The sequence below is a fragment of the Bos grunniens genome, chromosome X (assembly GCF_055505025.1).
Source record: "Bos grunniens cultivar Pamir isolate PY7600 chromosome X, Bosgru_T2T1.0, whole genome shotgun sequence".
Taxonomy (NCBI): domain Eukaryota; kingdom Metazoa; phylum Chordata; class Mammalia; order Artiodactyla; family Bovidae; genus Bos; species Bos grunniens.
This window is the reverse complement of record NC_141194.1, coordinates 23003522-23074738: the sequence shown is the minus strand read 5'-3', so window position 1 is coordinate 23074738 and position 71217 is coordinate 23003522. Positions and strand designations below refer to the sequence as shown.

At 43.4% G+C, this 71217-nt stretch overlaps 4 protein-coding genes and 2 pseudogenes across 4 annotated transcripts in view; all 6 read right to left on the bottom strand.

Moving 5' to 3' along the window:
* LOC147339965 (melanoma-associated antigen B17-like) overlaps window positions 1-230 on the bottom strand; it is a 2810-nt gene extending 2580 nt beyond the window's left edge. Inside the window, exon 1 of the mRNA XM_086388863.1 lies at window positions 202-230. Coding sequence (XP_086244989.1) covers window positions 202-230 — 29 coding nt within the window. The remainder of the gene's footprint in view (window positions 1-201) is intronic.
* An 11948-nt stretch (window positions 231-12178) lies between these two features.
* On the bottom strand, window positions 12179-21580 carry LOC147339964 (melanoma-associated antigen B1-like). The gene is made up of 4 exons (XM_086388861.1): window positions 21489-21580; window positions 12930-13081; window positions 12607-12873; window positions 12179-12522 (listed from the first exon to the last, which is right to left on the bottom strand). The coding sequence occupies exons 1-4, from the start codon at window positions 21578-21580 to the stop codon at window positions 12179-12181; spliced, it is 855 nt and encodes a 284-aa protein (XP_086244987.1).
* Window positions 21581-23400: 1820 nt separating this feature from the next.
* Window positions 23401-24456, bottom strand: LOC147339963 (melanoma-associated antigen B5-like; annotated as a pseudogene).
* A 3301-nt stretch (window positions 24457-27757) lies between these two features.
* Window positions 27758-30564, bottom strand: LOC147339962 (melanoma-associated antigen B17-like). Its single transcript, XM_086386860.1, has one exon. The coding sequence runs from the start codon at window positions 29400-29402 to the stop codon at window positions 28371-28373; it is 1032 nt and encodes a 343-aa protein (XP_086242986.1). The 5' UTR covers window positions 29403-30564; the 3' UTR covers window positions 27758-28370.
* A 17725-nt stretch (window positions 30565-48289) lies between these two features.
* LOC147339961 (melanoma-associated antigen B4-like) lies at window positions 48290-51387 on the bottom strand. Its single transcript, XM_086386864.1, has one exon. It carries the CDS (start codon window positions 50192-50194, stop codon window positions 49190-49192), a length of 1005 nt encoding a protein of 334 aa, XP_086242990.1. The 5' UTR covers window positions 50195-51387; the 3' UTR covers window positions 48290-49189.
* Window positions 51388-59380: 7993 nt separating this feature from the next.
* On the bottom strand, window positions 59381-60472 carry LOC147339960 (melanoma-associated antigen B4-like; annotated as a pseudogene).
* Between the last annotated feature and the right edge of the window lie 10745 nt (window positions 60473-71217).

Here is a 71217-nt window from a genome sequence, read left to right as displayed (position 1 = left end):
TAAGATAAGCCAGAGGGAAGGATGTGAGAATTCCTTCTGTCGTGTGGAACCCTTCACATCTCACTCAGGATCTTCATATTGACTGCAGTCGGAGCTTGGAAACCCTTCCCTTTCTGGTATAAAACCACCCCTGTCCCCAACCATGCCCCACACAATCCCAGCAGAGATAGTGAAGGGGCTCCTTAGCCTGACGGTTCTCACTGTGGGCTCTTATTCGACTGCAGGGGCATTGCGCGAAAGTTCTGAGATGAATTTCTGTCCTTTTGTACAATTACTGTGATACAAGCTTTTCTCTTTTAGTCCATGTGTGACAGTCTCTTAAGCTGATTATTTACAAGGGCCAGTTGTCATCCACTAACAAAGTTTGTGCTGGTGTTTTCATGACCCTTGTGCCGTACTGCCATGTCCATCCTAAACATTTGGTGCCCCATGATCCTGGCATGGGGCTCTGAGATGCTGCCTCAGGTTCCTTCTGTGAAGCAGTAGAGGTTCATGGTCCCATGGCCCAGTGGAAGAATCAACTGCTCCAGTTTAAAGCCTTTTCCAGCTGATCTTGTTGTCTGTTTCCTTTGTGGCCTGCATACCTGTGTCAGCCTCAGAGTACTCCCCAACCTGGGCACTCACAGGGTCAAGTTCAATGGAGACTTATTGTTCCTCAGGGATTATTTAGTTTTGTGTTCTTGCTTTTGTTAGTAGTTGTCTTTATTCCTTGTATAAGTTTTCCATGGTTTGTTCTGAGTACAGGAAACAGCAGCCCATGTGTGATTGTGGTCTCAGCTACTCCCAGTTTGGTACTAAATCTGTAAAGGATTTCAGGAAAATTGACAGTATTACAGTATGTCCTCCTCGTGTATACACCTAAGATACTTTTTGAGACTTCTTTGCCGAAGTGTCTCAGGAAATTCTTGTTTCCTCCAGGTAGACTGGATACATTTTTCTAAGGTTTCTTTGTAGGTACGTTTTTTATATGGTTGCTTTTGTTTATGGTGTATTTTCTATTACATGATCTAAGTTACTGTTGATTCTTCCAGACCAGTCTCTTGATTTTGCTGTGTTGATCTTTTTTATGCCAGATTTCTGAAGTTCGTTATATGTGTCAATATATTCTGTGCCTGTTTCTAAGAATTTTAATTCAAGCATCAAATACTTAGTGTGATATTTTGCTTCTTACTATTGCTGATTTTATTAATTTTGCTTTGGTGCATATAACTCTGTACTGGCTCTGTGTTCTTATCCATATTTTTTTCTAGTTTTTAAATTAGTAGACTTAAAAACTTGTTTTAATTGACAGATAGTTGCTTTATAATGTTTTGTTATTTTCTGCTATGCAACCAAATGAATCAGCTATAAGTGTACATATTCCTCCTGCCTCATGAGACTCCCTCCCAACACCACATCTCACCCCTCTATTTTGTCACATAGCACCAGGCTGAGCTCCCAGTATTATATAGCAGTTTCCCACTAGCTCTCTATTGTACACTTGGTACAGTATTTTTGTCAGTGCCACTCACAATTCATTCCACCCTGTCCTTCCCTTGCTGTGTCCACATGACCATTCTCTACATCTGTGTCACTATTCCTGCCCTTCAAATAGGTTTATAAGTACCATTTTCTATTTTCCATGTGTATGCATTAATATGCACTCTTTTTCTGTTTTTGAGTTACTTCACTCTGTTTACAGGCTCTAAGTGCATCCACCTCACTACAAGTGGCTTAAATTCATTCCTTTTTATTGCTAATATTTCACTGTATGGAGAGGCAATGGTAACCCACTCCAGTACGCTTGCCTGGAAAATCCCATGGACGGAGGAGCCTGGTAGGCTCTGATCGATGGGGTCGCTAAGAATCAGACACGACTGAGCGACTTCACTTTCCCTTTTCACTTTCATGCATTGGAGAAGAAAATGGCAGCCTACTCCAGTGTTCTTTCCTGGAGGATCCCAAAGATGGGGGAGCCTGGTGGGCTGCCGTCTATGGGGTCACACAGAGTTGGACATGACTGAAGCGACTTAGCAGCATCAGCAGCATTCCATTGTATATGTCTATCATAACTTCTTTATCCATTCATCTCTCAGTTGAAATCTAGTTTGTTTCCATGTCCTGGCTATTGTAAATAGTGCTGCAATGAACTTTGGATACAGGTGTCTTTACAGTTATTCCTTTCTCAGTGTATATGCACAGTATTTCTATTGCTGGGTTATATGATAGCTTTAATCCTAGTTTTTATAGGAATCTCCCTACTGTTCTGCATCGTGGCTATATCAATTTCCATTTCCACCAACAGTGGAAGAGAGTTCCCTTTTCTCTAAGCTCTCTGTAGCATTTACTGCTTGCACAATTTTTGATGATGGCCATTCTGACCATTATGAGATGACACCTTAGTGTAATTTTGATTTGCATTTCTTTCATGATGGGTAGTGTTGTGCATCTTTTCATGTGTTTGCTGACCCTCTGTATTTCTTTTTTAAGAGAACAGATTGAGGATTAGAAAAAGGTCAGCAGATAGTATAGACAGTTCCCATCCAGCCACTCTTCCTCCACTTGGTATCCTCTGTTATTAACATCTTGTATTGGTTCAGTGGATACGAGTTCATTTGTCACAATGGATCTACTAATATCAATACGTTATTATTAACTATTGTCCATTGTTTACAATGTATTTTACTTTATGTGTTTTACAGTTCTTTAGTGTTTGACAAATGCGTATTTTGTACTCAGCCAACACGGTGTCATGCAGAGGAGTTTGAATCCCCCATGGATCTCCCATGCTCCACCTGTCCATCCCTCAAAACCTCACTTGGAAGCCCTGACAACTACTGAACTTTTTACTCTTTCTAAAGGTTTGCATTTTCCAGAATATAGTATTGATTGCAGCATACAGTGTGTAGGCTTTTTATACTGGCTCCTTCAGCTAATCAATATGCATTGAATTGTCTCTATATCTTTTTATGGTTTGAAATGTTTTCTTCCAGGACTGAATAGCATTCCATGTAGCTTACCATAGTTTGTTTATGCACTCATCTACTGAAGGTCATCTTTGGTCATTTCAGTTTTTGGCAGCTATGAATTTGTCTGCTATTAACATTTGTTTGAAGGTTTTTGGATGTGCATAGGTTTTTGGCTCTTTTGTGTAAATACCTTAGCGTTCATTTGCTAGATCATATGATAGGACTATGTTTAGCTTAAAAGAAATTGCCAAACAGTTTCCAAATTATTTGCATCACTGCATTGTCTATTTTTTTAATTTACATGTATTTATTTAATTGGAGGCTAATTACTTTACAATATTGTATTGGTTTTGCCATACATCATCATGAATCCGCCATGGGTGTACTCGTGTTCCCCATCCTGAACCCCCCTCCCACCTCCCTTCCCTTACCATCCCTCTGGCTCATCCCAGTGCAGCAATGAGTTAGAGTTCCTATTTGTCCACGTCCTTGACAGCATTTAGTATCGAGAGGTGTTTGTTTTTGTGTTAGCCCTATTAATAGGTATCTCGTTGTTGTTTGATCTGAAATTCCCTGAAGACATGGGAAATAGATCATCTTTTCATATGCTGTTTACCATCTGTTTATATTCTTCGGTGAGATGTCTATTCAACACTTTTAAGCATTTTTAAATTGACTTCATTATTATTGTTGAGTTTTAAGGGTTTGTTTTGTATTTTTGCTACATGTTTATTATCAGATACATGTCTTACAATTCTTTCTTCACAGTTTGTGACTTAGCTTTTCATTCTCATAATAATATCTTGGTGTGAAATTTTTTTCTCTTAATTTCTTTTTCTGGTTTTGAAATTAAAATGTAATTCTGGTCTCATGGAAGAAATGAGGAAGGGTGCCCTTTGTTTGTTGTTTCTGGAAGACATTTTAAAGAATTGTTATCACTTCTTCCTTAAATTTTTGTTAGATTTCATCAGTGGAATCATCTGGGCCTGTTGCTGTCTTAATTAGAAGCTTATTACTTATAGATTAAATTTTTATAATAGATGCAGACCTTATCCATTCATAAGTTTTACTTGCAAAATTTTGATAAATTATATCCTCCAGCAATTTCTCAATTTAATCTTTATATTTCTAGGCATAGAGTTGTTTATAATATTCATTTATTGTCCTTTTAATGTCTGTGATATCAGTAGTCATGGCCCTTCTTTCATTTCCACTGTTTGCAATGTAATTTGTGTGTTCTTGGTTTTCTTGATTAGTTTGCTGAGAATTTCATCCTTTCTTGTTTCAGAGAAACAGCTTCTGGTTTTGTTGTTTTTGTCTATTGTCTTCCTTTTTCCAGTGCTGTAGATTGCTCCTTTATTTCTTTTTCATTTGCTTCTTTCTTTTTTTCACAAGTTTACTAAGAATGTTGATTATGAATTTTAAGGTTTCTTATACAGGTGTTCAATGCTGTATATATATCTCTACAGATTTTGCTATATGCCACAGCTTCTGATAAATTGTAATTTTGTTTTCATTTAGTTAGAAATATTTAAAATTTCTCATTAGATTTTCTCTTTGACCCGAGTGTTATTTAGAAATATATTGTTTCATCTCCAAGTACTGTCAATTTTACTGCTTTTTATTGTCAGTATCTAGTTTCTTTCCATCACAGTGTGATAACATTCTTTGTATGATTTCTGTTCTTTCAAGTTTGATGATGTGAGTTTTACAGCATAGCATGTGATCTACCTTGATGTATGTTCCATGTGAATTTGAAAACAGTGTGTTTTCTGCTGTTGTTAAGTATTCTATAAATGTCATTTAGATCTAGTTAATTCTTGGTGCTTTTTAGGTCAGCTACACCTTAACTGATTTCCTGCCTGCCAAGTCTGTCAATTCCTAAAGGACACATGTTTGCATCTCCTGGTATAATAGTATTTCTGCATCATCAATGTTTGCCTGGTGTATTTTAGGGTAGTTGTTTTTTTTTTTTTTTTTTTTGGTCCATACACATTATGGGTTGCTGTAATTTCTTTGAGAATTGACCACTTAATCATTAAGTAATTCCAATCTTTGCTCCTGACTTTCTTGTTCTGAGTACTGCTTTCTCTGAAGTAAATTTAGGTGGTCCAACTTTTTTTTCACTTATAGTAGCACAGTAGCGGAGAAGGCAATGGCACCCCACTCCAGTACTCTTGCCTGGAAAATCCCATGGACGGAGGAGCCTGGTAGGCTGCAGTTCATGGGGTCTGGAAGAGTCGGACACGACTGAGTGACTTCACTTTCACTTTCACTTTTCACTTCCATGCATTGGAGAAGGAAATGGCAATCCGATCCAGTGTTCTTGCCTGGAGAATCCCAGGGAGTGGGGAGCCTGGTGGGCTGCCGTCTATGAGGTCGCAGAGTAGGACACGACTGAAGTGACTTAGCAGCAGCAGCAGCAGCTTTGGTCATAGTGATTCTTCCTAAGGCCCGCTTTGCATTCCAGTATTTTTGGCTCTAGGTGAGTGATAACATCATGATTATCTGGGTCATTTAGATTTTTTTTGGTATAGTTCTTCTGTGTATTTTTGCTACCTATTCTTGGTATCTTCTGCTTCTGTTAGGTCCATACCATTCTGTCCTTCATTGTGCCCTTCTTTGCATGAAATGTTTCCTTGGTATCTCTAATTTTCTTGAAGAGATCTCTAGTCTTTCTCATTCTGTTGTTTTCTGCTATTTCTTTGCATCCATCACTGAGGAAAGATTTCTTATCTCTCCTTGTTATTCTTTGGAACTCTGCATTCAAATGGGTTTATGTTTCCTTTTCTCCTTTGCTTTTCACTTCTCTTCTTTTCACAGCTAAGTGTAAGGTCTTCTCAGACAGCCATTTTGCTTTTTTGCATTTCTTTTTCTTGGGGATGGTCTTGCTCCCTCTCTCTTGAACAGTGTCATGAACCTCTTTCCATAGTTCTTGAGGCACCCTGTATATTAGATCTAATCCTTTAAGTCTATTTCTCACTTCCACTGTATAATTGTAAGGGATTTGATTTAGGTCATACCTGAATGGTCTAGTGCTTTCCCCTACTTTCTTTCAAGTAGGGTAAATCGGTAAATTTACCATTGATAAATTGGTTTCAGAGTAAATTGGAAGTGGTCAAACAGGAGATTTTGGGGGGCTCCAAAATCACTGCAAATGGTGATTGCAGCCATGAAATTAAAAGACGCTTACTCCTTGGAAGAAAAGTTATGACCAACCTAGATAGCATATTCAAAAGCAGAGACATTACTTTGCCAACAAAGGTCCGTCTAGTCAAGGCTATGGTTTTTCCTGTGGTCATGTATGGATATGAGAGTTGGACTGTGAAGAAGGCTGAGTGCTGAAGAATTGATGCTTTTTTGAACTGTGGTGTTGGAGAAGACTCTTGAGAGTCCCTTGGACTGCAAGGAGATCCAACCAGTCCATTCTGAAGGAGATCAGCTCTGGAATTACTTTGGAAGGAATGATGCTAAAGCTGAAACTCCAGTACTTTGGCCACCTCATGCGAAGAGTTGACTCATTGGCAAAGTCTCTGATGCTGGGAGGGATTGGGGGCAGGAGGAGAAGGGGATGACAGAGGATGAGATGGCTGGATGGAATCACTGACTCGATGGATGTGAGTCTGCGTGAACTCCGGGAGTGGGTGATGGACAGGGAGGCCTGGCATGCTGCAATTCATGGGATCACAAAGAGTCAGATACGACTGAGCGACTGGACTGAACTGAAACAGGAGATGGCAAGAGTGAACACTGACATTTTTGGAATCAGTGAACTAAAATGGTCTGGAATGGGTGGATTTAATTCAGATGACCATTATGCCTACTACTGTGGGCAAGAATCTTTTAGAAGAAATGGAGTAGCCATCATAGTCAACAAGAGTCCGAAATGCAGTACTTGGGTCCAATCTCAAAAATTACAGAATGATCTCCATTCGTTTTCAAGGAAAACCATTCAATATCACAGTAATCCAAGTCCATGTCCCAACCATTAATGTTTAAGAAGCTGATGTTGAACAGTTCTCTGAAGACCTACAAGACCTTCTAGAACTAACACCCAAAAAAGATGTCCTTTTCATCACAGGGGACTGGAATGCAAAAGTAGGAAGTCAAGAGATACCTGGTGTAACAGGCAAATTTGGTGTTGGATTACCAAACTGAAGTAGGGCACATGCTAACAGACTTTTGCCAAGAGAATACACTAGTCACAGCAAACACCTTCCAAGAACACAAGAGAAGGCTGTACACATGGACATTACCAGATGGTCAATACGGAAATCAGATTGATTATATTCTTTGTAGTCAAAGATGGAGAAGCTGTATACAGTCAGCAAAAATAAGACCAGGAGCTGACTGTGGCTCAGATCATAAACTCCTTATTATCAAATTCAGACCTAAATTGAAGGAAGCAGGGAAAACCATTAGACCTTCAGCTATGACCTAAATCAAATCTATTATGATTATACAGTGAAAGTGACAAATAGTTTCAAGGGATTATATCTGATAGACAGAGTGCCTGAACTTCTATGGACAGAGGTTCATGACATTGTACAGGAGGCATTGATCAAGATCATCGCCAAGAAAAAGAAATGCAAAAAGGCAAAATGGCTGTCTTAGGATGCCTTTAAAATATCTGAGAAAAGAAGAGAAGCAAAAGGCAAAGGAGAAAAGGAAAGATATACCCATTTGAATGCAGACTTCCAAAGAAGAGCAAGCAGAAATAAGAAAGCGTTCCTCAGTGATCAGTGCAAAGAAATAGAGGAATACAACAGAATGGGAAAGACTAGAGATCTCTTCAAGAAAATCAGAGATACCAGGAGAATATTTCATGGAAAGATGGGCACAATAAAGAAAGAAATGGAATGGACCTAAGAGAAGTAGAAGACGTTAAGCAGTGGTGGGAAGAAAACTTTAAAAGAACTATACAAAAACCTGTGGCAGATTCATTTTGATATTTGGCAAAACTAATACAATTATGCAAAGTTTAAAAGTAAAATAAAATTTAAAAAAATATGCCAAAAAAAAAATCTTTATGACCCAGATAATCATGATGATGTGATCACTCACCTAGAGCCAAACATCCTGGAATGCGAAGTCAAGTGGGCCTTAGGAAGCATCACTATGGATAAAGCTAGTGGAGGTGATGGAATTCCAGTTGAACTATTTCAAATCCTAAAAGATGATGCTGTGAAAGTGCACACTCAATATGATGTCAGCAAATTTGGAAAACTCAGCTGTGGCCACAGGACTGGAAAAGGCGAGTTTTTATTCCAGTCCCAAAGAGAGGCAATGTCAAAGAATGCTCAAACTACCACACAATTGCACTCATCTCACATGCTAGTAAATTAATGCTCAAAATTTTCCAAGCCAGGTTTCAACACTATGGGAACCATGAACTTCCACATGTTCCAGGTGAATTGAGAAAACACAGAGGAACCAGAGATCAAATTGCAAAAGTTTAGTGGATCATAGAAAAGCACGAGAGTTTGTGAAAAACATCTGCTTCTGCTTTATTGACTATGACAAAGCCTTTGACAGTGTGGATCACAGTGAACTCTGGAAAATTCTTAAAGAGATGGGAATACCAGACCACCTTACCTGCCTCCTGAGAAACCATATGCAGGTTAAGAAGCAACAGTTAGAACTGGACATGGAACAACAGACTGGTTCCAAATAGGGAAAGGAGTACGTCAAAGCCGTACTTATTTGTCCTCCTGCTTATTTAGCTTCTATGCATCATACATCATGCAAAATTGTAGGCTGGATGAAGCACTAGTTGGAATCAAGATTGCTGGATGAAATATCAATAACATTAGACACACATATGACACCACCCTTATGGAAGAAAATGAAGAAGAACTAAAGAGCCTCTTGATAAAAGTGAAAGAGGAGAGTGAAAAGGTTGGCTTAAAACTCAACATTTATTTCCAGTTTTTTAAGGAATCTCCACACTGTTCTCCATAGTAGCTGTACTAGTTTGCATTCCCACCAACAGTGTAAGAGCGTTCCCTTTTCTCCACACCCTCTCCAGCATTTATTATTTGTAGACTTTTGGATTGCAGCCATTCTGACTGGTGTGAAATGGTACCCGTGGATTCATTTTGATATTTGGCAAAACTAATACAATTATGTAAAGTTTAAAAATTAAATAAAATTTAAAAAAAACTCAACATTTAAAAAATATCATGGATGGCACCAGGTCAGATCACTTCATGGAAAATAGATGGGGAAATAGTGGAAACAGTGACAGACTCTTTTGGAGGGGCTCCAAAACCACTGTAGATGGTGACTACAGCCATCAAATTTTAAAAGACACTTGTTCCCTGGAAGAAATGCCATGACTAACCTAGACAGCATGTTAGAAAGCAGAGACATTTCCTTGCCAACAAAGGTCTGGCTACTCAAAGCTATGGTTTTTCCAGTAGTCATAGGTTGGACTATACAGTAAGATGAAAGCTGCAGAATTGATGCTTTTGAACTGTGGTGTTGAACAAGTCTCTTGTGAGTCCTTGAACTGCAAGGAGATCAAACCAGTCAATCCTAAAGGAAATCAGTCCTGAATAGCTGAAGCTGAAACTCCAATACTTTGGCCACCTGATGCGAAGAACTGACTCAGTGGAAAAGACCCTGATGGTGGGAAATATAGAAGGCAGGACGAGATGGGGCCAACAGAGAATGAGATGTTTGGATGGCATTACTGATTAAATGGATGTGAGTTTGAGAAAGTCCAGGAGTGAGTGGGTGATGGACAGGGAAGCCTGGCATGCTGCAGTCCATGGGGTCGCAAAGAGACAGGCACAACTGAGCAACTGAACTGAACTGATGGCTGGCTCTACCAGTTCTCATTCAGGCTCCTCAGCTTGACTCCTGGGAAGACCTGTATATCCTCTGTCTTCACTATTACTGTCCGCACTTTTCTGTCACCCTGAGGGGGATTGACAGTTGCCTCCGCTCAGCCTGACATCTATCCAAGTGTCTGCCAGTACTGACAGCAGGGACAGACTGTGGTTGCCCCATTGTTATGGTTTTCATGTTCCCCTGCATCCTCTGCTCCTCTCCCTAATGACTAGACCACCTGGAAATTTCCCCTATGCCATGTCAGCCAACCCTATACGTAAGCCCACAGCACCCTCAGTACCCAGGTGTAGAAGTCCGAGTAGGCCATGTTTACCCACAGGTGTTTTGAGGGGCTTCTGAGAACTAACAGCAGAGGGCAGGATGCTCTGGCCTCCCTTGCCCTGGGGACAGTGACCTCGAGAGTACTGTCTCTCTCAGGGTCTGCGCCTCTTCCCCATATCGACCGGAGTCCTCCCAAGCTGGAAGCAAGTGGGTGACACATCTGGCTACCTCTGCCTGGGGCTCCCAGACCTGAAACGATGCTGGGGCTGTGTGTCCCTTTCTCCTTTGGGTTGGGGTTCCCCTCGGTCCTCTCTCCAGGTCCTCACACTGATTTCCAATGGCCTAGGGAGGCCTGTTTTCTCATGCTATAGCCTTGAATTTCCTGAGACCACCTCAGAGGATGTGAAGGCTCCCTCGTGGGCATGCCTGCCTGTGGTCACTCATGGCTGACACTAGGGGAGGGATTCTGTGGTGTCCCCACTTTTATAATGTGAGTGGGTCCCTTAGTCCTCATGGTCCTCTGCTTGACTCTTGGCCTGAACTGGAATTCCTCCAGAGGCTGGCCCCTGAGCCCAAGTTCCTCACCTCCTGAGATGGTCTAAATGTGTGGGGTGCATCATGCTGGCATTCCCAAATTTGCCAATGGGAGGTGTCGAGTGGTAGGGCTGTGTTCTAGGTGCAGTCCCTATATCCTCATTTGGAGTCACTAGTTTTCTATTCTGTACTGAGTGAGGCTTCTCCCAGTAGACCAAGTCTCTCACCTCCCTGACACCACTCCCAGTGGAAAGGGGCACTTCAGCCAGAAAGCTTTGTCCTGGACCATGTATGGCTGACATCAGGGCTGGGTCTTCAAAGTCTCCTCTGTTCTGGGCTAAGTAGTCCTCTAGCCCCTCGTTCAGGGACCTCTTCCTAACTCCTGACTAGACTCAGACCACACCCTCCACTCATCCGAGGCTGTGTTCCTCAGAACCAAGGCACTAATTTCTTGGAAGTTCTGGATTGGAAGACAGGATGAGCCAGATGTGTGCAAAGCTATTGGGGTCTTCTGAGGAGCAGAACATTATAGGGCTCCACTCTTCTGGAGTCAGCGGTCCTCAGTCATAGCTCAGGTTTCTTACCTTAACTTCCAGTAGCATAGGGTTAAGGTAAATCCTATCCTGCATGAATGCTGGAATGCATGTACTACATATAAAGCAGTGGCATAGTCTTTAATAAGTAGAGGTCTGTAATAACTGCAAGTTATGATTATTATAAACCCTTGAAATACCACCTACCCATCTGAGTTTATTTTTAATCTGTGAAGATAGCAGAGAATATGCAGTGAATTAGGACAAAAGAAACAAATATTCTTAAATTAGCTAAATAAGTCAAAGTTTTTTTTTTATTTTTACTAATAGAAAATTTAAAAGAAATAAGGTAAACAACAACTTAAAGACGTTTTCCTTCCACTTATTTTTGTTTCTCAGTATTTTCTGTGGTCGTCTTTTGCATTACCATCAAAATCTCTCCTTCCGTGCCCTGTTACCTACTTCCAGATCATAGAGACAATAAAGATGGTTTGTGAATCTCTTTTACATCTTCCGAAACTGTAACTTTAAAACTCTTAGAACAGCAATAAATGTAACAGCAATATCATTACCCAATTAATATTCTGAACAAAAACAAACTTAGAAGTTAAAACATTTGGAGAAAAGGAAATAAATAATGTGTAGAAGTTAGTCATGTAAAACAGTAATGAGATCTAAACTTGGTTTGCTTCACCCCTACTACCTTTCACTCTTTAGAAGCTTGACTACTCTTCAAGAAAATTCTGTTCCAAAGTCATGTTACCTTGTTTGGATTGTGAATAAAATATTCAGTACTTCCAATGTGTTTTACAAATACCCAGACTGTGGCTTTCAAAAGTTTAAAACAGCAAAGACCTATGATTTATATGATCCATACATTTGTATTCTGAAGCACAATAAACCTTATCAAAAGTAGTAACATTACAAAATACTTACCACCTCCCTCATCTCTTTACCCATCTACTTTAAATCATCTTTCACTAGATATTTCTCCTATGGATAAAGGGGGAAAGATACATATTTTGTTAAAATGAACCTCCAGAACTTTCATCTTACTGGTCTCAGCACAAGCTCTTGGGTCCCACAGGAACTTGTAGCATGGACGATCACCTGGAGGTACTTCAGGTACTTCTGCACCAGCTCTTTGGTGATGAGCCTTCTGGGCTCTCCAAAGATCGGATGCTTCCTCCCAGCATAGACCCCCAACACACTGAGGAATTCCCAGACCTCCTCCTTGGTGGCCCGGTTCCCTTTCATGAACATGAACCCCAGGAGCCCCATGAGGAGACTGGACTTGGGCAGCCCGTTCTCATTACTTGGACCTTCGTCACCCCCGAGGCTGAGCTTGCTGATGAGGACATAGATGTTCCTGCTGTGGTCCACTTCCTCAGCTCCAGGCCAAACACCAGCTCCATGCACTCAGAGGCTCTCCTGAGGATCTCAGGGAAGTGCTGCCTGTACTTCCTGTTGATGACCGTCAGCAGGGTGTTCTGTCATGGGCTCCTTCATGCCGTACTTCTCCAGCAGGAACTCCACCAGCATGCTGGCCTTCCTGGTCAGAGGATCATTGAGAATGCTCTGAGTGGCCAGGGCTGCCTGGGAGGCACCTGCACTTTCTTCCTCTGGGCCCTGGGCTCCTTCATCAGATCCTGCACAGGAAGCCCCTGCATCAGGAGAGCTAGTGCCAAGGCTCCCTGAAGCTTGTGGCTTTCGCCAGCAGCAGGGGAGCTCGGGGGAGAACCCTGAGGACCAGAAGAGGGAGAAGAGGGGCCCTCCTCTTCTGCGGCTGCAGCAGCACTGTTCTTGGCCTCCTGGGGACACTGAGTGTCCCTCTGGATCTGGTGGCGTTTCACACGGGCATCGTACTTATTGTTGTGCCTCCGAGGCATGAGGACACAGGTCTCAGACTGCAGGTGGGCATGCAGGCAGGAAGGCCGGCACCAAGGGCACCTAGAGTAAGGACAAGAAGATTCCGTGAGCACCTTCACCCGGAAGAGTCCTCCCTGGCTTGAACTAAGGCTGCCTCTGAGGGGTCTTTCAGGCCAGTGCTCTAGAACCACAGGGCTCCTGTTCTCCTGGTCAGCCTATCCCCTAAGACCCCTGAGGAGGATATGAGAGTGAGCACTGGGGCATAGCCAGACAGCCCTGCCTGGGTGTTAGAGGGGAGCCAGCCGGGGCTGGCAGGGGAGGCAGTTTCTCTCAGTTCGCATTCAGAGTCAGGATGAAAACTGGGGCAAGATCCCCATATTCAAACCCTCCCCCCACCCTGTTCCCTCTCGTGCTCTGAAGTTGACACTGACACTTTCCCTGTCACCCGGGAGGAGGAGAGGAGGGAGTGCTCAGCCCCGGACCCAGGGGTCACACGACCTGCTGTTCTGCCGCCTTCAGGCTGCCCCTTCAAAACTAAGCTCTAACTGCCCCTCTCAGAGTGCAGCCCCTTTTCCCCGTGTTAGGCTGGGAGGAAGTGCTGGCCACAGGGGAGGGTCCTGAGTTGGCTGTGTGATGCGGAAGATGGTCATTACCCTGACTCCTCCCTAGCCCTGACATCTCCCTCTGTTGACCTGCTGCCAGCCCTTTGGAACGAGGTCCCCTCTTCCCTGAGTGTCCCGTGTCAGTGATCGCAGTCAGGGAGCCCCTCAGCCTTTAGAACTGCCCAGATGCTGACCGGTTGCTTTGTGGCCGAGTCATGCTGGGTAAGGGGTTAGGCGTGGCTGCCAATCTGGGGTATGGAAACACTCAGTCCCCCCGTGGGTCCCTCCTTCACTCCACAGAATCCCGGTCTTCCCTCTACTGAACAGAGCCAGGGTCCAGCAACCCCGCACCCAGATCCACCACCCCTGGACCCAGGTTATGTCCCGAGAACGCACGTGCGTAGCCGATGGACATTGGACCTAAGAGCCTGGTCCAAGCCTCCGGGCATAGAGCACATGCGGGGTTGCCGGTGGGCTGTGAAGTCCTCTCTTTTCAGATGAAAACGGTATTGGGAGTGCCAGGGCATATCCTTGTAACTATCCAGTGCACTTGTTACTCATATCACCTCCGAGTTGGACCCCTGATGAGGCGACGGACTCATGACTCTGGTCACAGCTACAGCAGCTCTCAAAGATAGCAGCCCTCTAAAAGAAGGCATGGCACCCCAGCATGGATAGGGGGCCGTCACTTCCTATCATGCGCATCTGGGCTCCAGGAGGATAGCAGGGGCGGGGCCTGGGTGGGCGGGGTTCTGGGGGAGTTTCCGGCAACAGGGGGGATGTCGTCCCTTCTTTGACTCATAGTGGGTCCTGGGGCGACCCTGCCAATCTCAGTCAACTGGCCTCACTCCTTACCTCTCACTTGTCTCAGTAAACCAAGCAGGAAGAATATGGGAGCCCGAGCCTGACAGCCTTCCTGGAGCTGCTGAGACAGACCATGAGGACACTCTGGGGCTTCTTCTTGTGTGCTGAGTGATCTTCTCTGTCCTCTAACCCTGTCTTCCTTCGACCATAATGCTGCATTACGTCCCATCTGCTGACCTGAGGGCAAGACCTCACCTCCTGCTGCTGCTAACTCACTTCAGTCGTGTCCAACTCTGTGTGACCCCATAGACGGCAGCCCACCAGGCTCCCCTGTCCCTGGGATTCTCCAGGCAAGAACACTGGAGTGGGTTACCATTTCCTTCTCCAGTGCATGAAAGTGAAAGTGAAGTCGCTCAGTCCTATCCGACTCTTAGCGACCCCATGGATCGCAGATTACCAGGCTCCTCCATCATGGGATTTTCCAGGCAAGAGTCCTGGAGTGGGGTTCCATTGCCTTCTCCCCTGGAAGATGTCAAATCCACAGATGCCTGGTGAGAAGTGCACCGGCATCTCATCTGGACGCTTCTGCCTAAGGCTTCCTGGAAATGGCTTCTGCAGGTAAGATAAGCGAGAGGGAAGGATGGGTGAATGCCTTCTGTGGTGTGGAACCCCTCACATCTCACTCAGGATCTTCATATTGACTGCAGGCAGAGCCTGGAAACCTTCTCTTTCTGGTATAAAACCACCCCTGTCCCCAACCATGCCCCACACAATCCCAGCACACAAAGTGAAGGGGCTCCTTAGCCTGACGGTTCTCACTGTGGGCTCCTAGTCGACTGCAGGGGCATTGCTTGGAAGTTCTGCGATGAATTTCTGTCCTTTTGTACAATTACTGTTATACTAGCTTTTCTCTTTTAGTGCACGTGGTGACAGTCTCTCAAGCTCATCATTTACAAGGGCCAGTTGTCATCCACTAAGAAAGTTTGTGCTGGTTATTGCATGACCTCTGGGCCATACTGCCATGTCCATCCCAAACTTTGGTGCCCCATGATCCTGGCATGGGGCTCTGAGATGCTGCCTCAGGTTCCTTCAGTGAACCAGTAGAGGTTCATGGTCCCATGGCCCAGTGGAAGAATCAACTGCTCCAGTTTAAAGCCTTTTCCAGCTGATCCTGTTGTCTGTTTCCTTTGTGACCTGCACACCTGTGTCAGCCTCAGAGTACTCCCTGACCTGGGCACTCACAGGGTCAAGTTCAATGGAGACTTATTGTTCCTCAGGGATTATTTAATTTTGTGTTCTTGCTTTTGTTAGTAGCTGTCTTTATTCCTTGTATAAGTTTTCCATGGTTTGTTCTGGGTACAGGAAATAGCCGCCCATGCGTGACTGTGGTCTCAGCTACTCTGGATGTGGTACTCAATCTGTAAAGGATTTAAGGAAAATCGACAGTCTTACAATATGTCCTCAGGAATACACAAAACATACTATTCTGTTTGAGTCTTCTTTTTCCTAAGGCCCTCAGGAAATTCTTGTTGCCTTCATGTAGACTGCATACATTTTTCTAAGGTTTCTTTGTCACTGCATTTTTCATATCGTTGCTTTCGTTTATGGTGTGTTTTCTATTACATGGTTTGAGTATTGTCGATTCTTCCAGAACAGTCTCTTGATTTTGCTGTGTTGATCATTTTATGCCAGATTTCTGAAGTTAGTTATATGTGTCAATGTTTTCTGAGCCTGTTTCCTAAGAATTTTAATTCGAGGATCAAATTCTTACTGTGATATTTTGTTTTTCATTATTGCTGACTTTTATTCATTTTGCATTGGTGCATGTAACTCTGAACTGGCTATGTGTTCTTATCTGTTTTTTTTTTTTCTAGTTTTTAAATTAGTAGACTTAAAAAGTTGTTTTTATCGACAGATCCTTGGTTTATAACGTTGTGTTTTTTCTGCTATACAACAGGATGAATCAGCGCTACGTATACATATTCCTCCTGCCTGATGAGACTTCCTCCCACCCCCTCATCTCACCCCTCTAGGCTGTCACACAGCACGAGACTGAGCTCCATGTACTATATAGCAATTTCCCACCAGCTGTCTTTTGTACACATAGGACTCGATATTTGTCAGTGCCACGCTCTCAATTTGTCCTAAACACACCTTGCCTTGCTGTGTCCACAGGTCCATTCTCCACATCTGTGTCACTTTTCCTGCCCTTTAAATAGTTTTCTGAGTACCATTCCTACTTTCCATGTATATGCATTAATGTATGTTAATTTTCTGTTTCTAACTTACTTCGCTCTGTAAACAGGCTCTAGGTGCATCAACCTCACTACAAGTGACTTAAATGAATTCCTTTTTATGGCTAATATTCCATTGTATGTGGCTACCACAATTTCGTTATCCAGTCATCGGTCAGTTGAAGTCTGCTTTGCTTCCACATCCTGTCTGTTGTAAGCAGTGGTGCAATGAACACTGGATACAGGTGTCTTTTCAATTATTCTTTTCTCAGTGTATATGCCCAGTATTTCTATTGCTGGGTCATATGGTAGTTTTAATTCTAGTTTTAAAGGAATCTCTCCAGTGTTCTCCATAGTGGCTATATCAATTTCCATTCCCACCTTTTCTCTAAACTCTCCCCAGCATTTACTGCTTGTACAGTTTTTGATGATGGCCATTCTGACCTGTATGAGGTGCCACCTCATTGTAATTTTGATTTGCATTTCTCTCATGATGAGTGATGTAGCTCCTCTTTACATGTGTTTATGAGTTTTTTGCCCCTCTGCATTTCTTTTTTAAAAGAACAGATTTAGAATTGGAGAAAATTCAGCAGATAGAATAGAGAGGTCCCATACAGCCACTCTCTTCCTCCACTTGGTATCTTCTATTATTAACATCTTGTATTGGATCAATGGATACAAGTTCGTTTTTCACAGTTGATCAACTAATGTCAATATGTTATTATTAACTTTTGTCCATTGTTTACAATACATTTTACTTTTTGTGTTTTACAGTTCTTTAGTGTTTGACAGATGCATGATAGGATCAACTCAGCCAACACGGTATCTTGCAGAGGAGTGTGAATGCCCTATGGATCTCCCATGCTCCATCTGTTCATCCCTCAAAACCTCACTTGGAACCCCTGACAACTACTCAAGGTTTTACTCTTTCTAAAGATTTGCATTTTCCAGACTGTAACACTGATGGACTCATACAGTATGTAGGCTCTTTATACTGGCTCCTTCTGCTAATCAATATACATTGAATTTTCTCTATAACTTGTTATGGTTTGAAATGTTTTCTCCCAGGATTGAATAGCATTCCATGTAGCTTACCATAGTTTGTTCACCCACTCGTCTACTGAAAGTCATCTTTGGTGATTTCGGTTTTTGGCAGCTATGACTTATTCTGCTATTAAATTTTGGTTGAAGGTTTTTGGATGGGCTTAAGGTTTTGGCTCTTTTGAGTAAATACCTTAATGGTCATTTGCTAGATCATATGATAAGACTATATTTAGCTGAAAAGAATTTGCCAGACAGTTTCCAAAGTATCACTATCACTGCATTCTCTTTAGCAATGAATTCATTTTCAGGTAGTTTGCCTCTTGCCTCTTCATTGATTTGGACTTCTATGTTTCTGGTTTGTTCCTTCATTTGTCTTATATTTCTTTTCTTTTCATTATTATTATTATTTTAATTACCATGTTTGAGGTCTCCTTTTCCCAGGCTTCAAGGTTGAATTCTTTCTTCCTTTTTGTTTCTGCCCTCTAAGGTTGGTCCAGTGGTTTGTGTAAGCTTCTTATAGGGTGAGATTTGTGCTGAGTTTTTGTTTGTTTGTTTGCTTTTTCCTCTGAGGGGCAAGGCTGAGTAAGGTGGTAATTCTGTCTGCAGATGAGCAGGTTTGTATTTTTGTTTTCTTTGTAGTTTAGATGAGGTGTCCTGCAGAGGGTGCTATCAGTGGTTTGGTGATGCCGGGTCTTGTATTCCTGTGGTTTACTTTGTGTCAGTTCTCAGTATTTGATATCCTAGGGTTAGTTCTCTGGTAGTCTAGGATCTTGGAGCCAGTGGACCCACTGTAAAGGCTCAGGGCTTGACCTTGTGTTTTGCGTGGGTCTGTACATTCTTTTCTGCTGGTGATGTACTCCTGTCCACTCTCAGCTGGTATTCTGCATGCACTTCTGTGTCTGAAGATGTATTACTGATATATCCGTGGAGAGAGATGTATTCCACGTCCACCAACTCCTCTTGCCATCTTGTTCCACCTGGGCAAGATTCCTGAGAGTTCCTTGGACTGCAAAGAGATCTAACCAGTCAATTCTAAAGCATATCATTCCTGAATATTCATTAGAAGGACTAATGCTGAGGCTGAAACTCCAGTATTTTTGCAACCTGATGTGAAGAACTGACTCATTGGAAAATACAGCAATGCTGGGAAAGATTGAAGGCAGGAAGAGAAGGGGACGACAGAGGAAAAAATGGTTGGCATCACCTACTCAATGGAAATGAGTTTGAGCAAGCTCTGGGAATAGGTGATGCTCAGGGAAGCCTGGCATGCTGAAGTCCATGGAGTTGCAAAGAGTCAGACGTGACCGAGAGACTGAACAGAACAGTTGAGTCATCAAAATATTCTAGTCATTCCTATATTCTCTGGATGAGTTGAAGCCGTTCATTGCTGCAAGGCTGATTCCCTTACGGTGGCAAAGAAAGTGTGAGAAAATGTGTTCTATGCTTGGTTTATCAAGTGTGATCCAGGCACACATTTCCCTGGGCAAATTCTACGAGGTTTAACCAAAACCTTGAAGGCTTCTTGAAATTATCATTCTTCCTATGAGCCACAAACTTCAGGGAGCATTGACAGAAACAATACAAAAACTGGACTCTGGCAATATAAGAATTACGAACATGGGGCTTCAGATCAGATCAGATCAGATCAGTCACTCAGTCGTGTCTGAATCTTTGCGACCCCATGAATCACAGCATGCCAGGCCTCCCTGTCCATCACCAACTCCTGGAGTTCACTCAGACTCACGTCCATCTAGTCAGTGATGCCATCCAGCCATGTCATCCTCTGTCGTCCCCTTCTCCTCCTGCCCCCAATCCCTCCCAGCATCAGAGTCTTTTCCAATGAGTCAACTCTTCGCATGAGGCGGCCAAAGTACTGGAGTTTCAGCTTTAGCATCATTCCTTCCAAATAAATCCCAAGGCTGATCTCCTTCAGAATGGACTGGTTGGATGTCCTTGCAGTCCAAGGGACTCTCAAGAGTCTTCTCCAACACCACAGTTCAAAAGCATCAATTCTTCGCCGCTCAGCCTTCTTCACAGTCCAACTCTCACATCTGTACATGACCACAGGAAAAACCATAGCCTTTACTAGAAGAACCTTTGTAGTAATGTCTCTGCTTTTGAATATGCTATCTAGGTTGGTCATAACTTTTCTTCCAAGGAGTAAGCGTCTTTTAATTTCATGGCTGCAGTCACCATCTGCAGTGATTTTGGAGCCCAGAAAAATAAAGTCTGCCACTGTTTCCACTGTTTCCCCATCTATTTCCCATGAAATGATGGGACTGGATGCCATGATCTCTGTTTTCTGAATGTTGAGCTTTAAGCCTACTTTTTCACTCTCCACTTGAATTACAAATATGATGATAATTTTCCTGATTTTTTTGAAAGAGTACTGTCTTTTAAAAATCTTTCATTTTCTTGATATAAGGAATTTTTTAAACACAGCAATTTGATAAATTGTATCTTTGTCATTAGAATTGAAACATTAATTTTTATCTGCCTACAGTATCACTCCAGAAATTAGAAACTCTCAGTATTCTTATTTTCTTAGGAAAATTGTTATTTTTCAAAGGTTTTGTGAGAATCTGTTCTTATAGCGGGACACAAGTGGAAACAGTGATTACACTACTGAGACTTTGACTGGAATGTCATATTTGACAGACACAGGTAGCCTTGGATATGGCCAGATTACTTGAGGAAAATAAGGTTAACCATAGGGAGCCATAAAAACCCGTTGGAAAAACAGCCTGGGACCTTGCTGACAGAATTCCCATCAGCCTTATCAGGTGAGTAAGGAAGATCACTTCTGGCAGGCACAGGAACTTTAGGATGTTTGGGGGACTTCAGGAAGAGGAGTTTATCCAGATCTCTAGGTTTGACAACAAGTCTTTGCTGTGCCTTCTTCCTAGCCTCAAGAGGCTATTAAAATTTCCTTCTGGAGACTCCTTATGAACCGTTCCAGCAAAGCAGATTTAAAAGCACCTATTGGTAAATTGTTATTCTTACTGTACTTAAATAAATAATCAGGCCGAGTTTATTGAATTTAGACTTCCTTTGCAAACAAATTAGGTCTTAGTTTACCTGTCTTCGATAGAAATGAGGGAGATGATAGACAGAAAAAACTGGTTCAATAGAAAGTATACTACACATGTGTGGGTGTTAGGTTCTAGTGGTATTACGTTTCCTTGAAGTTTTATTATTTACCTGCAAACTGGGTTCGATCCTGAATTTTTCTAGTGTCCACCCGTATGTAGCTGCAACTTTCTTACTAAAATTCCCAATTTCTCTCATCCTTTTGATGTGTCTGTGTGAGGACGGTAAGATCCGAGCGATACACCTCTGCCATCTTGATCCGCTGACTCTCCCATTCTTTTGACTTGAATCACTGAGAACTAACATTGCCATTTTCCTGAAGTCCTGCATCATGAAGCAGGATGTCTTGATGTAAAGATCAGAGGAATTGTTACAACACCTTATGTTCAAATAGATTTCATGCCTGTTGCTATATAAGCCACTCAGAAAGTTAACCTGATCACCCAGAGATATTGCTAACTGTGATAGAGACATTTCAAACTGCAATAGTTGCTTCGATCCTCACACCTAGAAGACTTCTTGACTGAACACCCCTTGGGCTCACAAACTGGTTTATAAGAAGCTCCAATCATTAACATCCGCTTTTCTTTTATTTCCATAGAAATGCCTCTTATTAATAACTACCTGATACCACTTGCACCCTAGACCTAGCTTTGGGAGCCCACCTGCATCACCACTTATTGAAATGAGATACCACTCTTTAAATGAACTGACCTGTTCTCAGAATGATGCAACTGCTGCCATGAAATGGAGGACTCCACTAATCCATTCTCTCTCTCCACAGTGACCAGATCAGCTTTTACCATGTGAGACTTGTAGGCAAGTTTCGGAGGAGGGACCTGTCAAGGCTTAGTGCACTCGGCCCCCAAATATACCACGGTGGTGTATTGATTATTTTGAATTCAAGTTACTTAAGAAACAGCCAACAGAGGAGGGACATTCCACCACCCCCCGATATCTGCCTCCCTGAGAGCAGGAAATGCATCTCATATGAAGGATGTACTGCCTGCATCTGGAGGCAGAGGGAAACCCTTCTAACCAGAAGTAGGCAGTTCAAGCAGAGAAGCCTGTATACACAAACCTTGTTAAGTCTTTCATTTACTACCCTGGGTACAGATTCTGTTTAGATTCCTTACTAGTTGAGTACCTAAAACCTAAGTTGATTTGTCCTGTCGATTTCTCACAAATTGTTTTGTTATCTACAAAATAAAGAAGCTGCCTGCTTTGCCAACTTCTTAGGTCCCATTTCTATGATACTTTTTGTGCACGTGAATTAAAATTTGTCCCTTTTTCTCCTGTTATCCTGTCTTGTGTCAAGTTTACTGGTAGTCTAACCACAAAAACTCAAAATGGGTAAAGGGAGGAATGTCCTTCTTCCCTAAACACCTCAAGGGAGCTCACCCTTACATCTCAGAAACTCCCTGGAGACGATGGGCATAGAATACCAGTCTGTGCACTGGAATCTCCTGCATTGAGATAAGAGCAGAGACACTGTAGATTTCTGTCTGTTAGGGGCCAAATTGTGCCCCCTCCACATATGCATATTGAAGGCATAACTCAGAGTACTTGAGAATGCAACTGTAGGTAGAAATAAGATCTTTAAAGCGATGGTTGAGTTAAAATCAAGTCATTAAGTTCAGTTCACTTCAGTCGCTCCGTTGTGTCGGACTCTTTGTGACGCCATGAATCGCAGCACGCCAGGCCTCCCTGTCCATCACCAACTCCTGTAGTTCACTCAGACTTACGTCCATTGAGTCAGTGATGCCATCCAGCCATCTCATCCTCTATCATCCCCTTCTCCCCCTGCCCCCAATCCCTCCCAAAATCAGAGCCTTTTCCATGAGTCAACTCTTCTCATGAGGTGGCCAAAGTGCTGGAGTTTCAGCTTTAGCATCATTACTTCCAAAGAAATCCTAGGGCTGATCTCTTAGGGTGGGCCATAACCCAGTGTGACTATAAGTAGTTATTGAGACACAAAAGGAGTCACCAGGGATATATGCACTCAAAAGGAATGCCAAGTGAAGAGGGTGGCCACCTGGCAGCCAAGAGGAGAGGCCTCAGGTTAAACCAGCCCTCATCTTTGACTTGCAGCCTCTAGAACTCTGAGAAAATAAATTTCCGTTGTTTGAGCCACTCATTCTGTGGGGTTTTGTTGTGGAAAGCCTAACAAATCAGTATGTTACCCCAGGTAGAGATTTCTTCCTGGATACTCTTTCTACTTTCCTGTCATTCCTAAAGGCTATCTCAAGATCTTGCTTATGTGATTGCAGCTACTTGTTTCAAAAGTTGTCTAGGAATAGGCTAGGTCTTGATCTTAGCCTCACCAGAACTAGCATAGAGCCTTTCAAAGAGCAGACACTCAAAAAATAAATGAAGACAGTAAGAGGTCAAACTTGTTAAGGTGTAATACTTCCTGCATTTTGAAGAAGCATATCGAGGTATAAATTATTTAAATTGACAAAACAGAAGACAGAAAAGATGGAGAACAATCATGGTTGATCATGTTTTGAAATTTTTTTCATTTTATTTTTTCATTCCATTGTCCCAGCAGTGTTATTGTGGGATTGCTTCCCATTTTGGCAAAAGTCCCTATTTTGATGTCAAATTTTCTTATCTGGATGATTTTTTAAAAGTCTTGGTCTTCAGTAGGGGTGGGAGAAGCTGCTGGACATGGCCGTGGAACATGTCTGGAAGTGAGAGTCGTGCCAGGCCTGGCTGGAACTGCGGCTCGAGCTCTCTCCTCCTCATCTCACAAAACTTATTCATATTGTGATGAGAAGGCACTGGGGACTGTATCACTGACTTTTGCCAAAAACTCCAAGACTTTGATTTCACTGGTTTCCGCATGGGTTCGTGGGCCCCACAGGAACTCCTAACGTGGAGGATCGCTGTTGGCAACCTGGCGGTACTCCAGGTACTTCATCGTCACAAAGTATTTGGTGACGAGCTTCCTGGGCTCTCCGTAGATGAAGTGTTTTCTCCCAGCATATACTCGCATCATATTCAAGAATCTCCAGATGTCTTCCTTAGCAGCACAGTTGCCCTTCACGAAGATCACACCCAGAACTGTCATCAAGAGACCGGTCTTAGGTAAGCCCCAACCATCACACAGTGTCCCATTGTTGGGCAGGTTCAGTTTGCTGACAAGGTCATAGGAGTGGATGGTTGAATCAACTTCCTTCAAGCCAACTGCAAAGAGAGCCTTGATGTGTTCAGAGGCTCTCTTGAGAATCTCAGCAAATCAGTCGTGGTATCTTGAGTGGATAATCTTCAGCATGTCTTCCTTCATGATGGGCTGCTTCATTTTACACTTATACAGAAGAAACTCTTCCAACAAACTTCTCATGCTGTTCAGAGTATCACTGTAGGTGTTCTCAGTAGAAGATGAGACATCGGAGGAACATGGATCTTCCTCATCTTGACTGGTATCTTCTTCCTCAGATGTTGTGTCAGAAGTAGTTGAAAAAGTGCTGGTAGTAGATGGGGCTTCCGAAGACCCCTGGGAAGTGCTATTTGACCCAGTAGCTGAGGAGCTCTGTGAATTATCTTCTAAAAGAGAAGAGGTAGAGGGAAGCTCTTCCATTACTGCAGCGGGCTGAACTCCCCTGTGACTCTGGGGCTCATATTGGGCCTGGTGGCGTTTCTCACGGATGCAGAGCTTATGATTCTGACGCCGAGGCATGATGCCTGAGCTGGGGGACAATGATTAGAAGTGTGAGTAGGAGGGCAGGTGATAAGGGCCCACAGGAAGACGAAGGTTGAGTGTGCATTGGCAACAGGGAAATACCACCTTGGTTATCACGAAGGCTACATTTGTGGTTTTTTTGAGGGCACTGTTCTGAAAACCCCCAGGGTTCCTATTCTCCTAATCAGCCTGTCCTTTGGGAAACATATTGAAGGAAATTAGAGTGATCTTTAGGCTCCATCCTGCTACCCCTGCCTCAGGCACGCTGGGGTGACAGAAGGGGCTGGTAGTCTCCTACACAGAGGCATCTGTTATTTCACATTCAAGACCACCACCCAACTAGTGGCCAGTCATAAGACCCATTCCCTCTGCTGTCCTGTATTTGTCATCACAAATTTCCCTGGGATTTCTGAGAAGTGAAGAGGTCCTCAGCTTATCACCCCAGTCAGTAGTTATCACCCAGTACTGAGTGCTCATTGGGAAGTTTTCTGTCCTGGCCTCTGGAGTCCTCAACACGAATTAAGAGAGCTTCCTTTGGTTCCCCATAGGGCCTGGTGTCCCCACCCCTTTCTTGGAATAGTATTTGCACCTTCATACTAAGGGGTTCACCTCCTACACACCTGATGTAAATAAATGTTGATGGAACTTCAGCTTGATAGCTCTGCCCTGGTTCTTCAAGGGCTATAAGGAACAGGGCTGGTTTCGTTATCACTTCTTTTTATTGGTAGATGATCCCTCAGTCCTTGCTTTGACCTCTGTTGTGGCCTGAAATTCTACACTCCCTTCCACTTAGGTCCACCCCGTCTACTACTATACTTTCTTACAGTAGGGCAAGCATCCCTGTGAGACCCCTAGGAGAAAGTAAGATTCTCCTCATCCGTCCATACCTGTCCTTGGTTTTCTGAGGCGAGGGTGGATGAGATGAATCATATGGTTATGGGCTGGGTGGTTCCCTTCGTCTTCAAGGTATTCAGTTGGTTTCTGGAAAACCTGGAAATAATCCCACTGCTGGCCCTAGGCTATACCCCTTGGACCATGTCCCAACCCCTCTTGTGACATCATAGAAGGAAATGGGCATGTCATGTCAACAATAAGCAGGTATCCCAGGGATGCCAGGAAGGGCAGGGTTCTGTGTGGTTTCCTCAGAGTTCTGAGATCAGGGGGTTTTGTAAGTCCAAAGCTGGACTCCTGGAAGCATTTGGGGCTCCTTTCTCTGTTTACATAAGGGAGCTCTCCTCAGGCCAAGGTCCTCACTCCCTGTGGTGCCAGAGAGGGAAAGTCTGGGAATGCCACATGAGGCTACTCTTACCTGTGCCTTCAGGGATGACATCAGGATTCAGGCTTCTTGGGGCTCTCTGTGTTCAGTGTAGGGGTATGCCCTCACTCAGGTACCTCACCTTGACTCCTGGGGGACTCTGGATTTCCTCTTTCTTTCAACCTAAGGTGACCCATGTAGACCAAAGACCATGTCCTTGCAAGCCCTGAAAAGAAGTGAGCGAATGTGCAGCCTGGCAACCCTCTCTTGGCCTTCTGAGAGCCGACACAGGCCAGTCTCTCTGTGACTTCAGTTCCTCATTCATCTGTCTTTACCTTGACTCCTGTCTCTTCTATGAAAGAGTTCTTGGTAAAAGCCACGTCTTTGAAAAGTCTTAGTCTGCCTGCAACAAATCTCACAGAGAGTGGACTGAGTCCCAGGAGTGATAGGGAGGCTACAGTCCGGGAGGGGGCCCCAGCATAGGTGGTGTGCTATCAGAGAAAACACGCTGATCTCTTCCTTCTCTTCACTGACCAGACACAGCCTCTTGTAGAACCTTCACTCTAACAGATTTACTCTCTGAAAGGAAGGGGCTGAATTAAATGATTTTCTGCACCCCTGATCTATTGCAGTTTACTGACATTTCCTATGTAGATAAATTGTCACTGAATGCAGTCTCCTTCCTTATTCGTACTTCACTTTTATTTTCATTTTTTGTTACTTATTTCTGGGGCTTTTTATTCCAAAACTGTGTTTGGGGTATGAAATTATGCTATTTCACATGTGAAATACCTTTTGGACTAATGTTCAGAAAGAGGAAGTGACCCAAGGTTAGCCTCATCCTGGAGGAGTGGCACAGTATGGGCTCTGGAGGAATTCAGTGCCGGGGTTCAGTCCAGCTCCTATCATTTATGAGCTTTGAGTCTGAGCTTCTTTATTCCAGCTTCTTTATCTGCAAATTGTGTTTGAAAGAGTCTATAGTGTAGGACCACAGACATGTGTGATGTATGTAAATCACCTGGCACAGTATGAGGCAAGCTTTGGTACTTTGAATGAATAGCCATTATTACGAAGGTGATTTTGACCCCGAATGATAACAAACTTCCATCACATAATTTTATTTCCAGGCTATACTAGAGAATATGCAAGTCCAAACAATAATCAAATCGACATCAGCACTAATGCTCCCAAGCAAGTAAAACTAAGCAGTATTTCCCTATTTGAGCACTTGTTTTAATAGGTGTTTGGGGTTATCTTCTCCACATGGATGCAAGGACAAGTTCGTTTGTCTCAAGGACCAGCAACTTCCCTCTCAGATGCTTTTTTTTTGTCCAAACCACCCCTAATTTAATCCCACTGACAGTAAAAATTGAGCCCTCCCTTAAAGTTTGCCAAATTACACTAAACATAACCTAATTAAACTGTTTAACAGAGCAAGTTCTGGTGCTCCCATCCCAGAAAAAGAGAGACAGTCCAGTGACGTCTTGGCATCTCGCTTCAATGGGTATCACCTTTATTTCTCAGAAACTCTCTGGACAGCTTTTGTTGAAAACACGTAGTGTGAGTGTTCACTTGCCCTGGCTCAAGTGCACAGGGCCCCTTCCATTCCCTATGGTTTTCGGATATCCCCAAATAATGGTGAATATATGGTTTAGATATACTCCAGGTTTATAGCCTCACCTCTGAGAACCATCGTATGAGTGTCTGGCATCACTCCCACAGCTTCATCTAGCCCATCATGCATCTGGACTGAACAGGACCTCCCACCGAGGAACTAGACTTTTCCCAAGACCCAATGCCACCTTAATCAGGTAACTTCGCCTTCCTTGCTCTCATCTGGAACCTCCTCTTCCACACCTCCCCCATTTAAATTTATGATTTGTTTATTCCTTAGAGTTAGCTCACCACCTTCCTTATATGGTCCCTGCTGCTAGACTCAAAATTCCATGGGCAGTGGCTTGGGCTTCATTTTCTTATCAACCCAGTACTATAAAAAAGCCTTCTAAACACAAGATGGTCAATTAATTTGGGAGAAAAAAGGAATAATGAGCAAAGACTCTCTTTTATTATGATTTAAATGTCATACAGTTTGAATAAGCTAAACAAATCTAAGTCCATGTTATTAACTTTTACAAGGAAAAAAAAGGACAGATAAGAAGACAAAGAATAAACCAGCATTTACTCTGAAAGCTTTGTGATTCCCAAATACTTATCTCTAAGATTTTTACACATTTCCAAGTAAAATTCTATTCCAATGTTATGTTACCTTGTTCTGGACCATAAGGAAAACACTGAAGTCTTTTCGACTTGTTTACAATGAACTCCTAGTCTTAAACCTAACAGCAGTAAACATGACATCCATGACATTAATTAACCGATATTCTGAAGCATAATAAACCTTATGAAGAGTAGTGACATTTAAAAATACAAAAAACCTCTACCTCCCTACCTAAATCATCTATTTTTGACTAGATATTATTCATATGGATAAAAAGAAAACATGTGTATTTTGTTAAACCTGCACCTAAACTCCCTTACTACTTAAAACTGTGAAGAACATATGGGTTTTGTTCCCCCCACCCCTACTACCCTGAACTATTTAAGAGGTGGACTGTTCTCTTCCAACACGAAGGGAACAAAGTGCCCTGATCCCTCTCTAGATATGGGAGGAGCTGTAGGACTTGGCCCGGGTAGGGGCACTGGCTTCAGCCATTGTTGGAGCCCTGGCCCCGCCTCTCAGCGCTGCTCTCTCCACCTGATCTCTCAGAGCCTCATCATAGAGGTCTGGGAAGGAACTCGGGAACTTATCCTGGATCTTGGCCAGAACTTCCAACACCTTCATCTTAGTGGTCTCAGCATAAGCTCGCGGGCCCCACAGGAACTCGTAGCCCGGAGGATCACTATTGGGCACCTGGCGGTAGTTGAGGTACCCCTTCTGCACCAGATCTTTGGTGATGAGCTTTCTGGGCTCCCCAAAGATGGAGTGCTTCTTCCCAGCATGGATCCCCAACACATTGAGGAAATCCCAGATCTCCTCCTCACTGGCGCGGTTACCCTTCGTAAAGATGATGCCCAGGAGCGCCATGAGGAGACCAGACTTGGGCAGCTCCTCCTCATCACTTGAACCTTCCTCAACCCCGAGACTGAACTTGTTGACGAGGGTGTAGATGTTCCTGCTGCAGTCGACTTCCTTCAGCTCCAGGCCAAACACCAGCTCCACGCGCTCAGAGGCTCTGCTCAGGATCTCAGGGAAGTGCTGCTTGTACTTCCTGCCGATGACATTCAGCATGCCGTTCTGTGTGATGGGCTCCTTCTTGGTGTACCTCTCCAGCAGGAAATCCATCACCAAGCTGGCCTTCCTCATCAGAGGATCTTTGCGAATGCTCCGAGCGAGCAGGGCTGCCCGGGCGGCATCTGCACTTTCCTCCTCGGGGCCCTGGGCACCTTCCTCAGATCCTGCCCAGGAAGCCAATGCAACAGGAGAGCTAGGGGCCATGGCTCCCTGAAGCTCCTGGCGATCGCCAGCAGCAGGGGAGCTTGGGGGAGAACCCTGAGGGGCAGAAGAGGGGGAGGATGGGCACTCCTCTCCTGGGGCTGCAGCAGCACTGGCCTGGGCCTCCTGAGTGTCCCCCTGGACCTGGTGGCGTTTCCCATGGGCATGTTGCTTGTTTTTGTGCTTCCGAGGCATGATGACACAGGTCAGGGACTGCAGGCGGGCGTGCAGTTACGAAGGCAGGCTTTGAGTGGCCTTGAGGAAGGAAAAAGAAATGTTAGCACCTACACCAGAGAGGGTCGTCCCCGGTTTAAACCAAGTCTGCTTCATAGGTGGCCTTGAGTCCACTGCTCTAGGACCCACAAGTCTCCTGTTCTCCTAGTCAGACTGTTCCCTGAGAACCCTGAGGAAGAAGTGAGAGTGAGCCCTGGGGCACAGCCAGACATCCCTGCCTGGGCGTTAGAGGGGGGCCTGTGGGGGCTGGCAGGGGAGGCATGTCCTTTCAGTTCACATTCATAGTTAGGATGAAAAATGGGGAATGACTCCCTAGCACCCGCCCCGATCCCTCTTCTGCTCTGAAGGCTGATGCTGCCACCTTCCCTGTGACTCTGGAGAAGGAGAGGAGGGAGTGCTCAGCCTCCCACCTAAGGGTCCTGGGACCCGCCCTTCTGTATGCAAGCTCTAACCTCCCCACTCAGACCGCAGCCTCCCTTCCGTGTGCTTGGCCGGGAGTAAGCACTGACTACAGAGGAGGGTCCTGATTCGCCCGTGTGTCCGCGAGGATGGTCCTCACCCTGGCTCCTCTTGAGCCCTGACATCCTCCCTGTACTGACCAGCTACCAATCCCTCGGACCGAGGTGCCCTCCTCCCTCAGTGTCCCGCATCCGAGATCGTAATGAGGGTGACCCGCAGCCGTTAGAGCTGCCCAGATCCTACCCGGATGCTCCGAGGCCAAGTTCGGGGGGTGGGGGTTTCGCGTGGCTGCTGTTCTAGGGTGAGGAGGCCCTCAGTACTCCCCGACGGTCCCTCCTTTAGCTACAGGGCTCGGGGCTTTCCCTCTAATGAGCAGAACTGGAGTCCACCAGCCCCGGACCGAAGCCTTCCTCTTGGACACCACCTGGGTGAAGTGGATGGACTTGGGGCTTAAGATGCAGGCCCGAATCTTCCAGGGGAGAGCAGGGGCAGAGTGGCCGGGGGTTGTCCGGCCCCCTCTTTTCAGAGGGAAAGGCTTGGGCGTGCTGGACGTGTGTCCCACACTTGTAACTCACGTCACCTCACACTTGGACCCCTGTTGAAACCTGGGAGTCCTCCGTCTGGGCACCCTACACGGCAGTTCTCTAAGACGGCAGCAGCTCTCAAAGATGGCTTCGCAGCCTCAGCGTGGTGCGTTGTCGTCACTTCCGGTCATGTGGATCTGTGTTCCAGGCGGACAGCAGAGGCGGGGCCAGGGCCGGCGGGGTTCCGGGGGAGCTTCCCGGAGGATTGGCATGTGCACTTTTCCTTGAATTGTTGCGGATCCTGAGACCTTCCCTGTACCGAGCAGAGTCTACGGGCCTCCCTCCCAGGCTCTAGGTTCCATCAGCACCCCAGCAGGAATTGTTTCTGGCCTGGCCGAACGGGCTTCCTGGAGCTTCTGAGAATGTCAGTGAGGGCACTTTCGGGCCCCGTCTTCCGGGCTGAGTGATGCTCTGTCCGCTCTCCGTGTCTTCCCTTCACCCCTGTAGGTGGTGTGCTACGTCCCATCTGCTGACCTGAGGCCAAGGCCTCCCATCGAAGACATCAAGTCCCGAGACTCCTGGTGAGAAGTGCACGTACATCTCCTCTGGACCCTTCTGCCTGAGGCTTCCAGGAAATGGCTGCTGCAGGTAAGATGAGCTGAGAGGGAAGGATGGGAGACTACCTTCTGTGGTGTGGAACCCCTCACATCTCACTCAGGATCTACATATTGACTGCTGGCAGGGCCTGGAAATTCTTCCCTTTCTGGTATGAATCCACACCTGTCCCCCACCATGCCCCACACCATCCCAGCAGAGTAAGTGAAGGGGCTCCTTAGCCTGACGATTCTCACTGTGGGCTCTTAGTTGACTGCAGGGGCACTGCTCGAAAGTTCTGAGGTGAATTTCTGTCCTTTGGTATAATTTTTGGGGTACTAAGTTTTCTCTTTTAGTCCCTGCATGATAGTCTATTAAGGTGATCACTTAAAAGGGCCAGTTGTCATCCACTAACAAAGTTTGTGCTGGTTATTTCATGACGTCTGGGCCATGCTGCCACATCCAACTCAGACTGGTTCCCCATGGTCTTGGCATGGGAGCTCTGAGATGCTACCTGAGATTCCTTCAATGAGGCTGTAGGGATACATGGCCCCAGGGCACAGTGGAAAAATCAAGGGCTGCACTTTAAAGCCTTTTCCAGCTGATCCTGTTGCCTTCTTCCCTTGTAGCCTGCACAGCCCTTGTCAGTCTCTGAGTACTCCCTCACCTTGACACTCATAGGGTCAAGTTCATTAGAGACTTATTTTGCCTCGGGGATTATTTAGTTTTGTGCTTTTGCTTTTGTTAATACTTGTCTTTATTCCTTGTGTAAGTTTTCCATGGTTTATTCTGGGTACAGGAAACAGCAGCCCATGTTTGATTGTGGTCTCAGCTGGTCTGACTGGAGTAGATCTGCAAAGGAGTTAAGCAATATTAACAGTCTTACAATATCTGCTCCTCATGAATACACATAACATACTATTCTGTTTGAGACTTCTTTGTCCTAAGGCTGTCAAGAAATTCTTCTTGTTGCCTCTATGTGGAACCTATACATTGTTCTGAGGATTCTTTGTAGGTACGTTTTTTTGGTATGGTTGCTTTTATTTGTGCTGGATTTTCTATTACGTGGTCTAAGTAATTGTTGATTCTTCCAGGCCAGACTCTTGGTTTTGCTATGGTGATCTATTTTATACGAGATAGCTGAAGTTATTTATATGTTTGAATACTTTCTGTGCCTGTTTCCTCAGATTTTTAATTCGAGGATAAATTCCTACATTATCTTTTGTTCTTCATTGTTCCTGTCTCTTATTCATTTGGCATTGTTGTATATAACTCTGTACTGGCTATGTGTTCTTGTCCAGATTTTTTCTACATTTTAAATCAGTAGAGAGTTTATGAAAACTTTTATTTGGAGGAGAATTGCTTTATAGTGTGTTAGTTTCTGTTGTACAACAGTATGAAGCAGCTCTAAGTATGCATATATCCCCTCCATAAGCATCCCTCACGCCACCCCCATCTCAGTCCTCCAGGTTATCACGGAACAGCAGTCTGAGCTCCCTCTGTTGTAGAGCACCTCCCCACTAGCTCTCTCTTGTACACATGGTAGTGCATATATGTCATAGCCACTCTCAGTTTGTCCCTCTCTCTCTCCATCCCTTGCTGTGTACATGTCTTTTCTCTACATGTGTCTCTATTCCTACCCTGCAAATAGATTCATCAGTGCTATTTTCTAGATTCCATATAAATGTGTTACTGCGCAATACTTTTTGTTCTCTTTCTGACTTACTTCACTCCGTGAAACAGACTCTAGGTGCATCCACCTCACTGCCACTGACTTCAATTTGTTACTTTTATGGTTGAAGAATATTCCACTGTATATATCTACCACAACTTCTGTATCTATTCATCTGTTAGTGGAAGTTGAGGTGGTTGCTTCCATGTCCTAGCTATTGTAAATAGCACTGCAATAAAGAGTGCGGTCCGTGAATCTTTTCACACATGGCTTTCTCAGTGTGTATGCCCAGTAGTGGGATTGCTGAGTCATTGGGTAGTTTTATTTCTAGTTTTTAAAGGACTGTCCATACTGTTCTCCATAGTGGCTATATCAATTTACATTCCCCCTCAAAGTGCAAGAGGGTTCTCTTTTCTCCATGCCACTTCAGCACTGATTGTTTCTAGATTTTTTTATGATAGCCTTTCTGGCAAGTGTGAGATGATGCATCATTGTAGCTTTGGTTTGCATTTCTTTCATAATGAGCGGTCAACATCTTGTCTTGTGAGCCTCTCTATTTTTCTAAAGAACAGATTTAGGATTATAGAAAATTTAGCAGATAGTGTACAGAGTTCCTATAGAGCCAGTCTCTTCCTCCACTTAGCATCTTCTGTTATTAACATCTTGGAATGGTTCAACTGATACAAGTTCGTTTATTAAAAATGAGCAACTAATATCAATATGGTGTTATTACCTATTGTCCATTGCTTACAATATATTTTACTTTTGTTGTTTTGCAGTTCTGTGTTGTTGCTTTTGTTCAGTTGCTCAGTCATCTCTGACTGTGACCCCATGATCCGTAGCACTCCAGGCTCCCTATTCTTCACAAACTCTTGGAGTTGGCTCAGACTCTTATCCATCCAGTTAGTGATGCCATCCAACCATCTCATCCTCTGCTGCCTCCTTTTCTTTGTCCCTTCAATCTTTCCCAACATCAGGGTCTTTACCAATGAATCAGCTCTTCCCATCAGGTGGCCAAAAGTTTGGAGCTTCAACTTCAGCATCAGATATTCCCATGAATATTCAGCATTGATTCCCTTCAGAAATGACTGGTTTGGTCCCCTTTCTGTCCAGGGGACTCTCAAGAGTCTTCTCCAGCACCACAATTCAACAGCATCAATTTGTCAGCGCTCAGCCTTCTTTACAGTCCAGTGCTCACATCCACACATGATCCCTGGGAAAATCATAGCTTTGACTAGTCACACCTCTTTTACTAATGTGATGTCTCTGCTTTGTATTATGTGATCTACGTTTGTCATAGCTTCTCTTTCAAGGAAACAGCGTCTTTTAATTTCATGGCATCTTTTAATTTGGGGCTTCCCTCGTAGCTCAGTTGGTAAAGAATGTGCCTGCAGTGCAGGAGATCTGGGGTCAATTCCTGGGTCAGATAGATCCCCTGGAGAAGGAAATGGCAACCCACTACAGTATTCATGCCTACAAAATCTCATGAACAGAAGAGGTTGGGAGGTTACAGCCCATGGGGTCACAAGAGTCAGACACGACTTAGTCACTAAACCACCACCACCACCGTCATGGCTGCATCCACCATCCACAGTGATTTTGGAGAAGAAAATTAAATCTTCCATTGTTTCTAGTTTTTCCTCATCTGTTTGTCATGAAGTGTTGGGACCAGATGCCATGATCTTAGTTTCTTGAATGTTGAGTTTTAAGCTAGCTTTTTCATTCTCTTCTTTCACTCTCATCAAGAGTCTCTTTAGTTCCACTTCACTTTATGCCATAAGGGTGGTATCATATGCATGTCTGAAGGTATTGATATTTCTCCCGGCAATTTGATTCCAGCTTGTGTTCATCCATCCGGGAATTTTCATGATGTACTGTGCATATAACTTAAATAATCAGGGTGACAATATGCAACCTAATGTACCCATATCCCAATTTTGAACCTGTCTGTTGTTCCTTGTCCACTTCTAACTGTTGCTTCTTGACCTGTACACCGGTTTCTCAGAAGGCAGGAAAGGTGGTTGGGTATTCCCAACTCTTTAATAATTTTGCAGTTTCCTGTGATAACACACAGGCAAAGGCTTTTGCATAGTCAAACAAGTAGAAGTTTTTCTGGAATTCACTTGCTTTGCCTATGACCCAATGGAGATTACCAATTTGATATCTGATTCCTCTGCCTTTTCTGAATCCAGCTTGTACATATTGAAGTTCTCTTTTCAGATACTGTTGAAGCGTAGCTTGAAGGATTTTGAGCATTCCCTTGCTTGCGTGTGAAATGAGCGCAATTATATGATAGTTTGAACATTCATTGGCATTGCACTTCTTTGGGATTGGAATGAAAGCTTACCTTTTCCAGTCCTGTGTCCTCTTCTGAGTGGTCCAAATTTGCTGGCATATTGAGTGCAGTACTTTGACAACATCATCATTTAGGGTTTGAAATAGCTCAGCTTAAATTCCGTCACCTCCACTAGCTTTGTTCTTAGGAATGCTTGCTAAGGCCCATTTGACTTCACAGTCCTGGATGTCTGGGTCTAAGTGAGTGATCACAACATCACTGTTATCTGGGTCATAAAGACCTTTGTTGAACAGTCCTTCTGTATATCCTTGCCACCACTTCTTAAAATCTTTTGCTTCTGTTGTGTCCCTATAGTTTCTGTCCTTTATTGTGCCCATCTTTGCATGAAATGTTCTCTTGGTATCTCTAATTTTCTTGAAGAGAACTCTAGTCTTTCACATTCTATTTTTCCCCTCTATTTCTTTGCATTGTTCACTTGAAAATGCTTTCTTATTACTCCTTGCTGCTCTTTGGAAATCTGCATTCAGATTGGTACACCTTTCCTTTGCCTTTTGCTTCCCTTTGTTGTCAGGTATTCGTAAGGCCTCAGACAGCCATTTAGCATTTTTCATTTCTTTTTCTTGTGGATGATTTTGGTTAAAACCTATACCTTGTTCTGAACCTTCATATTTAGTTTTTCAGGCAGTCTTCCTACCAGATCATATCCCTTGAAACTATTCCTCACCTCCACTGTATAATCATAAGGAACTTGATTTAGGTCATATTTCAATGGCCTAGTGCTTTTCTCTACTTTCTTCAACTTAAGTCTGTATTTTGCAGTAAGGAACTTATGATCTGAGCCAGAGTGAGCTCCGGGTCACATTTATGTAGGCTATATAGAGCTTCTCCATCTTCAGCTGCAAGTTATTCCTTTAGTTCCTACTTTTCCATTCCAGTCCCCTATTATGAAAAGGACATTTTTTAGGGATTGTTAGTTCTAGGCTGTGATGTACATCTTCATAGCACCACTGGACTCTAGCTTCTTTGGCATCAGTGGTTGGAGCATAGGCTTGGATTACTGTGATGCTGAATGCTTTGCCTTAGAAATGAACCAAGATCATTCTGTCCTTATAGACACTGCACCCAGTACCTGCAGTTTGCACTCTTTTTTTGACTATGATATACTCCATTTCTTCTAATGGATTTTTGCCCACAGATACAATGGTAATCTCAATTAAATTCACCCATTCCTGTCCATGTTAGTTGTCTGATTTCTTAAATGTTGATGGTCACTCTTGCCATCTCCTGCTTGACCAATTTCCATTGATTCATGGACCTAACATTCAAGGTTCCTATGCAGTACTATTCTTTACAGCATCAGACTTTACTTTTACCACCAGACACATCCACAACTAAGTGTCGTTTTGACTTGGCCCAGTCTCTTCATTCTTTCTGGAGCTATTTCTGGGCTCTTCCCCAATAGCATATTAGACATCTACTGATCTGGGGTGCGCAGGTATCTCCCCCTGGTATGATCTCTTGGTATCATATTTTTTGCCTTTTCATGATGTTCATGGGGTTCTCGAGGCAAGGATAGTGAAGTGATTTGCTATTCTCCTCTCCAGTGGACTGCATTTTGTTAGAATTCTCCACCAGGAGCCATCCACCTTGGGTGGCCATGCAAAGCTTGGCCCGTAGCTTTTGAGTTACACAAAGGTGTGATCCATGTGATCATTTAGGTTAGCTTTGTGTGACTGTGGTTTTCATTCTAGAGAATAGGGCATTGTAGTTCTTCTGTCTGCCCTCTGAAAAAATGAGTTTAAGAGGCTTTTGGAAGCTTGTTGATGGGATGGACTGGCTATGAGGAAACCTGGCTCTTGCTCTATTGGGCGGGGTAATGCTCAGTAAATAAATAAATAAAAATTAGAAAAGCATAAAGAAATATGTAATTATATCAATATAAGTAAAATCCTTAATGACATCCGTAGCCATTAGTTTCTTACTGAATACCTCATTAGGGATTTTGAACACAGAGAGAAATATGTGAGATGTAGCTAATATGGAGGAGCATGATACTTCCCTCTGCCCTTCTGGGTTTTTGCAGGTGGTCGAAGAATTAAACTGATGTGAGACAGATTAATAGGATAAAATAAATGTATAATAACACATAGACATGAGAGAGACTCAGGAAAACTGAATAGCTCATCAACATGGCCAAAGCCCAGAGCCAAAGAGAAAAGAAAATCATAATGGTAGTTCTTTGGGACCTGAAATAATAAGAAGGAAGTTCACATGGAGATGGGAAAGGCAATGTTGGTAAATGAATGTTTTCTGTGCCAGGCAGAGACCCTGGGCCACAGAGTGGACTCTCATCTCTAGGCCCTGCCAAGATTTCGCCACCACTCCTTGCCCATAATCTTTGCAGGTATCTCTGGTCATAGTTCTCTTCAGGGAACAGGACCTTTGCCTAAGTTCTTTCAGCAGTTAGGCCAAAGGTCATGTTCCTTTCTGAGTATTTTGGCCTTGATTGTTTTCAGTTAGAATAATCTGTGTATCAAAAGAGACAGTTTGAGATGGCATAAGCTCTCCCATACTAACTAGGAAAGTAAAAACAATTACAGTAAAGAAGAGAAATTTAAAAAGTTATTAATCCTAGTTTCCTTTGTATGACATTTACATTTTGAAAGATACATGTTAACATAAAAAAACACTGTGTGAAATAACAGCCTGTGAAGGAAAAATCTGATTTACTTTGCATTGTTCTTTGGAAAACCATGGAATGTTTAAATAAAAGTACATTTACAGTCACTGTTTCGAGTCAATGGCAGCAAATATTTCTTGCAGTATGTTGCTTTACAATGTTGTGTTAACTTCTATTCCATGCTAAAAATAATCAGACATACGTATACATATATCCTCTCACTTTGGATTTCCCTCACATTGAGGGCATCCCAGTGAATTAAGGAGAGTTCCCTGTGCTATACAATATATTCCCAACAGTTGTCTAGTTTATACAGAGTATCAATAGTGTGTATGAGTCAATCCCAATATTCTAATTCCTCCCACCCTAACCCTTTCCCCTTGGTACCATACATTAGTTCTCTATATCACTGTCTTTATTTCTGCTTTGCAAATAGGGTCACCTGTGCCGTTCTTCTTGATCCCACATATATACATTAATTTTCAATCTTTGTTTTTCTCTTTCTGACTTCCTTCTCGGTATAACACTCTCTAGGTCCATCCATCTCTCTAACAATGACACAATTTTGTTCATTTTTATGACTGAGTAATATTCCACTGGGTTACCCTCGTGGGTCAATGGTAAATAATCTGCGTGCCAGTGCAGGAACTGTGACCAATCTCTGGGTCAGGAAGACTCCCTGAAGAAGGAAATGGCAACACACCCCAGTATTTTTACCTGGGAAATCCCAAGGACAGAGGATTCTGGTAAGCTACAGTCCTTGGGGTCTCAGAAGAATCACATACAACTTAGTGACAAAATAACAAAAACAATATTCCATTGCATGTGCCTTCCACAGCTTCTTTATACTTGCATCTGTTGATGTACATCTACGTTTCTTCCACGTGCTCGTTGTTGTAAACAGTCCTGCAGTGAACATTAGAGTGCTTGTCTCTCTTTGAATTATGGGTCTGTGGTCTCTATGGCAGAGTTAATGCTGACCTGTAGGAAGGCTTATGCCAAGGAGGACCTCTAGGACTGCTTCTGCCAGTGCCCCCATCCCTGTGTTGAGCCCCAGCTGACCCATGAATCCACAGGAGACTTTCGAACACTTGGAGGTAGGTTTGATTCAGTCTCCTGTGGAGTAAATGCTCCTTTTCTCTGGATCTTGCTGCATGCGAGATTTGTTTGTGCCCTCCAAGAGTGGTGTGTCTGTTTCCCCTACTTCTGTGGGAGTCCTATAATCAAATCCCACTGCCCTTGAAGGTCAGATGACCAGGGAATTCCAAGTCCCTTTGTCAGAACCGCAGGCTGCATTCCTTGATGTGTGGTGCAGAGCTTTCACAATCGTGGGAGAACTTCTTTGGTATTTTTGTTCTCCAGTTACCTACTCAGAGGGTATGGGATTTGAATTCATTGTGATTGTACCCCTCCTATTATCTTGTTGCGACTTCCACTTATTCTTTGAATTTGGGGTATCATTTTTGGTGTGTTCCAGCGTCCTCCTGTTGATAGTTGTTCAACAGCTAGTTGCAGTTATGGTGCAGGAGGAGATGAACAGACATCCTCCTACACCGCTGTCTTGAAACAGAAGTCTCTGAAATACAGTTTGGAGTAGGAAGATGACAGGAGAACTGAAGGACACTAGGTCTGCCTGAGGCTGGGAAGAGTGGAAAAGTGTGGCCTCTCGACAGATGCAGACCAAATGTCTATTTCCAGCTCTGTCACAAGTCTTGTGAACTTGAGAATATTACCAAATTTGTAATCTGCAAAGTGAGTCTTCTAAACCCTATTTTGTAGAACTATTGTAATATATGTGATATTTTTTAAATTTTATTTTATTTAACTTTACAATTTTGTATTGGTTTTGCCATATATCAAAATGAATCTGCCACAGGTATACATGTGTTCCCCATCCTGAACCCTCCTCCCTCCTCCCTCCCCATACCATCCTTCTGGGTCATCCCAGTGCACCAGCCCCAAACATTTAGTATTGTGCATCGAACCTGGACCGGTGACTCTTTTCATATATGATATACATATTTCAATGCCATTCTCCCAAATCATCCCACCGTCTCCCTCTCCCTCTCCCACAGAGTCCAAAAGACTGTTCTATACATCACTGTCTCTTTTGCTGTCTCGTATACAGGGTTATTGTTACTATCTTTCTAAATTCTATATATATGCGTTAGTATACTGTATTGGTGTTTTTCTTTCTGGCTTACTTCACTCTGTATAATAGGCTCCAGTTTCATCCACCTCATTAGAACTGATTCAAATGTATTCTTTTTAATGGCTGAGTAATATTCCATTGTGTACATGTACCACCGCTTTCTTATCCATTCATCTGCTGATGGACATCTAGGTTGCTTCCATGTCCTGGCTATTATAAACAGTGCTCTGATGAACATTGGGGTACATGTGTCTCTTTCAATTATGGTTTCCTCGGTGTGTATGCCCAGCAGTGGGATTGCTGGATCATAAGGCAGTTCTATTTCCAGTTTTTTAAGGAATCTCCACACTGTTCTCCATAGTGGCCGTACTAGTTTGCATTCCCACCAGCAGTGTAAGAGGGTTCCCTTTTCTCCACACCCTCTCCAGCATTTATTCCTTGTAGACTTTTGGATCACAGCCATTCTGACTGGCGTGAAATGGTACCTCATAGTGGTTTTGATTTGCATTTCTCTGATAATGAGTGATGTTGAGCATCTTTTCATGTGTTTGTTAGCCATCTGTATGTCTTCTTTGGAGAAATGTCTATTTAGTTCTTTGGCCCATTTTTTGATTGGGTCATTTATTTTTCTGGAATTGAGCTGTAGGGGTTGCTTGTATATTTTTGAGATTAGTTGTTTGTCAGTTGCTTCATTTGCTATTATTTTCTCCCATTCTGAAGGCTGTCTTTTCACCTTGCTTATAGTTTCCTTGTTGTGCAGAAGCTTTTAAGTTTAATTAGGTCCCATTTGTTTATTTTTGCTTTTATTTCCAATATTCTGTGAGGTGGGTCATAGAGGATCCTGCTGTGATGTATGTCGGAGAGTGTTTTGTCTATGTTCTCCTCGAGGAGTTTTATAGTTTCTGGTCTTAAGTTTAGATCTTTGATCCATTTTGAGTTTATTTTTGTGTATGGTGTTAGAAAGTGCTCTAGTTTCATTCTTTTACAAGTGGTTGACCAGTTTTCCCAGCACCACTTGTTAAAGAGATTGTCTTTAATCCATTGTATATTCTTGCCTCCTTCGTCAAAGATAAGTTGTCCATATGTGCGTGGATTTATCTCTGGGCTTTCTATTTTGTTCCATTGATCTATATTTATGTCTTTGTGCCAGTACCATACTGTCTTGATGACTGTGGCTTTGTAGTAGAGCCTGAAGTCAGGCAGGTTGATTCCTCCAGTTCCATTCTTCTTTCTCAAGATAGCTTTGGCTCTTCGAGGTTTTTTGTATTTCCATACAAATTGTGAAATTATTTTTTCTAGCTCTATGAAGAATACCGTTGGTAGCTTGATAGGGATTGCATTGAATCTATAAATTGCTTTGGGTAGTATACTCATTTTCACTATATTGATTCTTCCAATCCATGAACATGGTATATTTCTCCATCTATTAGTGTCCTCTTTTATTTCTTTTACCAGTGTTTAATAGTTTTCTATATATAGGTCTTTAGTTTCTTTAGGTAGATATATTCCTAAGTATTTTATTCTTTTCGTTGCAATGGTGAATGGAATTGTTTCCTGAATTTCTCTATTTTCTCATTATTAGTGTATAGGAATTCAAGGGATTTCTGTGTGTTGATTTTATATCCTGCAACTTTACTATATTCCTTGATTAGTTATAGTAATTTCTGGTGGAGTCTTTAGGGTTTTCTATGTAGAGGATCTAAAGCTCTTGCAAAAATGGATTTCAAAGAATGACATTTATTCCTCTGATAATGACTACAGACCATAGTTTGTGAATTTTGTTTTTTTAGTTGCATGAGATATCAGAAATATGTGGCACTTTCAGAATGAACACAGTTCTGCTTAGTAAAACTAAATAAAATTTCCCCATTTGTAAATATGCCATTTGAATGTAGAGGAATCTCCCCTGCCTGGATGCTACTCAGAACTTCTAGAATTTGTGTAAAGGACAAAGATCTTCCCTTCCAGTTGCCTTTTCATCCATACCAACAACCCCCATTTTCATTAATTTTACCAGCACCAAAAGTGTAGCCTTCATTTGAAGTTCCCCAAATTATGCTTAAAATAGGTAGTAGAACATTTCTGTAACATAGTGGCCTCTGACTCCAGTGTGGAGACTGCTGTTACAGTGAGTATTAGATATCTCAGTTCAAGGAAATACCATCCTTCTTTCCGGCAAACACCCTGGAGGCAGTGGGGTTAAATCCCCAGTTTGTGCACTGTGTTTCTCCATACTAGGGCAGGAGCACAGAACCCATTTTATTCCTGTCCGAGGTGGAGAGTCTCTCTGTTTTACCCACAGTCTCAAAGTAAGAATCAAGGGTAATCTTCCATTCCATTCTTCAACTTCTCAACTTAAACCCCCCATTTCAGGGTCACCCACTGCCCTCAATTCACTCAGCCTCATTTAGCCCACCAACCCACGTAACTTCAAATTACATCCTCAAGGGAACTGCAGTGTTCCAAAGCACCCACATGCCTTGCCTCAGAGCATTTACTTTTGACTTGCTCTAATCTGCAACCTCCTCTCGTTCTCATCCCTGGTTTCAACTTGTCACATGTTTAGGTCTCAAAGGGTATCTCCCCATCTGCTTGATATGGCCACAACTTATAGACACTTAACTTCTATGGACAGTGGCTCAGGCTTCTTTTTATTACCATCCCCAGTTCTGCCATGGAGCATTCCAAGGAGTACTCAATTACTGGTTGGAAATAAGAGTGACAATGATAAAGTTGTCTACTTTATTACTATGTAATTTCTCCCACAATCTTGAATAAACTCAGGAAATACTTTTACTAAAAAGGAGTATTAAAAGAATTTCACCAAAAACTTACCAAAATTGACTTTTTCTTTTCTTTTTTACTTGACCTAAGTTATTTTACCTCAGAGTCTCTTCAAATTTGCATGAAAATCCCTCTTCCATTGCTGTGTTTTCTTGTTCTAGATCACACAGCAATCAAAAGTTTCTAAATTTGTGTTATAAAATATAAAAACTTTAACTGGAACCTGATGAACAGTAATAAATATGTGATCCATATTTTCACCAGCAGAACACTGATTTCCTGTTTTTGTCCTCCCAAAGAGAAAGAATTTATTGGAGAAACAGAGCAGTTTTAAGTAGCAGTTTTATGAAGCAGAGCAAAATTACACTCCTGAGAAGGAGGAGAGCAGGCTGTCTGGAAACCAGAAATGGTCCTGCCATGTGGTAGGGTCATGTGTGTCCTGTGTCATTTGACTGACAAGTTGATGGACAGCTTTAGGTTATATAACTTTTCTCCTAGTGTGCAGGCAGTTTCCCATAAGTACCCATGCAAAATCCATGGAGTGGGAAGGAAGACAGAAAACACAGTGCTATTTTTTGTAAATATGGCATCATGAACCTTGGGTTACAGTAGTCACTCTTTAGGTCTTGGTGCACCTGTGACACCCCTTGCTGGCACTTTGTCTTGCTTGGTCCTGACATGGCTGGAAACCTAGTGGTGGTCATTGGCCAGAACAGGGAGCCTCTCTGGGTGTGCTCTGACCACCAGTGTTCAGGTGGGGAAGAGGAAGACAAAGCATCCCTGGCTGCTAACCTGGCTCAAGTATTATACTCCCAATTAGATTCTGAGCAGGGAACAGCCATTGTTCCCATGGGAAATGGTTGGGACTTTGCCATGTGATAGCTGTCTCCCAGCTGAGTGCAGAATCTGTATATAGTTGTCCTTTCTGCCTGAGAGAGTGTCTGAGCAAGGATGATATAAATGTCCTTCTGGATTAATTCAAAAGTCATAGATGTCTAAACTTGTCTAGATATTTTTTGGGGTCATCTGAGAATTTTCCCTAATCTTGTTTTATCCAACTGAGATCCTGCATGGAGAGGGGAACTTGGATTCTTATGGAAGTCTGGTGGGCCCTATGACTTCCTGAGGTGGATAGAGTTTAAGGAGTTCTGGAGCCCCAGGTTAGATGAGGGCCGGGAATAGTGGTGTTCAATGCTGAGTACAAATGAAGAAGAGGTCTGTGGTCCAAGAGGCTCCTTCTTTTGTCCAAAAAGAGTTCCTGTGAACAGGGCTCAGTGGCTGGCTGATTGTTAGTAACATCTGGAAAAGGGGAAGGGCTTTTGTAGGCAAATTAAGCATTGCCAAGCCAGCAGAGTCTACCTGGCAAGTCTTTCAAAGTTCAGAGTTTTTCCTAAAGGCAAGGAAGACTTGGACATAAGGGACCTCGCTGGAATCCTAAGGGCAAGTCTTCAGCAATGGACAGTCAGTTACCCATCTGAAAAGGAAATGATGAATGCTCATAAGGGGCTTTTGGTGTCACTGAATTCCCTTATGGACTTTTCATGGCTGTGGCATCCCTCACCTGTAATCTTGCTGGGCAGAATGTGGTTCAGTTCTCACCCCAGGGGACGTTGTGGCTTCCCTGAGTATATTTTTTTAAGAAATTATTTATGTATTTCATTTTGGTTGGGCTGGCTCTTTCTGCTGCGTGTGTGTTCTCTAGTTTTGAGGAGCAGGGGCTACCCTTCATTGGGGTGCACTGGCTTCTCATTGTGGTGGCTTCTCTTACTGTGGAGCACAGGCTCTAGGACGCATGGGCTTCACTAGTTGCAGCAAGAAGTGGTAAAGTAGAAGAAGTTTTAGAAGATTGCTGTTGTTGTTCATTCTCTAAGTCATGTCTGACTCATTGTGGCCCCATGGATTGTAGCCCTCCGGATCCCTGTCCATGGGATTCTCTGGGCAGGAATACTGGAGTGGGTTGCCATTCCCAACTTCAGGGGAGCTTCCCAATCCAGGGATCGAACCCCGATCTCCTGCCATTTCAAGTAGATTCTTTACCATCTGAGGCACCAGGACAGCCATATTTCAGAAGGTAGCCAGAAAATGTTTAGCTCAATTTCTTTTCTTTTCTTTTTTTGTCCATTCTCACCTTATCCTTTAGACACTCTCAGCTTGAATTTTATAAACACAAAGTGGAGGCATTCATGGCATACAGTGTCTGGATTTGGACACCCAAAGGCAAAGATATTGGGAGTCTACGTGCAGAGACATGCAGAAGAAAGTGACTTTCATACTAGCCCTATGAGCTAGTTTAACAGGCCGTAGTTTAAATTTTCGAAGGGGTGGCATGGAGACTTCCTCTAGATGAAACCTATCACACCAGGTTTTGGCTCAAATCCACATGGCCAGGACTCCAACCCCCCAAAAATCCAGATTGGAACTTGAACCGTGGTTTTTTAATTAGAATCACTCACCTGGTAGCTGGACTTAGGGCAGCTCAGGTTGTTTGTGTCTCAGCACAGAAGGAATTCAGCAAGAGGCAAAGTGTTAGGCAAGAAATAGATTAATGTATATAGGATGCTTGTAAGAGATGCAAGCAGTCAGGTGTTGGAGCTCTGCCTGGAGGATTAAGTGGAATACATTCTATAGTCAATGGAAAGTGGAGGACTAGGAAAGACTGCCTTCTTTGAGTACAGGTCAGGCTTACATCACTGCCTCCCAATTCATTTGGAGCAGGAGAGTGTCTGACCTTATGAGGTCAAACTTGGATTATTGTAGAACTTCTTCAAATGGATAGAAGGGTCGTGACATTCCTCTTTTACCTAAAGGCCTGGGGAACATCTCATGTATTATTTATGGCTTTATATTTAAACAAACCTGCCTTCTTCCACTATATTCTGATGCCTTTCTTGAACAATGTTAACTTACAATGGTCTACCAATTGTTCCTATGTTTCTCTACCTCTATTCCCCTCCTAGACTTCTAGATCTACCAGTCTGTCTGTCTGTGCTCAAGCCCTCATTCATGTCTGACTCTTTGCAACCCCATGAACTGCAGCACTCCAGGCTCTCTGTCCATGGGGTTCTCCAGGCAGGAATACTGGAATGGGTAGCCACTTCCTCCTCCAGGAGATATTTCAGAACAGCGATCAAACCTTCATCTCCTGCATTGCACGAGGATTCTTTTCCACAGAATCACCTGGGACGGCTACCTGTATCCTATGCTATTCTATCCCTGTCATATGGAGGCAGGCTCCCCGAGCCAAGAGCTGTCGTTTCTCTTGGTGGGAGCCTTCTAATGAAGGTCTCCAGCTTGGACTATTGTCTGGCTTTTAGTGAGCAATTTTCTTCCCAAAAAGTGAAAGGGGCAGTCATACATGTGCAGAAACATCAAAGGTAAACTTGCCTAGCAAGGACTTTAGGGGAGGAGCACGCCACTTGGTTTGAAGCCTAACTTCAATTCCCTTTATCATGGAGGATTGGAAGGACAAAGGCCCAGGGAAATCAGTCTGCACAGAGTAGCTGACCCAGGTATGAAAGAACTATCCTCCCTGCCACATCAAGGGTTACCTGAAGCTCCTCTGGGAAAATGACCAGGGGTCCTCTGGGAACTGTTGGGAGGTCTTGCAGCTCCTATCTGTTTACCTGAGGACATGTCCTCAGAGTAAGGCCCACAACTCTCTGAGACCCAATAGAAGAAAGCAGAGGTTGCTTAACTTACCACATCTACCCGTTGTCTCTCAGGACAGAAAGCTGTGACTGGAAATTGAGGCCTTCTGATGGCTGGCTGCACCTGTCCTCAGTCAGGCTCCTAGGAAGACCTGTATTTCCTCCCTCTCTTCATTATTAATGTCCTCTCTCCAGGTCCTCACACTGACTTCCCATCTCCTAACGAGACCTGTCCTCTCATGTGACAGCCTTAAATTCCCTGAGACCTCCTCGGAGGATGTGAGGGCTGCCAACCTGCGGTCACTCATGGCTGACCCTAGGGGAGGGATTCTATAAAAGTGGTATAGTGTGAGTGGTTCCTTTAGTCCTCATGGTCCTCTACGTGACTCTTGGCATGAACTGGAATTCCTCCTGAGGTTGACCCCTGAGCCCCAGCACCTCACCTCCTGAGATTCTCTTAAAAAGAAATGTGTGGGGTGCATCATGCCTGTGTTCCCAAATGTGCCAGTGCGAGGTGTAGAGGGGCAGGGCTGTGTTCTAGGTGCAGTCCCTTTATTCTCATTTGGAGTCACTAGCTTCCACTCTGTACTGAAGTGAGGCTTCTCCCAGTAGACCAAGGCTCTCACCTCCCTGAGACCACTCTAGTGGAAAGAGAAGCTCTTCAGCCAGAAAGCTTTCTCCTGGGTCTCATAGGGCTGGCATCAGGGCTGGGCCTCCACAGTCTCCCCTGTTCTGGGCTGAGTGGTCCTCTTGCACCCCGTTCAGGGACCTCATCCTCACTCCTGACCAGACCCAGACTGCAGCCTCCGCTCACCTGAGGCTGTGCTCCTCAGAACAAAGGCATTACTTTCTTGGAAGTTTTGGATTGGAAGACAGGATGAACCAGATGTGTGCAAAGCTACTGGGGCCTTCTGAGGAGGAGAACATTCTAGGGCTCCACTCTCTTCTGGAGTCAGTGGTCCCCCAGTCTTAGATCAGGTTTCTTACCTTGACTTCCAGTAGCATATGGGAATCCACCCTCTCTATTGGCTGAATCAGCTGGCCTGTGGCCAAGGCTTTTGCCTTCTTGAGACAACAGAAGGGGAGGTGAGAGAGCTACTCCCTGGCTACCCTTGCCTATTCCTCCGTGCCATCCTTGCTATGGCCGGGGGGGTCCACTCATCAGCCCCCAGTGTCCTCACTGTAAATCCTATGAAGGCCTCTTAGGATCTCCTACTTGGGCAGAATTGGAGCTGCTGTCAGAAGACCAAGGCACTCAACTCCCTGTGAACCCCTCCACCCTTGCCTTGCAGGAAAGGAAGGCACACCTCAGACAGACTGCTCTCCCCATGGCCACACAAGGCAAGAGGCAGGGTATAGTTTGTGGGACCCCTAGTGTTCTAAAATCTTCCCCTTGATAAGTATCAGAGGCTGGGACTCTTCCATCCATTGACCTGAGGACACAGTGCTTAAGCTAAGGCTTTTATGTCCCTGAGAATCAAGAAGGATAAATGAGGGCATATTGATCTTTTCAGGATATCTGTCATTGCATGTGTTCATGACCACATTGTCCCTGAGTAGTTTTGTCTTCTTTCATACCATTCATTTATCAGCATTTTTTAAACTTTATTCCAAAACAGTTCTTTGGGATAGGGCCCCATGTATCCAACCAGACACATTTTTTGGAGTGTTTAGAGGAAAAATGAATGAAAAGACATGATGTCTGGCTTAGGCTGGGAGAAGTGGCACATTGTGGGCTCTGCACTAATCCAGATCGGGGGACTAGTCCTAGGAAGGTCACTTCATCAGTTCGTGAACTTGAGAAATTTGCAAGTTATCCATCCATAAATGGAGTGCTAAATCTGATGCTGCATGAATGCTGGAATGCATGTTCTACATATAAAGCAGTGGCATACTGATTAAGTATTGGTTTGTAATAAGTGGAAGTTACGATTACTATGAACCCCTCAAATACCACCTTCCCATCTGAGTTAACTTTTAATCCAGGAGAGAACAGAGAATATGCAGTGAATTAGGACAAAAGAAACAAATATTCTTAAATGAGCTAAATAAGTCAAAGTATTTTTTTATTTTTCCTAAAAGAAATTTTAAAAGAAAGAAGGTAAACCACAACTTAAAGACTTTTTACTCTATTCTTTTCTCCATTTTCTTTATGATTCTCAAAAGTTTCTGTAGTCTTCTTTCAAATTAGCATGAAAATCACTCTTGCAGTGCTATGTTACCTACTTTCAGATCATAAAGACAATATAGATGGCTCCTGAATTTCTTTTATATCTACCAAAACTGTACCATTAAAACTTTTCAAACAGCAATGAACATAACAGCAGTATCATTACCAAATTAATACTCTGAGGAAAAACAACCTCTTAGAAGTAAAAATATTTGAAAAAAAATGAAACAAATAATATTTAGAAGTTACTCGTGTGAAACAGAAAGAGAAATGTGATGGAAAGAAATGTGATGTAACCCCCACCACCATGCACTCTTTAGAAGCTTGACTAGTCTTCAAGAAAAATTCTCTTCTAATGTCATGTTATCTTCTTTGCATTGTGAACAATATATTCAGTACTTTCAGTGTGTTTTACAAATACACAAACTTTTAAAACATTAAAACAGCTGAAAACTATGATTTATATGATTCATACATTTGAACTCTGAAGCACAATACACCTTATCAAAAGTAAGAACATTTGAAAATACTAAACACCTCCTTCACCTCTTTACATTTCTAATTTAAATCATCGTTCGTTAGGTATTTCTCATGTGAATACAAGAAAACAGATATATATTTTGTTAAAACAAACTAGACCTAAACTCGCTTACCACTTAAACTGTAAGAAGATATGGGTTTTGTTCCCTCCACCCCTACTACTCTGCACTATTTAGGAGCTTCACTGCTCTCTTCCAACACAAAGGGAACAAAGTGCCCTGCCCCCCTCCCTAGATGTGGGAGGAGGCCCTGGAAGGGGCACTGGCCTCAGCCTTGCTTTGAGCCCTGGCCGCACCTCTCAGCCCTGCTCTCTCCGCCTGATCTCTCAGAGCCTCGTCATAGAGGTCTGGGAAGGAACTAGGGACCCTACCGTGGAACTTGGCTAGAGCCTCCAGCACCTTCATCTTACTGGTCTCAACACAAGCTCTCGGGCCCCACAGGAACTCGTAGCGCGGAGGATCACTATTGGGTACCCGGCGGTAGTTCAGGTACTCCTTCCGCACCAGATCTTTGGTGATGAGCTTTCTGGGCTCCCCAAAGATGCAGTGCCTCCTCCCAGCATAGACCCCCAACATACTGAGGAATTCCCAGATCTTCTCCTCAGTGGCGCGGTTACCATTCATGAAGATGACCCCCAGCAGCACCATGAGGAGACGGGACTTGGGCAGCGCTCCCTCATCACGCGGACAATCGTTTCCCCCGAGGTTGAGCTTCCCGATCAGGGTGTAGATGTTCCCTCTACCGTCGACTTCCTTCATCTCCAGGCCAAAGACCAGCTCCATGCGCTCACGGACTGTACTGAGGATCTCAGAGAAGTGCTGCCTGTACTTCCTGCTGACGATTTTCATCAGGGCGTTCTGCGTGATGGGCTCCTTCTTGGTGTACTTCTCCAGCAGGAACTCCACGAGTATCCTGGCCTTCCTGGCCAGAAGATCTTTGCGAGGGGCTGCCTGGGAGGCACCTGCACTTCCCTCCTCGGGGCCCTGGGCACCTGCATCAGATCCTGCACATGAAGGCCCTGCATCAGGAGAGCTAGGGACCATGGCTCCCTGAAGCTGCTGGTGATTGCCAGCAGCAGGGGAGCTCGGGAGAGAACCCTGAGGGGCAGTAGAGTGGGAGGAGGGGCACTCCTCCTTTGGGGCTTCAGCAGCACTGGCCTGGGCCTCCTGAGTGTCCCCCCGGACCTGGTGGCGTTTCCCACGGGCATGGGACTTGCTCTTGTGCCTCCGAGGCATGGTGACAGCAGGTCAGGGACCGCAGGTGGGAGTGCGGGCAGGAAAGCAGGCAGGAAGGCACCTGGAGGAGGGACAAGGACATGCTGTGAGAACCTTCAGCGAGGAGAGTGGTAGCCACCTCTGAGGGGTCCTCGAGGCCAGTTCTGTAGGACCCACAAGGCTCCTGTTCTCCTGGTCCGCCTGTCCCCTGAGACCACTGAGTAGCAACGGAGAGTGAGCCCTGGGGCACTGCGGACAGTCCTGCCTGGGTGTTAAAAGGGGGACCAGTGGGGGCTGGCAGGAGAGGCAGGTCCTCTCAGCTGACATTCAGAATCAGGATGAAAACTGGTGCGAGACACCCCCATATCCGACGCCCCCTCTCCCGGACCCAGCCTGTTCCCTCTCCGGTCTGAAATTGACGCTGCCACCTTCCCTGTCACCCCAGACGAGGAGAGGAGGGCATACTCAGCCCCTCACTGAAGGGTCCCAGGACCTTCCCTTCTGCTGTCTCTTGTCTGCCTCTTCACAACAAGGCTCCAAGCTCCCCTCTCAGACCGCCATCCCCCTTCCCGATGTTTGGCCGGGGAGAAGCACTGAGCAGAGGGGAGGTTCCTGAGTCACCCATTTGTCGGGGAGGATGGCCCTCATCCTGACTCTTCCTGAACCCTCACATCCTCACTCTACTGACCAGCTGCCAGCCCCTCAGACCAAAGTCCCCTCTTCTCCGAGTGTCCCGTGTCCGAGGTGGCAGTGAGGGAGCCCCTCAGCCGGATAATCCGCAGCCAAATTGCGGTGAGTGGGGGTTACACATGGCTGCCGTTCTGGTGTATGGAGGCCCTCAGTCCCCCCGAGGGTCCCTCCTTCACTCGACAGGGCTCGTGGCTCTTCCTCTACCGAGCAGAGCTGGGGTCCAGCAGAGCCTGACCAAGGCATTCTTTCCCGAGACCCCCCAGGGGTTAGTGGATGGTCTTGGGGCCTAAGAGCTAGCCTGGATCCTCTGGTCCGAGGGCAGGGGTAGGGTGGCCGGAGGCTGTGCGGCCCCCTCTTTTCAGAGGGAAAAGAAAATGGGGGTACAGAGACGTGTCCCTGCACTCGTAACTCACGTCACCTCCGATCTTCACACCCGATGACACTTCGGACTGCTCCCTCTGGCAACCGTCAACGGCAGTTCTCAGAGATAGCGGCACTGTCAAGGATGGCGTCGCTCCCCCAGCGTGCTTAGGAGGACGTCACTTCCTGTCATGCGCATCTGGGCTCCTGGAGGACAGCAAGGGCGGGACCTGGACAGGCCGGGTTCTGGGCGAGCTTCTCACAGGATTGGCACGTGGACTTTCCCTTGACTCTTAAGGGGTCCTGGGATGTCCCTGTCCTGAACTGTCAGCTGGCTCACTCCATGCCTCTCACTTGTGTCAGCACTCCCAACAGGAAGAATTGGGGAGCCCAAGCCTAACAGCCTTCCTGGAGCCCATGAGACGAACACCGAAGGCTCTCTTGGGCTCTCTTTGCTATTATAGTAAGCGATGCTCTGTCGTTTTCCATGCCTTGCTTTAACCCCTGTAGATGCTGGGCTACGTCCCATCTGCTGACCTGAGGCCAAGGCTTCCTATCGAAGATGTGAACCCCCAAGTCTCCTGGTATGAAATGTACATACATCTCATCTCGCCATTTATACTGGAGGCTTCCTGGAAATGGCTGCTACAGGTAAGATGAGCTGAGAGGGAAGGATGAGAGACTGTCTTCTGTGGTGTGGAACCCCTCACATCTCACTCAGAAACTTCATTCATATTGACTGCTGACAGGGCCTGGAAATCCTTCCCTTTCTGGTATAAGTCCACCCCTGTCCACAACCATGCTCATACAATTCCAGAAAAGCAAGTGAAGGGCCTCCTTAGCCTGACAGTTCTCACTGTGGGCTGTCAGTCGACTGCAGGGTCATTGATCAAAAGTTCTGAGATGATGTTTGTCGTTTTGTACAATTACTGTGATACTAACTTTTCTCTTTTAGTCCCTGGGTGATAGTCTATTAAGGTGATCATTTAAAGGGCCAGTTCTCATCCACTAGCATTCCCTGGTGGCTCAGACAGTAAAGAATCTGCCTACGGCCTGGGAGACCTGGGTTCAATCCGTGGGTTGGGAAGACCCCCTGAAGGAGGGCATGGCAACCAAAGCTGGTAGTCTTGCCTGGAGTTTCCCCTTGGACAGAGGAGCCTGGTGGGCTAAAGTCCATAGGGTCGCAAAGAGTTGGACACAACTGAGTGACTAAACACACACACAACAAAGTTTGTGTTGGTTATTTCATGATCTGGGCCATGCTGCCACATCCAAGCCAAACTTTGGTGCCCCATGGTCCTGGCATGGGGCCTTGGAGATGCTGCCTCAGATTCCTTCAGTGAAGCAGTGGAGATTCCTGATCCCAGGGCAGAGTGGAAGAATCCAGGGCTCAAGTTTAAAGCCTTTTGCAGCTGATCCTGTTGTCTGCTTCCCTTGCAGCCTGCACATCTGTGCCAGTCTCTTAAGTACTCCCCAACTTGGGCACACATAGGGTAAGTTCAGTGGAGACTTACTGTCCATCACGGATTATTTAATTTTATATTTTCACTTTTGTTAATAGTTTTCTTCATTCTTTCCATAAGATTTCTGTGGTTACTTCTGAGTACAAAAAGCAGCACACCATGTTTCACTGTGGTCTCAGCTACCCTGAATGTGGTACTAAATCTGTAAAAGTTACAGAAAATTGACAGTCTTACAAGATCTGTTCTTCATGAATATACATAACATACTATTCTGTTCGAGCCTTAATTTTCCTGAGACTCTCAGGAAATTCTTGTTGCCTACATGAAGACTGTATACATTTTTCTAAAGTTTCTTTGTAGGTAAATTTTTTCTATGGTGCTTCTGTTTATGGTGTATTTTCTGTTACTTGGTGTAAGTAATTGTTGATTCTTCCAGACCAACTGGATGATTTTGCTGCCGTGATCTTTGTTTATTCCAGATTTTTGAAGTCTCTTACATGTTTGAATATTTCCTGTCCTGTTTTCTAAGATTTGTAATTCGAAAATCAAATTGTTACTGTGATCTTTTGCTTTTTATCACTTCTGACTTTTATTCATTTGGCATTGTTGTATATAACTCTAGTGGCTATATGTACTTCTCCAGATTTTTTTTCTAGTTTTTAAATTCATAGATTTTTTAACAATTATTTTTAATTAGAAGATAATTAAATGGTGTGTCAGGCTTCTTGTATGAAACAGCTATAAGTATACATATATCTCCTCCCTCATGTACCTCCCTCCCACCCCCGACCTCACCCCTCTAGGTCATCACTGAGCTGATTCCTTGTGTCACCCAGCAACTTCCCCCTCATACCTGTCGTCCACATGGTAGTGCATATTTGTCCACACCACTCTCTCAATTCGTCTCACTGTCTGCTTCCCCCGATGTGTCCACATGCCCGTTCTCTACGTCTGTGTCTCCATTCTTGCCCTGCAAATAGATTTATAACTACCCTTTTGTGGCTTTTCTTTCTCATTCTCTTATTAGTATATTTTGCAGATAGAAGTTTTTAATATTAACAAGGTTCAGCTTATTATTTTCTTTCATGGACTGTGCTTTTGGTGTTGAGCCTAAAATCTCATTACCAAACTTATGTTTTGCCCCCGTGTTATCTTCTAGATTTTCTTGCCTATTGCATATGGCATGTAGAATCCTAGTACCTGACCAGCGATCAAACCTCTTCCCCCAGAAGTGCAAGTGTTGAGTCTTAAACACTGGACTGCCAGGGATGTCCCTGCAATTTCTTTTAAATTGTGAGTATTTCACTTAGGTCTGTGATTCCCTTTGAGTTAATTATTTTGAAAGGTTTAGAGTTTGTATGTGGATTCATTTTTCTTAGATATGGATGTCTAGTTATCCCAGGACTGTAAGTTTAAAAGACTGTCGTTTTCCATTGAATTGCCTTTGCGCCTTTGTTAAAAGTCGGTTGAGTGTTTGGGGTGTCTGTTTCTAGATTTTCTGTTCTGTGCCATTGATCTGTCTATTGTTCTGTTAATAGCATACAGTCTTGAGTATTGTAGCTTTAAAGCAAGTTTTGAAATCCCGTAATATCAATTCTCTAACTTTGACCTTTCATATTGACTTCAGTGGGTATTATGGATCATTTCATTTTTGACGTAAAATTTAAGTTGTTGGCTGCTATCTACAAGCTATCTTGCTGGAATTTTAAACAGAATTGCATTATCTAGGTTAAGTTGGAAATAAGTGACATCTCAACAATACAGCATCTCCCTATCTATGAACATGGAGTGTCTATTTATATAGATCTTCTTTAAGTTTTTTCAGTGCAGTTTATGAGTTTTACTCATGTAAATCTTGTACATATTTTTGAAGAATTATTTCTAATATATTTTGGTGCTAATGTGAATGGTGTTAGGTTTTTATTTGCAATTTCCATCTCTTTATTGGAAAAGAATTGACTATTATGTATTAACCTTATTAATATATTAATTATATAGTAGTTATATATTGATAATATATTAACCTTATTAACATATAGTCCTGGCTTACTAATGCCAGGAGTTTTCTTATTGTTGATGATTATAATTCCATTTTTCCCTTCCAAATATCTGTATCTTTTGCTTCCTTCTCTGATCTCACTGCATTGGCTAGGACTTTCACTACAGTGTTGAATAGGCATGGTGAGAAGGGATATCCTCGCCTTGTTCCTCACCTTAGTGTGACAGCATCTGTCTTCTCACTATAAAGTATGATGTTTTACCTGTATTTTCAGATGTTGTATATGAAGCTGAGGAAATGCCTGTCTGTATCTAGTTTGCTGAGAATTTTTATGATGAATGGGTGTTGGATTTTATCAGATGATTTTTTTTCCTTCATCTGTTGATCTCATCTTGTGATTATCTTCCTTAGACTATTGTTATTATGATTTGTGATTACTGATTTTCAAATGTTGCACATCTAAAATGCATCCTACTTAGCTATAGTATGTAATTCCTTCTATGAATTGTTAGGTTTCTTTTCTTATATTTTGTTGGGGATTTGGCTTCTGTGTTCATGAGAGGCATTTGTGTTCAATTTTTTTCTCTTAATTTCATCTGATTTTGATATTCGAGTGTAATACTCACCTCACAGAAAAGGAATTAGGAGGTGTTCCTTTTGCTTCTATTTTCTGGGAGAGACTGTAGAGAATTGTTATCATTTCTTCCTTAAATTTTTGTTAGAATTCATCAGTGGAAACATCTGGGTCTGTTAGTGTCTTTATTGGAAGCTTATTAGTTATAGATTAATTCTCTTTAATAGATACAGACCAATTCAGAGTATCTATTTTTCTTTGTGAAAGTGGTGCTAAGTTAACCTTCAAGCAATTTCTCAATGGAACCTTCCTTTTTGTAGGCACAGAGTTGTTTATAATATTCACTCATTATCCTTTTAATGTCTGTGGAATCAGTAGTAATGGCCCCTCCTTCATTTCTACTATTAGTAATGTAATTTGTGTTTTCTCTCTTTGTTCTTCTTTAGCCTGGGGAGAATTTTATGTTCTTTTTATTTTGTGTCTTTAAAGAAACTTCTTTGGGTTTTGTTTTTTTCTGCATTGCCTTCCTTTTTTCAGTGTCATTGGTTTCCGCTTTGATTTATTCTTCCTCTGCTTTTTCTTTTCTTTCACAGGTTTACTAGTATAGAAGCTTAAGTTATTAATTGTAGGTTTTTTTGTTATAGACACTCAATACTGTGTATACCTCTTTACTGATTTTGCTGTTATCACACACCTTCTGATAAGTTGTAATTTTGTTTTCATTTTGTAAAAATATTTTAAAATTTCTCATTAGGTTTTCTCTTTGGCCCATGTGTTATTTAGATGTTTATTGTTTAGTCTGCAAATTATCTTTAATTTTCCTGCTGACTTTTTGTTATCAATTTCTAGTGTATTTCGTCACACTTTTCTTGTAATCATGAGGGTTTTTTCTTTTTCTTTTTTTGGTCTTTGTTTTAAATAGGCAGTCTCAATAAAGGAAGATGAGGGGCTTATGCCAGATGTTGGCTGGAACTGATTCCTTTGGCAGCCTTGAAATTTTCTAAACAGGAACTCAGGGGTAGCTGAATTGTCCTAGAACGTGGCCTTAGGTTGCTGCTAGAAACCATGCTAGAGGTCAGTCAAGGTTCTTAATGTAAATGTTTGGACAGAGTTGTTCATGCCAATAGTTTTTGCAGTTCTCTGTTCCTAAGCTCAGCTTGCAGTTCCAGGACACATTGCCCTTTTTATAGGTAAAGTCTGCTTGAGATCCCCAGAAGGGAGGTGATCGCCCACAGTGTAAGGTTGGGGTGTGGTGAGTTATGCCAAAAATCTAGAGAAGGATGCTGACTCCCCCAGTTTTGGCCCCTGATGCAGTTCTGGTCCCGGAACCACACTGGGATTAAGAATGTGTGGGAGGGAATTGGGCTCGAGGACTTACAGAGAAGAAACTCACCCAGTCAAGTCCATGATTATTTGTCCAGTCTTAATTTGAACATCATGCAGTCTTCTCGGTTAAACTTCTCACCTCAAAATGGGTAGAGCCATAGAGGAAATGACAAAGGCTGAGAGGAGAAAAGTCTTGGCCTCAGTGGACACCTTCACCATTGGAAATTCTGTGTCTTCCAGGCCTAAGACAGTGTCAGCTGCCACCCAAGTGTTCTTTGGGTATGCACAGCCTGGGGGTACTCCTTGCAGCTCTTAATTGAGGGGAGCCATGACACAGTGAGCTGACCCAGATCTTGCCCTGTGGGTCATGGAAAAAGAACAAAGCAGAGAGTGACAGCAAGCAAATTTTCATGGGAGAGATAGAGCAAAAGTCAGGGGTCTCCAGCCAGCATTTTGGGCAAGACAACTGCAGTTCACTGTGGCAACAATCCTAATTATGGTACCAAATATGTCACGGTGAAAAGAGATTTCCTCAGTGCTTGCTCTTGCAAAGAAAGGGAAGGACTCTGGACCAGTGCACATCAGGGGACTTGTCTGATGAAGGTCACTTTATCAGTCTTGTGAACTTGAGACAATTGCAAGTTATCCATCTGTAAATGGAGTCTGCTAAATCCTATCCTGCATGAATGCTGGAATGCATGTACTACATATAAAGCAGAGTCATACTGATTAAGAAACACTGGTCTTTAATTTAACGGAAGTTATGATTATTATGAACATCCAAAATACCCCCTTCCTATCTGAGGTTATTTTTATCCAGTGGATAGCACAGACTATGCAGTGCACTGGGACAAAAGAAATAAATACTCTAAATTAGCCAAATTAAGGCAAAATATATATATTTTTTTAAACAAAAAAAATGGTTAGAGGAAATAAGGCAGGCTGCAAATTAACAGCTTTTTCCTTTATATTTGCTTTATTCCTTTTTGGTTTCTCAATACTTTCTGTGGTCACATTTCACATTACCAAGAAAATCTCTCTTTCAGCGACATATTACCTACTTCCAGATCATAAAGACAATACAGATGGTTCATCAATTTCTTTTCAGTTCAGTTCAGTCGCTCAGTTGTGTACCACTCTTTGAGACTCCATGAATGGAAGCACACCAGGCCTCCCTGTCCATCACCAACTCCCGGAGTTCACTGAGACTCACATCGATCGATTCAGTGATGCGATCCAGCCATCTCATCCTCTGTCGTCCCTTTCTCCTCCTGCCCCCAATCCCTCCCAGCATCAGAGTCTTTTCCAATGCGTCAACTCTTCACATGAGGTGGCCAAAGTACTGGAGTTTCAGCTTTAGCATCAGTCCTTCCAAAGAAATCCCAGGTCTGATCTCCTTCAGAATGGACTGGTTGGATCTCCATGCAGTCCTAGTGACTCTCAAGAGTCTTCTCCAACACCACAGTTCAAAAGCATCAGTTCTTCAGCGCTCAGCTTTCTTCACAGTCCAACTCTCACATCCATACATGACCAGTGGAAAAACCAAACGCTTGACTAGATGGACCTTTGTTGGCAAAGTAATGTCTCTGCTTTTCAATATGCTGTCTAGGTTGGTCATAACTTTTCTTCCAAAGAGTAAGTGTCTTTTAATTTCATGGCTGCTAGTCACCATCTGCAGTGATTTTGGAGCCCAGAAAAATAAAGTCTGACACTGTTTCCACTGTTTCCCCATCTATTTCCCATGAAGTGATGGGACCAGATGCCATGATCTTCGTTTTCTGAATGTTCAGTTTTAAGTCAACTTATTCACTCTCCTCTTTCACCTTCAGCAAGAGGCTTTTTAGTTCCTCTTCACTTTCTGCCATCAGGGTGGTGTCATCTGCATATCTGAGGTTATTGATATTTCTCCCGGCAATCTTGATTCCAGCTTGTGCTTCTTCCAGCCCAGCGTTTCTCATGATGTACTCTGCATATAAGTTAATAGGTAAATAAGCAAGGTGACAATATACAGCCTTGATGTACTCCTTTTCCTATTTGGATCCAGTCTGTTGTTCCATGTCCAGTTCTAACGCTTGCTTCCTGACCTGCATACAAATTTCTCAAGAGGCATGTCAGGTTTCTTTTACATCTACCAAAACTGTAACTTGAAAATCCTAAAACAGCAATAAATAAAACTGGAATATCATTACCAAATCAGTATTCTAAAGAAATGGAATCTTGTAGAAGTAAAAATATTCGATAAAAATGAAATAGATAATATGCAGAAGTTACTAGTTTAAATCAGGAAGAAAATAGAGATCTAAACTTGGTTTTCTCGACCCCTACTAACCTGCACTATCTAGGAGCTTGACTACCCTTTGAGAAAATTCTGTTCCAGTGTCATCTTACCTTGTTTAGATGGTGAACAACATATTCAATATGTTCAGTGTGTTTTACATATACCCAACCTGTGGCTTTCAAAACTTTAAAACAGCAAACAATGTGATTTATATGATTAATCCATTTGTATTCTGAAGCACAAGAAAACTTATGAAAAGTAATTAACATTTGAAAATACTGAACTCCTCCCTCATCTCCTTAATCTAATTTAATCAACTTTCACTAGATATTTCTCCTATGGATAAAGGAAAAATGATATATATTTTTAAAAATGAGTTGCACTTAAACTCCTTTACTACATAAAACAGTAAAGAACATACCAGTTTTGTTCCCTCCACACTAGTACTCTCTACTGTTTAAGATCTTGACAGCTCTGTTCCAAAACAAAAGGGAAGAAAGTGTCTTGGCCTCCCTCCCTAGATGTGGGAGGAGCTGTAGGACTTGGCCCTGGAAGGGGCACTGGCTTCAGCCATTGTTGAAGCCCTGGCCACAACTCTCAGCCCTGCTCTCTCCGGCTGATCTCTCAGACCCTCATCATAGAGGTCTGGGAAGGAAGTCCGGACGGTATCTTGGATCTTCGCCAGTACCTCCAACACCTTCATCTTATTAGTTTCAAACAAGCTCTCAGGCCCCACAGGAACTCGTAGTGTGGAAGATTGACATTGGGTACCTGTCAGTACCTCAGGTACTTTTTCTGCACCAGATGTTTGGTGATGAGCCTTCTGGGCTCCCCAAAGATCCAGTGCCTCCTCCCAGTATAGACCCCCAACACACTGAGGAATTCCCAGACCTCCTCCCTGGTGGCCCAGTTACCCTTCATGAAGATAATGCCCAGGAACACCATGAGAAAACCCGATTTGGGCAGACTCCCCTCATCACTCAGACCTTCATCACCCCCGAGGTTCAGCTTGTTGATGAGGGCGTAGATGTTCCTGCTATGGTTGACTTCCATCAGCTCCAGGCCAAATACCAGCTCCATGTGCTTAGAGGCTCTCCTGAGGATCTCAGGGATGTGCTGCCTATACTTGCTGCCAACGACCTTCATCAGGGCATGCTGCGAGATGGGCTCCTTCTTGGTGTACTTCTCCAGGAGGAACTCCACCAGCATGCTGGCCTTCCTGGTCAGAGGATCTTTTCGAGGGCTCTGAGTGGCAGGGGGTGCCTGGGAGGCACCTGCACTTTCCTCCTCTGGGCCCTGGGCACCTTCATCAGATCCTGCACAGGAAGGCCCTGCATCAGGAGAGCTACAGGCCATAGCTCCTTGAAGCTCCTGGTGATTTCCAGCAGCAGGGGAGCTCCGGGGAGAACCCTGAGGGACAGACGTGGGGGAGGAGGGGCACTCCTCTTTGGGGGCTGCAGCAGCACTGGACTGGGCCTCTCGGGGACACTGAGTGTCCCCCTGAACCTGGTGACATTTCACTCTGGCATGGTACTTGTTCTTGTGCATTTGAGGCATGGTGACACAGGTTATGGATCACAGGCGCATGCGGGCAGGGGGGCAGGCAAGGAGGGCACCTAGAGGAAGAACAAGCAGATGTTGTGAGCAACTGCAGTGAGGAGATTCCTCCCTGGCTTGAACCAAAGCCGCCTCTGAGCAGTCCTTGAGGCCAGTGCTCTAGGACCCACAAGTCTTGTGTTCTCCTGGTGAGCCCCTCCCTTGAGAGCACTGAGTAGGAAGTGAGAGTGATCGCTGGGGTGCAGCCAGACAGCCCTGCCTTGGTGTTAAGAGGGAGGCCTGTGGGAGCTGGCAGGGGAGGCAGGTCCTTTCAGTTCACATTTCAGAGTCATGATGACAACTGAGGCAAGAATCCCTCATCTCCGCTGCCCTCAAACTCACCTACCCTGTTCCCTCTCTTGCTTTGAAGTTTATGCTGCCACCTTCCCTGTCACCCCAGATGATGAGAGGAGGGAATGTTCAGGCCCCCAATGAAGGAGGCGGGGACCCGCCCTTCTGCTGTCTCAAAGCTGCCCCTTCACAACCAAGCTGCAGCCTCCCCTGACAGACCACCACCCCTGTCCCCGTGTTTGGCTGGGAGGAAGTGCTGGCCACAGGGGAGGGTCCTGAGTCGGCCGTGTGGTGCGGAGGATGGTCATTACCCTGAATCCCCCCGAGCCCTGGCATCCTCCCTCTGCTGACCAGTTGCCAGCCCTTCTGAACGAGGTCCCCTCTTCCCTGAGCATCCCGTGTCGGTGATCGCAGTCAGGGAGCCCTCAGCCTTTAGAACTGCCCAGATGCTGACTGGTTGCATTCTGGCCAAGTCACGCTGGGTAAGGGGTTAGGGGTGGCCGCCAATCTAAGGTGTGGAGACACTCAGTCCCCCCACAGGTCCTTCCTTCACTTCACAGGATCCCGGACTTCCCTCTACTGAACAGAGCCAGGGTCCAGCAACCCCACACCCAGATCCACCACCCCTCGACCCAGGTTATGTCCTGAGAACCCGCGTGCATAACCGATGGACATTGGACCTAAGATCCTGGTCTGAGCGTCCAGGCATAGAGCAGGTGCAGGGTTGCTGGGGGCTGGGAAGTCCCCTCTATTCAGATGGAAAAGATGTTGGGAGTGCCAGGGCATATCTTTGTAACTAACCAGTGCACTTGTAACTCATGTCACCTGCAACTTGGACCCCTGGTGAGACCTTGGACTCCTCCCTCTGGTCACAACTACAGCAGCTCTCAAAGATAGCAGCCCTCTCAAAGATGGCATCGCACCCCAGTGTGGATAGGGGGCCGTCACTTCTTATCATGCCCATCTGGGCTCCAGGAAGTCAGCAGGGGCGGGGCCTGGGTGGGCGCGGTTCTGAGGGTGTTTCAGGCAAGAGGGGGGATGTGGTCCCTTCGACTCAGTGGCTCCTGGGACGTCCCTACTGATCTCAGTCAACTGGACTCACTCCTTGCCTCCCACTTCTCTCAGTAAACCAAGCAGGAAGAATTTGGGAGCCCGAGCCTGACAGCCTTTCTGGAGCTGCTGAGACAGACAGTGAGGGCACTCTGGGGCTCCTTCTTGTGTGCTGAGTGATGCTCTCTGTTCTCTGTCCCTGTCTTCCTCCGACCTTAATGGTGCATCATGTCCCATCTGCTGTCCTAAGGGCAAGACCTCACCTGGAATATGTCACATCCCCAGACTCCTGGTGAGAAGTGCACCCGCATCTCATTTGGAGGCTTTTGCGTAAGGCTTCCTGGAAATGGCTGCTGCAGTAAGATAAGCGAGAGAGAAGGATGGGAGAATAACTTATGTGGTGTGGAACCCCTCACATCTCACTCAGGATCTTTGTATTGACTGCAGGCAGAGCCTGGAAACCCTTCCCTTTCTGGTATAAAACCACCCCTGTCCCCAACCATGCCCCACACAATCCCAGCAGAGAAAGTGAAGGGGCTCCTTAGCCTGCCAGTTCTCACTGTGGGCTCTTAGTCGACTGCAGGGGCATTGCTTGAAAGTTCTGAGATGAATTTCTGTCCTTTTGTACAATTACTGTGATACAAGCTTTTCTCTTTTAGTCCATGTGTGACAGTCTCTTAAGCTGATTATTTACAAGGGCCAGTTTCATCCACTAACAAAGTTTGTGCTGATGTTTTCATGACCCTTGGGCCATACTGCCATGTGCATCCCAAACTTTGGTGCCCCATGATCCTGGCATGGGGCTCTGAGATGCTGCCTCAGGTTCCTTCTGTGAATAGTAGAGGTTCATGGTCCCACGGCCCAGTGGAAGAATCAACTGCCCCAGTTTAAAGCCTTTTCCAGCTGATCTTGTTGTCTGTTTCCTTTGTGGCCTGCACACCTGTGTCAGCCTCAGAGTACTCCCCGACCTGGGTACTCACAGGGTCAAGTTCAATGAAGACTTATTGTTCCTCAGCGATTATTTAGTTTTGTGTTCTTGCTTTTGTTAGTAGTTGTCTTTATTCCTTGTGTAAGTTTTCCATGGTTTGTTCTGAGTACAGGAAACAGCAGCCCATGTGTGATTGTGGTCTCAACTACTCCCAGTTTGGTACTAAATCTGTAAAGGATTTCAGGAAAATTGACAGTATTACAGTATGTCCTCCTCGTGTATACACCTAAGATACTGTTTGAGACTTCTTTGCCGAAGTGTCTCAGGAAATTCTTGTTTCCTCCAGGTAGACTGGATACATTTTTCTAAGGTTTCTTTGTAGGTACGTTTTTTATATGGTTGCTTTTGTTTATGGTGTATTTTCTATTACATGATCCAAGTAACTGTTGATTCTTCCAGACCAGTCTCTTGATTTTGCTGTGTTGATCTTTTTTATGCCAGTTTTCTGAAGTTCATTTTATGTGTCAATATATTCTGTGCCTGTTTCTAAGAATTTTAATTCAAAGATCAAATACTTAGTGTGATATTTTGCTTCTTACTATTGCTGATTTTATTAATTTTGCTTTGGTGCATATAACTCTGTACTGGCTCTGTGTTCTTATCCATATTTTTTTCTAGTTTTTAAATTAGTAGACTTAAAAACTTGTTTTAATTGACAGATAGTTGCTTTATAATGTTTTGTTATTTTCTGCTATGCAACCAAATGAATCAGCTATAAGTGTACATATTCCTCCTGCCTCATGAGACTCCCTCCCAGCCCCACATCTCACCCCTCTATTTTGTCACATAGCACCAGGCTGAGCTCCCTGTATTATATAGCAGTTTCCCACTAGCTCTCTATTGTACACTTGGTACAGTATTTTTGTCAGTGCCACTCACAATTCATTCCACCCTGTCCTTCCCTTGCTGTGTCCACATGACCATTCTCTACATCTGTGTCACTATTCCTGCCCTTCAAATAGGTTTATAAGTACCATTTTCTATTTTCCATGTGTATGCATTAATATGCACTCTTTTTCTGTTTTTGAGTTACTTCACTCTGTTCACAGGCTCTAAGTGCATCCACCTCACTACAAGTGACTTAAATTCATTCCTTTTTATTGCTAATATTTCACTGTATGGAGAGGCAATGGTAACCCACTCCAGTACGCTTGCCTGGAAAATCCCATGGACGGAGGAGCCTGGTAGGCTCTGGTCGATGGGGTCACTAAGAGTTGGACACGACTGAGCGACTTCACTTTCCCTTTTCACTTTCATGCATGGGAGAAGAAAATGGAAGCCCACTCCAGTGTTCTTTCCTGAAGGATCCCAAAGATGGGGGAGCCTGGTGGGCTGCCGTCTATGGGGTCACACAGAGTTGGACATGACTGAAGCGACTTAGCAGCATCAGCAGCATTCCATTGTATATGTCTATCATAACTTCTTTATCCATTCATCTCTCAGTTGAAATCTAGTTTGTTTCCATGTCCTGGCTATTGTAAATAGTGCTGCAATGAACTTTGGCTACAGGTGTCTTTACAGTTATTCCTTTTTCAGTGAATATGCACAGTATTTCTATTGCTGGGTTATATGATAGCTTTAATCCTAGGTTTTAAAGGAATCTCCCTACTGTTCTGCATCGTGGCTATATCAGTTTCCATTTCCACCAACAGTGGAAGAGAGTTCCCTTTTCTCTAAGTGCTCTGTAGCATTTACTGCTTGCACAATTTTTGATGATGGCCATTCTGACCATTATGAGATGACACCTTAATGTAATTTTGATTTGCATTTCTCTCATGATGGGCAGTGTTGTGCATCTTTTCATGTGTTTGCTGACCCTCTGTATTTCTTTTTTAAAAGAACAGATTGAGGATTAGAAAAAGGTCAGCAGATAGTATAGACAGTTCCCATCCAGCCACTCTTCCTCCACTTGGTATCCTCTGTTATTAACATCTTGTATTGGTTCAATGGATACGAGTTCATTTGTCACAATGGATCTACTAATATCAATACGTTATTATTAACTATTGTCCATTGTTTACAATGTATTTTACTTTATGTGTTTTACAGTTCTTTAGTGTTCGACAAATGTGTATTTTGTACTCAGCCAACACAGTGTCATGCAGAGGAGTTTGAATCCCCCCTGGATCTCCCATGCTCCACCTGTCCATCCCTCAAAACCTCACTTGGAAGCCCTGACAACTACTGAACTTTTTACTCTTTCTAAAGGTTTGCATTTTCCAGAATATAGTACTGATGGCAGCATACAGTGTGTAGGATTTTTATATTGGCTCCTTCAGCTAATCAATATACATTGAATTGTCTGTTTATCTTTTTATGGTTTGAAATGTTTTCTTCCAGGACTGAATAGCATTCCATGTAGCTTACCATAGTTTGTTTATGCACTCGTCTACTGAAGGTCATCTTTGGTCATTTCAGTTTTTGGCAGCTATGAATTTGTCTGCTATTAACATTTGTTTGAAGGTTTTTGCATGTGCATAAGTTTTTGGCTCTTTTGAGTAAATACCTTAGCGTTCATTTGCTAGATCATATGATAGGACTATGTTTAGTTTAAAAGAAATTGCCAGTTTCCAAATTATTTGCATCACTGCATTGTCTATTTTTTTAATTTACATGTGTTTATTTTAATTGGAGGCTAATTACTTTACAATATTGTATTGATTTTGCCATACATCAACATGAATCCGCCATGGGTGTACACATGTTCCTTATCCTGAACCCCCCTCCCACCTCCCTTCCCTTACCATCCCTCTGGCTCATCCCAGTGCAGCAATGAGTTAGAGTTCCTATTTGTCCACATCCTTGCCAGCATTTAGTATCGAGAGGTGTTTGTTTTTGTGTTAGCCCTATTAATAGGTATCTCGTTGTTGTTTTGATCTGAAATTCCCTGAAGACATGGGGAATAGATCATCTTTTCATATGCTATTTACCATCTGTTTATATTCTTCGGTGAGATGTCTATTCAACACTTTTAAGCATTTTTAAATTAACTTCATTATTTTCTTATTGTTGAGTTTTAAGCTTTCATTGTGTATTTTTGCTACATGTTTATTATCAGATACATGTCTTACAATTCTTTCTTCACAGTTTGCAACTTAGCTTTTCATTCTCATAATAGTATCTTGGGGTGAATTTTTTTTTCTCTTAATTTCTTTTTCTGGTTTTGAAATTAAAATGTAATTCTGGTCTCATGGAAGGAATGAGGAAGGGTGCCCTTTGTTTCTTGTTTCTGGAAGACATTTTAAAGAATTGTTATCACTTCTTCCTTAAATTTTTGTTAGATTTCATCAGTGGAATCATCTGGGCCTGTCGCTGTCTTAATTAGAAGCTTATTACTTACAGATTAAATTTATATAATAGATGCAGACCTTATCAATTTCTCAGTTTTACTTGCAAAATTTTGATAAATTATATCCTCCAGCAATTTCTCAATTTAATCTTTATATTTGTAGTCATAGAGTTGTTTATAATATTCATTTATTATCCTTTTAATGTCCGTGATATCAGTAGTCATGGCCCTTCTTTCATTTCCACAATTTGCAATTTAATTTGTGTGTTCTCGGTTTTCTTGATTAGAAATTTCATCTAAGCAAGATGAAATTTGATTATTCTCTGCTGAGAATTTCATCCTTTCTTGTTCCAGAGAAACAGCTTCTGGTTTTGTTGTTTTTGTCTATTTTCTTCCTTTTTCCAGTGCTGTAGATTGCTCCTTTATTTCTTTTTCATTAGCTTCTTTCTTTTTTTCACAAGTTTACTAAGAATGTTGATTATGAATTTTAAGGTTTCTTATACAGGTGTTCAATGCTGTATATATATATCTACAGATTTTGCTATATGCCACAGCTTCTGATAAATTGTAATTTTGTTTTCATTTAGTTGAAAATATTTTAAAATTTCTCATTAGATTTTCTCTTTGACCCGAGTGTTATTTAGAAATATATTGTTTAATCTCCAAGTACTGTCAATTTTACTGCTTTTTATTGTCAGTATCTAGTTTCTTTCCATCACAGTGTGATAACATTCTTTGTATGATTTCTGTTCTTTCAAGTTTGATGATGTGAGTTTTACAGCATAGCATGTGATCTACTTTGATGTATGTTCCATGTGAATTTGAAAACAGTGTGTTTTCTGCTGTTGTTAAATATTCTATAAGCGTCATTTAGATCCAATTATTATTATTATTATTTAGATCTAATTATTATTAATTATTGGTGCTTTTCAGTTCAGCTACACCTTACTGATTTCCCGCCTACTAAGTCTGTCAATTCCTAAAAGACATATGTTTGCATCTTCTGGTATAATAGTATTTCTGCATCATCAATCTTTGCCTTGTGTATTATAGGGTAGTTTTTTTTTTTTTTTTTTTTTTGGTCCATACACATTATGGGTTGCTGTAATTTCTTTGAGAATTGACCGCTTAATCATTAAGTAATTCCAATCTTTGCTCCTGACTTTCTTGTTCTGAGTACTGCTTTCTCTGAAGTAAATTTAGGTAGTCCAACTTTTTTTTCACTTATATTAGCACAGTATCGGAGAAGGCAATGGCACCCCACTCCAGTACTCTTGCCTGGAAAATCCCATGGACGGAGGATCCTGGTAGGCTGCAGTTCATGGGGTCGAGAAGAGTCGGACACGACTGAGCGACTTCACTTTGACTTTTCACTTTCATGCATTGGAGAAGGAAATGGCAATCCGCTCCACTGTTCTTGCCTGGAGAATCCCAGGGAGTGGGGAGCCTGGTGGGCTGCCGTCTATGAGGTCGCAGAGTAGGACACGACTGAAGTGACTTAGCAGCAGCAGCAGCAGCTTTGGTCATAGTGATTCTTCCTAAGGCCCGCTTTGCATTCCAGTATGTTTGGCTCTAGGTGAGTGACAACATCATGATTATCTGGGTCATTTAGATTTTTTTGGTATAGTTCTTCTGTGTCTTTTTGCCACCTATTCTTGGTATCTTCTGCTTCTGTTAGGTCCATACCATTTCTGTCCTTCATTGTGCCCTTCTTTGCATGAAATGTTTCCTTGGTATCTCTAATTTTCTTGAAGAGATCTCTAGTCTTTCTCATTCTGTTGTTTTCTATTTCTTTGCATCCATCACTGAGGAAAGATTTCTTATCTCTCCTTGTTATTCTTTGGAACTCTGCATTCAAATGGGTTTATGTTTCCTTTTCTCCTTTGCTTTTCACTTCTCTTCTTTTCACAGCTAAGTGTAAGGTCTTCTCAGACAGCCATTTTGCTTTTTTGCATTTCTTTTTCTTGGGGATGGTCTTGCTCCCTCTCTCTTGTACAATGTCATGAACCTCTGTCCATAGTTCTTGAGGCACCCTATCTATTAGATCTAATCCCTTAAGTCTATTTCTCACTTCCACTGTATAATTGTAAGGGATTTGATTTAGCTCATACCTGAATGGTCTAGTGCTTTCCCCTACTTTCTTTTAAGTAGGGTAAATTGGTTTCAGAGTAAATTGGAAGTGGTCAAACAGGAGATTTTGGGGGGCTCCAAAATCACTGCAGATGGTGATTGCAGCCATGAAATTAAAAGACGCTTACTCCTTCGAAGGAAAGTTATGACCAACCTAGATAGCATATTCAAAAGCAGAGACATTACTTTGCCAACAAAGGTCCATCTGGTCAAGGCTATGGTTTTTCCTTTGGTCATGTATGGATATGAGAGTTGGACTGTGAAGAAGGCTGAGCGCCGAAGAATTGATGCTTTTTTGAACTGTGGTGTTGGAGAAGACTCTTGAGAGTCCCTTGGACTGCAAGGAGATCCAACCAGTCCATTCTGAAGGAGATCAGCTGTGGAATTTCTTTGGAAGGAATGATGCTAAAGCTGAAACTCCAGTACTTTGGCCACCTCACGCAAAGAGTTGACTCATTGGAAAAGACTCTGATGCTGGGAGGGATTGGAGGCAGGAGGAGAAGGGGACAACAGAGGATGAGATGGCTGGATGGAATCACTGACTAGATGGACGTGAGTCTGAGTGAACTCCGGGAGTTGGTGATGGACAGGGAAGCCTGGCATGCTGCAATTCATGGGGTTGCAAAGAGTCAGAAATGACTGAGCGACTGAACTGAACTGAAACAGGAGATGGCAAGAGTGAACACTGACATTTTTGGAATCAGTGAACTAAAATGGTCTGGAATGGGTGCATTTAATTCAGATGACCATTATGCCTACTACTGTGGGCAAGAATCTTTTAGAAGAAATGGAGTAGCCATCATAGTCAACAAGAGTCCGAAATGCAGTACTTGGGTCCAATCTCAAAAATTACAGAATGATCTCCATTCGTTTTCAAGGAAAACCATTCAATATCACAGTAATCCAAGTCCATGTCCCAACCATTAATGTTTAAGAAGCTGATGTTGAACAGTTCTCTGAAGACCTACAAGACCTTCTAGAACTAACACCCAAAAAAGATGTCCTTTTCATCACAGGGGACTGGAATGCAAAAGTAGGAAGTCAAGAGATACCTGGTGTAACAGGCAAATTTGGTGTTGGATTACCAAACTGAAGTAGGGCACATGCTAACAGACTTTTGCCAAGAGAATACACTAGTCACAGCAAACACCTTCCAAGAACACAAGAGAAGGCTGTACACATGGACATTACCAGATGGTCAATACGGAAATCAGATTGATTATATTCTTTGTAGTCAAAGATGGAGAAGCTGTATACAGTCAGCAAAAATAAGACCAGGAGCTGACTGTGGCTCAGATCATAAACTCCTTATTATCAAATTCAGACCTAAATTGAAGGAAGCAGGGAAAACCACTAGACCATTCAGCTATGACCTAAATCAAATCTATTATGATTGTACAGTGAAAGTGACAAATAGTTTCAAGGGATTATATCTGATAGACAGAGTGCCTGAACTACTATGGACAGAGGTTCATGACATTGTACAGGAGGCATTGATCAAGATCATCGCCAAGAAAAAGAAATGCAAAAAGGCAAAACGGCTGTCTGAGGATGCCTTTAAAATATCTGAGAAAAGAAGAGAAGTGAAAGGCAAAGGAGAAAAGGAAAGATATACCCATTTGAATGCAGACTTCCAAAGAATAACAAGCAGAGATAAGAAAGGCTTCCTCAGTGATCAGTGCAAAGAAATAGAGGAACACAACAGAATGGGAAAGACTAGAGATCTCTTCAAGAAAATTAGAGATACCAGGAGAATATTTCATGCAAAGATGGCACAATAAAGGAAGAATTGGAATGGACCTAAGAGAAGCAGAAGATGTTAAGCAGTGGTGGCAAGAAAACTTTAAAAGAACTATACAAAAAAGATCTTCATTACCCAGATAATCATGATGATGTGATCACTCACCTAGAGCCAAACATCCTGGAATGTGAAGTCAAGTGGGCCTTAGGAAGCATCACTATGGAAAAAGCTAGTGGAGGTGATGGAATTCCAGTTGAACTATTTCAAATCCTAAAAGATGATGCTGTGAAAGTGCACACTCAATATGATGTCAGCAAATTTGGAAAACTCAGCCGTGGCCACAGGACTGGAAAAGGCAAGGTTTTATTCCAGTCCCAAAGAGAGGCAGTGTCAAAGAATGCTCAAACTACCACACAATTGCACTCATCTCACACGCTAGTAAATTAATGCTCAAAATTTTCCAAGCCAGGCTTCAATAGTATGGGAACCATGAACTTCCACATGTTCCAGGTGAATTGAGAAAACGCAGAGGAACCAGAGATCAAATTGCAAAAGTTTAGTGGATCATAGAAAAGCACGAGAGTTTGTGAAAAACATCTGCTTCTGCTTTATTGACTATGACAAAGCCTTTGACAGTGTGGATCACAGTGAACTGTGGAAAATTCTTAAAGAGATGGGAATACCAGACCACCTTACCTGCCTCCTGAGAAACCATATGCAGGTTAAGAAGCAACAGTTAGAACTGGACATGGAACAACAGACTGGTTCCAAATTGGGAAAGGAGTACGCCAAAGCTGTACTTATTTGTCCCCCTGTTTATTTAGCTTCTATGGATCATACATCATGCAAAATTGTAGGCTGGATGAAGCACTAATTGGAATCAAGATTGCTGGGTGAAATATCAATAACATTAGACACACATATGACACCACCCTTATGGAAGAAAATGAAGAAGAACTAAAGAGCCTCTTGATAAAAGTGAAAGAGGAGAGTGAAAAGGTTGGCTTAAAACTCAACATTTAAAAAAGTAATATCATGGATGGCACCAGGTCAGATCACTTCATGGAAAATAGATGGGGAAATAATGGATACAGTGAAAGACTTTTTAGGGGGGGCTCCAAAATCACTGTAGATGGTGACTACAGCCATCAAATTTTAAAAGACACTTGTTCCCTGGAAGAAATGCCATGACTAACCTAGACAGCATGTTAGAAAGCAGAGACATTTCCTTGCCAAACTCAAAGCTATGGTTTTTCCAGTAGTCATAAG

Coding starts and splice junctions, on each gene's coding strand:
- LOC147339962 (XM_086386860.1), bottom strand. CDS start 29,402: ATGCCTCGGAAGCACAAAAACAAGCAACATGCCCATGGGAAACGCCAC.
- LOC147339961 (XM_086386864.1), bottom strand. CDS start 50,194: ATGCCTCGGAGGCACAAGAGCAAGTCCCATGCCCGTGGGAAACGCCAC.
- LOC147339964 (XM_086388861.1), bottom strand. CDS start 21,580: ATGGTAAAAGCTGATCTGGTCACTGTGGAGAGAGAGAATGGATTAGTG. Junction 13,082..21,488: donor TTGCATCATTCTGAGAACAG/GTCAGTTCATTT, acceptor TCCTTACTCTAG/GTGCCCTTGGTGCCGGCCTT. Junction 12,874..12,929: donor TCCCCAGGAGGCCAAGAACA/GTGCTGCTGCAG, acceptor TCTGGTCCTCAG/GGTTCTCCCCCGAGCTCCCC.